This window comes from Urocampus carinirostris, chromosome 5 (assembly GCF_059441175.1).
Source record: "Urocampus carinirostris isolate Australia breed hairy pipefish chromosome 5, RoL_Ucar_1.0, whole genome shotgun sequence".
In the NCBI taxonomy this organism is placed as follows: domain Eukaryota; kingdom Metazoa; phylum Chordata; class Actinopteri; order Syngnathiformes; family Syngnathidae; genus Urocampus; species Urocampus carinirostris.
Window position 1 is genome coordinate 44,395,325 of NC_142353.1, and position 52,782 is coordinate 44,448,106.

A 52,782-nucleotide genomic window follows, 5' to 3' on the forward strand; every position below is an offset into this window, starting at 1 on the left:
TGTGCGGCACAGTTCATGTCTTGGGTTCAAATCCAGCTCCAGACTTCCTGTGCGGAGTTTGTATGTTCTCCCCGTGCTAGCGTGGGTTTCCTCCAGGCACTCCGGTTTCCTCCCACATTCCAAAAACATGCATTTCAGGTGAATTGGTCGGTCCAAATTGTCCCTAGGTGTAAATGAGCGAGTGAGTTGTCTGTCCCCGTGTCCCCTGCGATTGGCTGGCAACCAGTTCAGGGTGTCCCCTGCCCACTGCCCGATGATTACTGGGATGGGCTCCAGCACCCCCGCGACCCTAATGAGGATAAGCGGTGTAGCTAATGAGAGGAGATGAGACATTTCAAATGAACTAACCTACTTTCAAAATCGAATCCAGTATTTCTAACGTACTGGGCAAGCGTCAATACCCATCCAAGATGGCCGTCGGGTGCAGGCGTCCGTACCCTCCTAAGATGGCAACGCGAATTTCTGTCCACAACGTCCCACCGCCGAAGAAGAAAACGCGGAAGTAAACCTCCCGAGCAGACCGCTGAAGACTAAAGTTTCACCGAGAAAAAAAAGAAAAAAAAAAGATGGAAATGTGTAAAGATTTGATGAGTCAGCGCTTCATGGCGTACGCTGACGAAATTTGGGATCTTTTCGAGCGGACTGTCGCGTCGTACGAAGAGAAACTCCGAAACGTCTCCGTCTGCAAAGCTCTTCCTCCAGGTGCATGCTCACTTTTTCCCCCACATTTTGATTTCGTTTGTATGAACTCAAATCTCTCTTTTATCCTCACTGACAAGAATGGAAGATTCACAGCCAGGTTTAGGGAGTGTTAGGAAATAAATATATTAAAATGTAGCGTTTACCAAATTGTTCGAATGAGTTATCCGACTCCATTAACCAAACACAACCCGCATTCTCCTAACAATGCGCGCTCGTTTCTTGATGGGATAAGATGGACAAGAGACCGGCATTTCCACACGGGGGCAGATTTAATTTCTTAAACAATTTAGCTAAGTGAACTCCATTGAATTAGTGTCGCTCGAGTCTCCGTCAAGCCTTCTCTCTCGATCTTCTCCCTCTTGTTCTTCTCTCGACCCAAGTCTCTCCGCCAGCTCCTCCCATGGGTGTGCCAGGAAAGCCCCCTCGCCTCGATGTCTGGACCCCAAGCGTCTCTGCGTCACCAGGGCCCTTCTTGCGTCGGGAAGTGTTGATTGGGGCGGCAGTGGCTCAGGAGGTAGAGCGCTCGTGTTGGGATCAAGAGATCGCAGTTCGACTCCCGGCTCCTCCGTGTTACATGTCGAAGTGTCCTTGGGTAAGACACTGAACCCCTAATACTCCCAATAAGCAGGTTAGCGCCTTACATGGCTGCACGGCCGCTATTGGCAAATGTAAAGCACACTGTAAAGCGCTTTGGGAAGTCTTGACTTGAAAAACGCTATAGAAATGCAGATCATTTCATTATCATATCAGTCCTTGTCCCAGTTCCCGTTGTTTCTGTAAACATCATTCTTCACAAGGTTGCCTTGACCTCGCCCCACAGCTCAGCCAGTGAATATCTTTTGCATTTAAATGTAATTTGTATTTGATTGTACAAAATCCTTTATAGACAAATGTATAAAATCCTTCAGGAGTAACGGAATGCATGTAACGGCGTTACGTGATCAGGATAAATCCATCCATGATCTGCACCGCTTATCCTCAGTAGGGTCGCGGGGATGCTGGAGCCCATCCCAGCTATCCTTGGGCAGTGGGCAGGGGACACCCTCAACTGGTTACCAGCCAGCCAGACAACTTCCTCGCTCATTCACACCTAGGGACAATTTGGACTATGGGAGGAAACCGGAGTGTCCGAGGAGAACATGCAAACTCCGCACACGAAGACTGGTTTCTGGATTTGATCCCATGACCTCAGAACTGTGCCTCGAACAACTCAGCCGCCGTGCTGCCCAATCGGAATACCCAAAAATCTGTAATTTTATTTTGTTGCATTTAAACAGGATGGTTTTCATGTTGCGCACTACAGGGGGCAATATTGAGACATTTCTCTCCGGAAAAGGGACGATATGTTGCCTCAAATACTTTGTTGACTTACCGTATTTTCCGCACTATAAGGCGCACCTAAAAGTCTTAATTTTTTCAAAAGCTGACCATGCGCCTTATAATACAGTGCGCCTTATAGATGGATCAATATTAAGTCGCAAAGTCTTCCAACTAACTTGCAGCTGCCGACTCGATTTTCCCCCGAACGTGAAGTAGTCCACGGTGTATGATGGGATTTATATACTGGCGTTTCATTGGCTAACTAATGTGTCAATCATCATTTGAATCGATCACTATTGGCTAAAGTTATTCGGAGGTCAAGGGGCGGATCCTTTTTATCATTTACATGCTGGCATAGGCTGAAGCGGCAAAACAAAGCCTGCAATTGGCCGAAAAAGATTAATGTGTATAGCACGAGGCTGACGGCATAGAGAAAGCATTTTTTTCTATTCTGTATTTGTAAATATTTTATTCTGGATTTACTACACTCACGGATATAAGAGGACCATGGCTGCACATTATTATTGAACACAACGACTTCGGTGAGCTACTGTGGCTATATATTTTACCTGTATCTTGTTTCAGACTGAACTCGATGTTTCTGTGATAAGCGGTGCAGATAATGGATGGAATGGAGTGTCTATTTTTAAATTAAACTCAATTCCAAGTGTTTATCGTCATATGCACAGTAAAGTTGCGAGCGAAAAAGAAAATAGGAACTAAAGATTGGTTGGCATTTCTTAAATCCCAAGACTTGAACCTTCCGAATGATATTTGGAACGATGCATTTGAGTGACATCGTACGGACACCGCATCCGCACGTGTTCTCGACACGTCTTTGCAAGCTTTGGGAATGTTAAGGGGGTAAGAAGTTGGACTGAACCATCTGATTGTTTTGTCCACGTTTCCATTGTAGCGCCTTATAATCCGGTGTGCCTTATGTATGAAAAATATATGACCAAAATCTATTTTTTCGGGCTATAACCCGGTGCGCCCTATAGTGCGGAAAATACGGTACCTTAGAAAAGATGCCGAAATCCTTATGAACTCTATCCACGATGAGTTGGTGCAGCGGTCGATGCATAACTTTTTCCAAAGTGGCTAATTTGGGTAAAAAATACCCCTCATCGTCCGGTTTATCAAGATACCTCGTATCAGATTTGTATTTCATGTGAGAAAAAACAAACAAAAACCGACGAACCGCAATGTCTGCACTGTGATTGGCTCATCGCGTTAGTGGGCGGGGCTCCGCCGTAGCTCAAATTGTCTCATCTCATTGGCCGTACCGCTTATCCTCATTAGGGTCATTAGCCCATCCCAGCCATCTCCGGGCAGTGGGCAGGGGACACCCTGAACTGGTTGCCAGCCAATCGCAGGGCACACAGGGACAGACAACTCATTCGCTCATTCACACCTAGGGACATTTTGGACCGGCCATTTCACCTGAAATGCATGTCTTTGGAATGTGGGAGGAAACCGGAGAACATACAAACTCCGCACAGGAAGTCTGGAGCTGGATTTGAACCCACGACAGGTTCCCATGACATGAACTGTGCCGCACAAGCGCTAACCACTGCGCCACCGTGCTAATCAAATTGTGTTTTCACGTATTCACGCGCCGATGTTTCTTTAAACAGAGTCTCAGCGAATGCAGGAGGAAGAAGAAGCTCCTTCTCGTCTCCTCATTTTAAAAAAGAGAAGAAGAAGACCTGGCAGGACCTCGGAGACAATGGCTTTCTAGCGCTGACGTCGAGCTGCTGCGGAGTCAAACACCTTTTGAGGAATGGCATTCTTGCTGAAGGACGACGCGGAGGAAAAGTGGCTCAACAAGCCCGTTAAGGTAATGAATCGAATCGAATAGAATTGTCTTCGTTAGGGCTGCAACAATGAATCGATAGAATGTAAATGGTCTGCATTTCTATAGCGCTTTTCAAGTCAATGAAGACTTCCCAAAGCGTTTTACAATATGCTTCACACTTACCCATTCATTCACACACCAATAGGGAGTCAGCCTTCAAACGTTTTGAGGATAATCAAGATGCTAAATGGTAAATGGTCTGCAGTTCTGTAGCTCTTTTCAAGTCAATGAAGAACTCTCAAAGCGTTTTACAATGTGCTTCACACTTACCCATTCACACACCAATAGGGAGTCAGCCTCTAAACGTTTTGAGGATAATCAAGATGCTAAATGGTAAATGGTCTGCAGTTCTGTAGCGCTTTTCAAGTCAATGAAGAGCTTCCAAAGCGCTTTACAATGTGCTTCACACTTACCCATTCATACACACACTCGCAGACCAATAGGGAGTCAGCCTCCAAACGTTTTGAGGATAATCAAGATGCTAAACAGTAAATGGTCTGCATTTCTGTAGCGCTTTTCAAGTCAATGAAGACCTCCCAAAGCGCTTTACGATGTGCTTCACACTTACCCATTCATACACACACTCACACACCAATAGGGAGTCATCCTCCAAATGTTTTGAGGATAATCAAGATGCTAAATGGTAAACGGTCTACGTTTCAATAGTGCTTGTCAAGTCAATGAAGACTTCCCAAAGCGCTTTACGATGTGCTTCACACTGACCCATTCACACACACCAATAGCAGCCATACTAGGTGCCCACCTGCTTAGTGGGGGCATTAGGGATTCAGTGTCTTGCCCAAGGACACTTCGATATATAACACAGAGGAGCCGGGAATCGAACCTGCAACCTCTTGATCCCAAGACGTAGGGTCCAATGTGCCACAATCCATGTGTACACCCATTTTTTACCTCCTAAAAAACTCAGTTTGGAGGCAAAGCTCTGATTGTATATGACATGGGAAAAGGCATTTTATATATAATAAGTCATCATCACACTCTTTTGTTTTACAACGTTGTATTAGAGCGTTATGGGAAATAGTTCGGCCAAAACAATGTTGTACAACGTGCTGCTGTAAGTAAACAGTGTGATGATGAAATAAAATCTAATGTCTTTTGCAGTACCACTTTGGTCCGGCAGGGGGCGCTTTGAGATCGGTTTTATAAAAGTAGCTTCTGGGTCCTGTCCATCAAAGTCCAACGTGTCTTTGATGTTATCCTACTACTTGGACTTGTATCATTTTTAAAAAGCTCTGTTTGAAAAGACGTTGCAGAAAATGAGAAATTGCATTCAAAAATCAAGTTTGTCCTGTCCATCAAAGCGTAACGTGTCTTTGACGTCTACAATCTACCCATTCTTACGTTCTATTCTAAACTATTTGTTTGAGAGGACGATTAGAAAAATAAGAATACTGATTCAACTGTCCTCTGGGTCCTCTCCATCAAAGTGTAACGTGTCTTTGACGTTATCCTACGACTTGGACTTGTATCATTTTTAAAAAGCTGTGATTTAAAAGACGTTGCCGAGAATGAGAATTCTCAGTCAAAAATCAAGTTTGTCCTGTCCATTAAAGCGTAACGTGTCTTTGATGTCGACAATCTACCCATTCAGACGTTCGTATTCTTAACTATTTGTTTAGAAGATGTTTACAAAAATAAGAAAACTGATTCAAATGTCTTCTGGGTCCTGTCCATCAAAGTGTAACGTGTCTTTGATGTTATCCTACGACTTGGACTTGTATCATTTTTAAAAAGCTGTGATTTAAAAGACGTTGCAGAAAATGAGAATTCACATTCAAAAATCGAGTTTGTCCTGTCCATCAAAGTGCAACGTGTCTTTGATGTCGACAATCTACCCATTCAGACGTTCGTATTCTTAACTATTTGTTTAGAAGATGTTTACAAAAATAAGAAAACTGATTCAAATGTCTTCTGGGTCCTGTCCATCAAAGTGTAACGTGTCTTTGATGTTATCCTACGACTTGGACTTGTATCATTTTAAAAAGCTGTGTTTGAAAAGACGTTGCCAAAAATAAGAATTCACATTCAAAAATCGAGTTTGTCCTGTCCATCAAAGTGCAACGTGTCTTTGATGTCGACAATCTACCCATTCTTACGTTCGTATTCTAAACTATTTGTTTTAGAAGATGTTTAGAAAAAATAAGAATACTGATTCAAATGTCTTCTGGGTCCTGTCCATCAAAGTGTAACGTGTCTTTGATCTTTTTAACCATGTTTAACAGAATAAACAAATGGAAAATTGAAATGTTTCTGATGACGATGACCGATTCCTCCCAGTTGTGTTATTTTTTTGGGTGTGCTGATGCAAGATCCTTTTTCCGAGGTTGACCGACTTTGCGGAGACGTGGCCTCTTTGAGTATTTTTACCGAGTCGGCTAATTTTAGTGGCTTTAGTCACTAAAAATGAATCGTTTTTTTTTCCTGTGTCGCAACATCCGCCAATGAGAGAAAGCGACAGAAAGTGGAAGAACTCAACGAGCTTTCTCGAGTCACCTCTTCTCAAGGTCAACATCAAAGACACGGGTGGGGATGGCGCTATAGTGAGTCAAAGTTTTTTTGGTCTTATTTTCTGTAGAAACAGGCGGGAAGTGAAGTCACCGGCTTCACTTGTTTCCATTCACACTCACCGTAGGCCTGACCCGGCCGCAGTCCTCCCTTAAAGCGTCCCCCATGCTGTCCTCGTCCTTCGAGGATTCCGATTGGTTGTCCCGAAGGAGAAATGCGACCCGGCCACAGGCTGTGTTTTTGTCCTAGTCTGGTCTGATTGACAGATCCTCACCTTTTGGTAAGGTTCTCCAAAATGAGGGGCCCATCCAGCACAATTTGGATGGCATAGGGGCTGGTGCCAGTGGGGTGCGGGACAGGGTTGGGGTCCCACCAGGGGGACTGGTGTCAACTGTGTGAAGGTCGGTGTTGGTCAACCGGGTTCAGTCCTGCTGTGCTAGACCTGAGGCGGCTGATCATCTTAGCAGGGTTGTTGAATGCTGTGGATCCAGTTCTTAGGTGGACTTTGTCACTAGGGGTGCAGCCAGGACCTCAGAGGGTTGGTTAGGGGCACCCAGTTCTTCACCTTTCAAAATGAGTTTCCTGCATGCTAGGTTCTTCAACCATACCAACACCTAGCATAATTCCACACAGCATTCCAAAACCGCACAATGGTTTGGATGGGGCTGTTCCAATATCACCAAGACAGTGGAGGACAGTCCGGGAGAAATCCAGTTGGAGAACCTATATTTTGGAGAGGGACGCATGGTCCACTTTGGACGTGATTGGTGTGTTTAGAGGACAGTCCAGAGAAACCCAGTTGGAAAACATTGTTTTCCAGATGAGGAAGGACACCATGGTCCACTTTGAGGATTACTGGTCTGTTTGGGGGACAGTCCAGATGGAACCCAATGAGAGACTTTCTCAGATTATCTTCTGGATTTGAAGTATAGTTGGAGAACATTGTCCGTCCTTGATGCATGGTCCACTTTGAAGGTGACTGGCGTGTTTAGAGGATAGTCCAGAGAAACCCAGTTGGAAAACATTGTCCTCCAGATAAGGAAGGACGCCACAGTCCACTTTGAGGACTACTGGTCTGTTTGGGGGACCGTCCAGATGAAACCCAATGAGAGACTTTCTCAGATTATCTTCTGGATTTTAAGTCTAGTGGAGAACATTGTCCGTCCTTCATAGAGGGAGGTCTGAAAATCCCAGTTAGAAAACTTTGCTTGTCCTTTAGAGGAGGATGGACGCCATGGTCCTGTTTTAAGGTTGCTCCTTGGGATTGTCCCAACACCTCACTATGGACAATGCGATGGATGGGGTTGTCCATTTCCAAGCCCTCCTGGATTTGAAGGTGAGTCCAAGAGAAACCCAGTTGGAAAACATTGTCTGTTCTCCGGATGAGAAAGGACACCACGGCCAGCTTTGAGGATTGCTGGTCTGTTTGGGGGACAGTCCAGATGGAACCCAATGAGAGACTTTCTCAGATTATCTTCTGGATTTGAAGGGAAGTCCAGTTGGAGAACATTGTCAGTCCTTCATAGAGGGAAGTCTGAAAAACCCAGTTAGAAAACTTTGCTTGTCCTTTAGAGGAGGATGGACGCCATGGTCCTGTTTTAAGGTTGCTCCTTGGGATTGTCCCAACACCTGACTATGGACAATGCGATGGATGGGGTTGTCCAACATTTCCAAGCTCTTCTGGATTTGGAGGGAAGTCTAGTTGGAGAAGATTGTCTGTTAGAAAACTTTAGAGGAGGATGGACGACATGGTCCTGTTTCAAGGTTGCTCCTTGGGATTGTCCCAACACCTGACTATGGATAATGCGATGGATGGGGTTGTCCAACATTTCCAAGCTCTTCTGGATTTGGAGGGAAGTCTAGTTGGAGAAGATTGTCTGTATTTCATAGAGGGAAGTCTGTGAGGAACCCAGTTAGAAAACTTTGCTTGTCCTTTAGAGGAGGATGGACGCCATGGTCCTGTTTCAAGCTAGCTCCTTGGGATTGTCCCAACACCTGACTATGGACAATGCGATGGATGGGGCTGTCCAACATTTTCAAGCTCTCCTGGATTTGGAGGTCAGTCCAAGAGGAGCCCAGTTGGAAAAAAATGTCCTTCTTGAAGGTTAGAATAGAATAATCTTTATTGTCATTGATAACCCAGTGAACATTATTTACGACAAGACTAGACCTATTTGGTTTTTCCTCCTGTAGGGAGGAAACCTTTCAGGAACCTTGTTGGACCGTGAAACCAGATGGACAGTTTTGCTGGTTTTGCTTCCAAGTTCAAAGAAAAAGTGAGTAAATTCAGTCGGAAATGGAGAGGAACGCCGAAAACGTGTCACTGATATGGTGTCAGAAGATGACAAGGGTATGAGGAGGCCTATAGCTCCGCCTCCAACGTATAAAGACAAAGGAGGATGTCCCGAGCGAGTCCTAAGACCGAGGACACCATGATGCTGCTGTACTCTGGTAACCAGTGCATCTTCATCTCAATTTTTTGTTTGAAATCCACTTGTAAATATTACCGACTTCTTGTTATTGTTTTTTGTGAGTACATAGCCTTTTGTCGCCTGGCTTTCATGTTTTGTTCAGTTACTTGGTATTCCAACATAGTCCTTCTTTCACGTTTTTTTTCCAGCTTGATTCAGGTAATGTTCCAAAAATCATGTTCAATGGTATCATTGTATCGGCTTTCTAGTCAGTTTGTAAGTAAATATCATGTGTCTGACTTTCATATTTTGTTCAGTCACTGTTAGTGTTCGAACATATCGTGTTCTCTTTTCTCATGTTGTGTTCAGTTAGAGCTAGTTAGCATGCCTGCCTTACATTTCATGGTTTCTTGACTCTCGAACTATCCATGTGAGAATGTCTCTTGTGTCGTCCCCTTTCGTGTTTTGTTCAGTTACTCAGTATTCCAACATAGTCCTTCTTTCACGTTTTTTTCAGCTGGATTTAGGTAACGTTCCGAAAATTATGTTCAATGGTATCATTGTATCTGCTTTCTAGTGATTGTTTTATCAGTTTGTGAGTACATATCATGTGTCTGACTTTCAGATTTTGTTCAGTGTTCAAACATATCGTGTCGTCTTCTCATGTTTTGTTCAGTTAGAGCTAGTTAGCGTGCTCGCCTTCCATTTAATGGTTTCTTGATTCTCGATCCATCCACATGTGAGAGGGTGTCTTGTGTCGTCCCTTTTCATGTTTTGTTCAGTTACTTGGTATTCCAACATAGTCCTTCTTTCACGTTTTTTTTCAGCTTGATTCAGGTAATGTTCCAAAAATCATGTTCAATGGTATCATTGTATCGGCTTTCTAGTCAGTTTGTAAGTAAATATCATGTGTCTGACTTTCATATTTTGTTCAGTCACTGTTAGTGTTCGAACATATCGTGTTCTCTTTTCTCATGTTGTGTTCAGTTAGAGCTAGTTAGCATGCCTGCCTTACATTTCATGGTTTCTTGACTCTCGAACTATCCATGTGAGTGTCTCTTGTGTCGTCCCCTTTCATGTTTTGTTCAGTTACTCGGTATTCCAACATAGTCCTTCTTTCACGTTTTTTTTCAGCTGGATTTAGGTAACGTTCAGAAAATTATGTTCAATGGTATCATTGTATCTGCTTTCTAGTGATTGTTTTATCAGTTTGTGAGTACATATCATGTGTCTGACTTTCAGATTTTGTTCAGTGTTCAAACATATCGTGTCGTCTTCTCATGTTTTGTTCAGTTAGAGCTAGTTAGCGTGCTCGCCTCTTCCATTTAATGGTTTCTTGATTCTCGATCCATCCACATGAGAGTGTGTCTTGTGTCGTCCTCTTTCATGTTTTGTTCAGTTACTTGGTATTCCAACATAGTACTCCTTGCACGTTTTTTTTCAGCTTGATTCAGGTAATGTTCCGAAAATCATGTTCAATGGTATCATTGTATCGGCTTTCTAGTCAGTTTGTGAGTAAATATGTGTCTGACTTTAATATTTTGTTCAGTCACTGTTAGTGTTCGAACATATCGTGTCGTCTTCTCTCATGTTTTGTTCAGTTACTTGGTATTCAACATAGTCCTCCTTTCACGTTTTTTTCAGCTTGATTCAGGTAATGTTCCGAAAATCATGTTCAATGGTATCATTGTATCGGCTTTCTAGTCAGTTTGTAAGTAAATATCATGTGTCTGACTTTCATATTTTGTTCAGTCACTGTTAGTGTTCGAACATATCGTGTTCTCTTTTCTCATGTTGTGTTCAGTTAGAGCTAGTTAGCATGCCTGCCTTACATTTCATGGTTTCTTGACTCTCGAACTATCCATGTGAGTGTCTCTTGTGTCGTCCCCTTTCATGTTTTGTTCAGTTACTCAGTATTCCAACATAGTCCTTCTTTCATGTTTTTTTCAGCTGGATTTAGGTAACGTTTCGAAAATTATGTTCAATGGTATCATTGTATCGGCTTTCTAGGGATTGTTTTATCAGTTTGTGAGTACATATCATGTGTCTGACTTTCAGATTTTGTTCAGTGTTCAAACATACTGTGTCATCTTATCTCATGTTTTGTTCAGTTAGAGCTAGTTAGCGTGCTCGCCTTCCATTTCATGGTTTTTTGACTCTCGATCTATCCACACGTGAGAATGTCTCTTGCATGTTTTGTTCAGTTACTTAGTATTCCAACATAGTCCTACTTTCATGTTTTTTTTTCAGGTGCATTCAGGTAGTATTCTGAAAATTCTGTTCAATTGTATCAGCTTTCTAGTGATTGTTATATCACTTTGTGAGTACATATCATGTGTCTGACTTTCATATTTTGTTCATTGTTCATTAGTGTTTAAACATATATGTCGTCTTCTCTCATGTTTTGTTCAGTTAGAGCGAGTTAGCATGTTCGCCTTACATTTCATGGTTTCTTGACTCTCGGTCCATCCACATGTGAGACTGTCTCTTGCATTGTCTCCTTTCATGTTTTGTTCAGTTAAAGCGAGTTACTATCCCCACCATTATGTTTAATAGTCTCATCGTCTTGGCAGTCCTGCTATTATTTTATCCACGCGTGAGTAGATATGATATGTAAATTAGTTCACTTTCATGTTTTGTTCAGTTAGAGCTAGTTACCATCCCCACCATTATGTTTAATGGTATTATTGTATCAGCTTTCTAGTGATTGTTTTATGTTTGTGATTATGTATCATTTGTCTGACTTTCATATTTTGTTCATTGTTCATTAGTGTTTAAACATATATGTCGTCTTCTCTCCTGTTTTTTTCAGTTAGAGCTAGTTAGCATATGCTCGCTTTACATTTCATAGTTTCTTGACTCTTGATCCATCCACTTGTGAGAATGTCTCTTGCGTCGTCCCTTTCATGTTTTGTTCAGTTAGAGCTAGTTACTATCCCCAAAGTTATGTTTAATGGTCTCGTCTTAGCAGTCCTGCTATTGTTTTATCTACGCGTGGGTAGATATAATATGTAGGTTAGTCCGCTTTCATGTTTTGTTCAGTTAGAGCTAGTTACTATCCCCACCGTTATGTTTAATGGTCTCATTGTCTTTGCAGTCCTGCTATTGTTCTGTCCACGTGTGAGTAGATATGATATGTAGATTAGCCCGCTTTCATGTTTTGTTCAGTTAGAGCAAGTTAGCGTGCCCGCCTTACATTTCATGGTGTCTTGACTCTCGATCTATCCACATGTGAGACTGTCTCTTGCGCTGTCCACTTTCATGTTTTGTTCAGTTAGAGCGAGTTACTATCCCCACTGTTATGTTTAATGGTCTCATCGTCTTGGCAGTCCTGCTATTGTTCTATCCACACGTGAGTAGATATGTCGATTAGTCCTCTTTCATGTTTTGTTCAGTTAGAGCTAGTTTAGTGTGCTAAAACAGTGTTTAATGGTCTTGTTGTCGCCACTCTTCTTGTTCTGTTCATGGTTTGTAATGTTTTTGTGTCATTCCACTTCTGTGTTTTGTTCTGTTAGAGCTGCTATCCACCAGAGTTGTGTTTTCGTGTTCTGTTCAGTTACAACTCATCGGTATTCCACCATATCTTGCGTCCTCTCTGGTTCATGTTTTGTTTGTTTAGATCTATTGTTGTTGTTGCTCCCATGTCCCCGATTTCAGAAGCTCCTAACGAAAACTCCATGTTCTGTTTCTATACAATACACGATCGGCGAAGGTAAATTTTTGTCTCCATGTTGTGTGCAGCGCTCCTGCTGACGCTGGCGGCCATCCGGTGTGGGTCGGCGCCTACCCCCGTGTCGTGCGAACGGACCCTGGCCAAAATGGAGGCCGTCGGCGGCATGCTGGGAGAAATCGCCCGGCATCTTCTGCAACAATACGTGAGTTCATTTCTTCGAATGGCTGCTGAAGACAAGAAACTCGAAAGAAAATCTGGAATTTGAGAACCGCAAATGGAGGCTGGGAAAAGGTCTTCAATTTGGTTTGCGGGTCTTAAACGGAACTCTTAAGTCTTGATTTTGCTATTTGTCGATTTAAGCAGGGGCGTCAAAGTCTCTTTATCTTTGAAGCCACATTCTAGAAAACTAATAGGTTCAAGAGAGAGAAAGAAGAGAGCGAAGAAGAGAGATTAAATAAAGAGAGAACAAGTGAGGGAGAGGAGAGAGTGTATGAGATAGTAAAAAGGAGAACGATATAGAGAGAGAAAAAAACGAAATAGATGAAAAAAAAAAGACAGAGCGCGAGAGAGACAAAGAGAGAGAAAGAAAGAGGGAGAAAAAGAGAAAGAAGAGAGATTAAATAAAGACAGAACAAGTGAGGGAGAGCGGAGAGCGTGTATGAGATAATAGAAGAGAGAGAACAATATAGAAAGAGAGGGAGAGAAAAAAATGAAAGATGAAAAAATAAAGACAAAAAGTGAGAGAGAGAGAAAGAAAGATGGAGAGAAAGAGAGCAAAGAAAGAGATTAAATAAAGAGAGAACAAGTGAGGGAGAGAGAGGAGTGTATGAGATAATAGAAAAGAGAGAACGATATAGAAAGAGATGAAAAAATAAAGACAAAAAGAGAGCAAGAGAGAGGGAGAAAAAGAAGGAGAGTGAAGTAGACTTTCAATAAAGAGAGAACAAGTGAGGGAGAGAGGAGAGAGTGTATGAGATAATACAAAAAGGAGAACGATGTAGAGAGGGAGAGAAAAAAACGAAAGAGATGAAAAATAAAGACAAAAGAGAGCAAGAGAGACAAAGAAAGGGAAAGAAAGAGGGAGAAGAAGAGAGATTGAATAAAGAGAGAACAAGTGGGGGAGAGAAAGGAGAGTGTGAGAGATAATAAAAAGGAGAGAAAAGGGAGAAAGAAATAGAAAGAAGGAGAGAAGAGAAAGAAAGATGGAAAAAATAAATAAAGACAAAAAGTGAGAGACAGAGAGAAAGAAAGTGAAAGAATGAGAAAAGTAAAAAAGAGTCAAAGTGTGGGGAGCAATGGAGTGAGTGTGAAAAAAAGTGAGAAAGAGAGAAAAGGAGAAAAAAATGGGAAGAGAGATGAGAGAAAGGATGAGAAAGAAAGAAAAGGGGAGAGGAAAAGAGAGAAGGTATAAGCAAGAAAAGTAGAAAAAAAGGAGAGAGAACAATAGAGAAAGAGAGAGAGACAGAGAGAAAGAAAGTGAAAGAATGAGGAAAAGTAAAAAAGAGAAAGTCAAAAGAATGGCAGAGGGAGCAATGGAGTGTGAGAAAAAGAGAAAATGGGAGAAAAATGGGAAGAGAGATATGAGAGAGGGTGAGAAAGAAAGAAAAGGAGAGAGGAAAAGAGAGTGGGAATAAGTAAGAAAAGTAGAAAAAAGGAGAGAGAACTATAGAGAAAGAGAGAGAGACAGCAATAAATACTGCTCCCGTTTTCGCGTGGGACAACATCAAGTGGACCTATTTTAAACGGCAGCTCCTATTTCTCTTGTGCTTTTCTCAGCGTTGACTCGCAGGCCAGATAAAACCCCTTGGCGGGCCTAATCACGCCCGCGGGCCGCATGGTGGACACATGAAAACTTTTACTGACACCCAATGCTAAATCTATTGCATCCTGGTCATCCTGGGACGGGGATTATCAATCGTGAGGCCCCTTCGCTTATATTCCTCTTGCTGAGGTTTTGAATTTTTCCTTACCTGCATGTTGGTTTCAGATCAGGGTGTGGTCATTGTCCATTGAGACTCTTTGTGTTTAAAGGAGTTACAGATAAATGACTTGCCATGACTTATTTCCGGGTCTAATTCGAATACACAGTCTATATCTGCTTGTTGTTCTTTTTCGAATTTCATTGGCTAACCAATGTGTCAATCATCATTTGAATCGGTCACTATTGGCTTAAGTTATTCGGGGGTAAAGGAGGCGGGTACTTTTTAGCGAGAACAGGCTCATATAGGCTAATGCGTGCTGTGGACCGTAAAACAAAGCCTGCAATTGGGTGAAAAAGAAGCCAATCACAACTTCAGTTGCCAAAGGTATATAGAAAACAATTTTACTAGTCTGTTTATTTGTAAACTGGAATTTTGAGGGTGAAACAGATTGCAACAAGCAACGTCTATTGAGGCAGAGATGCATTTAGGCAGATTTTTTTTTTTAATCTGTAGTTTAGACCAGGGCTCGGCAGCCTATGACACGTGTGCCAGCAGTGGGTTAACCAATGGCACAAAAAATGCACATTTTTACCTGAAAATTAGACATTTTCAGTTGCGCGCCGTGTTGTTTAGAGGCTTTACGGTAGCGCGCCTCCTCTTCTGCTCCGTGTGCGAGTGTGTGTCTGCACAGTGAGTCAAAGAAGAGAAATCCGTGTTTTGAACCAGCCACAGAAACACCGTCGCGCAATAAATAAAAGAATAATGACAGCTCCGTCAGCGAAAAAAATCTGGTTCTTTGACTGACGACCGGGGGCTCGTGCAAAAAAAAAATGACTGTGCTGTTTGTGCATGATGCCTCGACAGCGTTGTACCTCGCACATCAAGTGTTAAACGTCATAACGAGATGAAACATGAATTCAAGGCGTGGACATTAAAACGCGCTGTGTCGTGTCCAGGTACGGCAAACAGACACAGATCCTGACAACCTTTGTCACTGCTAAAATACACCACCACTGAAGCAAGTTATCACATTGCTCACTGCATAGAAGAGAGCGGAAAACCATTTATATCTGAGACCAAATCAGCTGATATTTCTGTCGCACTTATTTTCAAGTAGGCTTCTGCTTTGCTGTTCTTATTTCAAGTTTTGATAGTTTCTGCAATAAGATTTCATTGATGAATGGTATGGTCGCTCTCCATGTCACTTCTTTTTGAGCTACCCTGGGATTATAGTTTTCGGGGATCTTGTTTCAGGCTGATGGAGATGTTTCTGTGATGAGTACATCTTAAAATGGTCATATCTTTAACGGTTAAAGGGGCCTTCAAATGTTTTTTTAAGCTAAATTTTGACTCCTCTCCTAGATGAACTTCCACGGCTTGGTCGGCCAACCTTCCAACGTCCCCGCCCACCCCGTGACGAGCACCAACTTCTCAGCGCAGCTCCAGGAGATCTACGCCCGTAACGTGGACTTCAACCTGAAGTTGGCCAAGGTGGAGGAGTACCAGCTGGTGGACTGGGGCAACCCGGCCCACGTGGCCGAGCCTCTCCAGGTGGTCAAGTGGAATCTTCTCAGCGCCGCCAACCTGCTGAAGAACTTGGCTCGGCAGGTCCGTCCCCAGGTTGCGCTGGCTACGCAGGCGCCGCCGGATCTCAACCATAGTCACGGTTGGGAGAAGAAGTCCTTTGGGTGGAAAGTCATCGTGAGTCTGCGGGACTGGTTGGCGGAGGTCCAACGGGTCCTGAAGGCGGCGCCGGATCCATGCCGCAGCCAACAGGACACGAATGCCGAGGGATCTGTCCTAGATGGAGAAATCCGGATAAGAACCTGGTGGATCTGAGATCTTCCCCCGACGATGACTGAGCAAAGCCCTGCTTGTGGAGAAAACAATTTGATACTAAAAGGAAAATAGACATTTCCACAAGGCCACCAGTTCCAAAATTGGTTAAGGTTCTGTCCATCTAGTAGATTTTTGACCCAAAGGACCCCAGGTTCAAAATTGCTGAAGGCTTTTAAACCTAGAGGTTGACAACTGACCCAGGTCCAGTTCCAGAAGGTACCAATGTCCAAAATTAGTTAAAATGTCTGTCCTTGAGATAGAACCTGTGTCCATGTCCAATATTTGTGGAGGATTTTACCATTGGGGTACAATCAAGGTCCAAGTCAAGTTCCAGAAGGCCACTAGGTCCGAATTTCTGAAGGTTCTGTCTTTCATGTAGACTTTTGGTCCCAGCTCTAGTTTCAGAAGACCACTGGGTCCAAAACTGGTGTCGGGTTTGCGTTTTAAGTAGACCTTTGACCAGTAGGCCATGCTGCCTAATATGGGGTGAATGCTTCTGTCCTTGAGGTTGATCTCTGACCCAAGTCCAGTTCCAGAAGGCCACCAGGTCCAAAACTGATGAAGGTTTCTGCTTTTTAGGTAAACCTTTACATGAGTCCAATTCCAATAGGCCACCAGGTTCAAAATTGCTCAAGATACTTCCCTGAGGTAGACTATGGACTGGAGTCCAGTTCCAGGAGACCACCAGATCTGCCTTTAAGCTAAACCTTAAACCCAAGTCCCGTTCCAGAAGTTTCCGGTGAAGTCCTTTCAATCCTTCTGCACTTTCTTTCCTCCCATGAAGTTTGTTTAGTTATTTTAACCATGTTTTTTTTTTTTTTTTTAAATATGTAAGGTTTTTACTTATTTTATTTCTCTATTTATTGTTGTAAATCAAAATGCAGTTTACTTTTCCTAGCTGATTTTTTCTAGTGGCCACGATTAATTAACTCTAGGACACTTTTTTTTTAGCTACCATTATTTAATCTGAGGTTTGTATTTATATTATTTTTCTATTTTTGCAGAAATAAAAGTGCAGCGTTTTATTGTCACCTTTTTTGTTGTTGATGTGGCCACGATTAATTAACTCAGGTCATTGTTTTTTTTTAGCTCCAATTATTTAATCTGAGGTTAGTATTTATATTATTTTTCTTTTTTTGCTGAAATAAAAGTGCAGCATTTTATTGTCATCTTTTTTGTTGATGTGGCCGCGATTAATTAACTCAAATTAACTCAGTGTCACTGTTTTTTTAGCTGCAATTATTTAATCTGAAGTTAGTATTTATATTTTTCTATTTTTGTTGAAATATAAGTGCAGCATTTTATTGTCATTTTTTTTGTTGATGTGGCTGCGATTAATTAACTCAAATTAACTCAGGGTCACTGTTTTTTTTTTCCATAAGTATTTAATCTGAGGTTTGTATTTATATTATTTTTCTATTTTTGCTGAAATAAAAGTGCAGCATTTTATTGTTATTTTTGTTGATGTTACCGCGATTAATTAACACAAATTAACTCCGGGTCACTGTTTTTTTTTTTGCCACAAGTATTTAATCTGAGGTTTGTATTTATATTATTTTTCTATTTTTGCTGAAATAAAAGTGCAGCATTTTATTGTTATTTTTTTTGATGTGGCCGCGATTAATTAACTCAAATTAACTCAGGGTCACTGATTTATTTATTTTTTTAGCTATAATTATTTAATCTGAGGTGTGTATTTATATTATTTTTCTATTTTTGCTGAAATAAAAGTGCAGCATTTTATTGTCATCTTTTTTGTTGATGTTACCGCGATTAATTAACACAAATTAACTCCGGGTCACTGTTTTTTTTTTTGCCACAAGTATTTAATCTGAAATTTGTATTTATATTATTTTTCTATTTTTGCTGAAATAAAAGTGCAGCATTTTATTGTTATTTTTGTTGATGTGGCCGCGATTAATTAACTCAAATTAACTCAGGGTCACGGTTTTTTTTTTTTTAAACTATAATTATTTAATCTGAGGTGTGTATTTATATTATTTTTCTATCGTTGTAAAAAAAGTCTGTTTACTTGCCGGATTTGTTGTTGCTGTACTGTTAAAGATGTCACGATTAATAAACTCAAATTAACTTACATTTTCCAATCAATTTCTATGATTGTTCTATTTGATGTTGTAAATGAAAATGCAGCATTTACTCCCAGTGAAAAAGTGGAAACCGTTAACCCAAATTAACTAAGATTTTCGGATTAATTTATATTATTTCTGTGTTGTTGTACTTAAATGTGTGTTTATCATTGCCGTAGTGTTTCAAGTGGCTACGATTAATTCACTCACATAACTAAGATTTTCAGGTTCATTTTATTATTTCTGTATAGTGAATATAAACGAGTCTTCATTTGTCAACTTTATTGTTCAAGTGTAAAAAGTGGCTGTGATTAATTAACTCAAATTAACTCTTATTATCAAATGACTTTTTTCTCTATTCTTAGAAACAAAAGTGCAGCGTATGATTGTTGACCTTTTTAGGTGAGAAACTGCCCACGATTAACTCAAACCAATTCAAATCGACCAATTCATTCATTTTACTCCTCTAGTGTTGTAAATCAAAAGGTGGCATCTACTTGTCAACTTTCTTTCTGTGAAAAAGTGGCCACGATGAATTAACTCAAATTAACTCTGATTTTCTGATGACCCTCTTTTCATAAACATAAGTGCAGTGTTTGATTGTTGACTTTCTCTAGGTGAGAAAGTGGCCACAATTAACTCTAATCAACTCGGATTTTCTAATATCATTTTTGTATTGTTGTTCATGAGTGTGTTTGTTACCTTTATCGACGAAGTGTGAAAAGTGGCAACGATGAACTAACTCAAATTAACTGGTTACTAGTTATTTCTCAGTTGTTACAAAAAAGTGCAGCGTTTGATTGTTGACTAGTTAAAAAAGTGGCCACAATTAACTAACTTGGATTTTGCGATTATATAATTTCTGTTTTGTTGTTCATGTCTTTGTTACCTTTATCGATGCTGAAGTGTAAAAAGTGGCCACGATTAATTAACTCAAATTAACTCGGATTTTTTTGATTACTAATTATTTCTCAGTTGTTACAAAAAAGTGAGGCGTCTGTTAACTTTCTCTAGGTGAAAAAGTTGCCACAATTAACTCTAATTAACTCGGATTTTCTAATATAATTTCTGTATTGTTGTTCATGAGTGTGTTTGTTACCTTTATCGATGCTGAAGTGTAAAAAGTGGCCACGATGAATGAACTCAAATTAACTCGGATTTTCTGTTATTATTTCTGTACTGTTGTTCATGAGTGTATTTGTTACTTTTATCGATGCTGAAGTGTAAAAAGTGGCCACGATGAATTAACTCAAATTAACTCGGATTTTCTGATGACTCGTTATTTCTCAGTTGTTACAAAAAAGTGCAGCGTTTGATTGTTGACTTTCTCTAGGTGAAAAAGTGGCCACAATTAACTCTAATCAACTCGGATTTTCTAATATCATTTTTGTATTGTTGTTCATGAGTGTGTTTGTTACCTTTATCGACGAAGTGTGAAAAGTGGCCACGATTAATTAACTCAAATTAACTGGTTACTAGTTATTTCTCAGTTGTTACAAAAAAGTGCAGCGTTTGATTGTTGACTAGTTAAAAAAGTGGCCACAATTAACTAACTTGGATTTTGCGATTATATAATTTCTGTTTTGTTGTTCATGTCTTTGTTACCTTTATCGATGCTGAAGTGTAAAAAGTGGCCACGATTAATTAACTCAAATTAACTCGGATTTTTTTGATTACTAATTATTTCTCAGTTGTTACAAAAAAGTGAGGCGTCTGTTAACTTTCTCTAGGTGAAAAAGTTGCCACAATTAACTCTAATTAACTCGGATTTTCTAATATAATTTCTGTATTGTTGTTCATGAGTGTGTTTGTTACCTTTATCGATGCTGAAGTGTAAAAAGTGGCCACGATGAATGAACTCAAATTAACTCGGATTTTCTGTTATTATTTCTGTACTGTTGTTCATGAGTGTATTTGTTACTTTTATCGATGCTGAAGTGTAAAAAGTGGCCACGATGAATTAACTCAAATTAACTCGGATTTTCTGATGACTCGTTATTTCTCAGTTGTTACAAAAAAGTGCAGCGTTTGATTGTTGACTTTCTCTAGGTGAAAAAGTGGCCACAATTAACTCTAATCAACTCGGATTTTCTAATATCATTTTTGTATTGTTGTTCATGAGTGTGTTTGTTACCTTTATCGACGAAGTGTGAAAAGTGGCCACGATTAATTAACTCAAATTAACTGGTTACTAGTTATTTCTCAGTTGTTACAAAAAAGTGCAGCGTTTGATTGTTGACTAGTTAAAAAAGTGGCCACAATTAACTAACTTGGATTTTGCGATTATATAATTTCTGTTTTGTTGTTTATGTCTTTGTTACCTTTATCGATGCTGAAGTGTAAAAAGTGGCCACGATTAATTAACTCAAATTAACTCGGATTTTTTTGATTACTAATTATTTCTCAGTTGTTACAAAAAAGTGAGGCGTTTGTTAACTTTCTCTAGGTGAAAAAGTTGCCACAATTAACTCTAATTAACTCTGATTTTCTAGTATAATTTCTGTATTGTTCTTCATGAGTGTGTTTGTTACCTTTATCGATGCTGAAGAGTAAAAAGTGGCCACGATGAATTAACTCAAATTAACTCTGATTTTCCGATGACCTTCTTTTTCTTTATTGTTATAAACAAAAGTGCAGCGTTTAATTGTTGACTTTCTCTAGGTGAAAAAGTGGCCACAATGAAGTAATTAACTCGGATTTTCCAATTACCTTTTTTCCTCTATTGTTATAAACAGAAGTGCGGCGTTTGATTGTTGAGTCAAGGTGAAAAAGTGGCCACGATTAACTCTAATTAACTCTGATTTTCCAATTACTCGTTATTTTTATATTGTTACAAAAAGTGCAGGGTTTGATTGTTGACTCTAGGTGAAAAAGTGGCAACAATTAACTCTAATTAACTCTGATTTTGCGATGATATCATTTCTGTATTGTTGTTCATGAGTGTTTACCTTTAGTGCTGATGAAGTGTAAAAAGTGGCCATGATTAATTAACTCAAATTAACTCGGATTTTCCAATTACTTGTTATTTTTATGTTGTTACAAAAAGTGCAGGGTTTGATTGTTGACTCTAGGTGAGAAAGTGGCCACAATTAACTCTAATTAACTCTGATTTTGCAATTATATATACTTGTTGTTCATGAGTGTGTCTGTTACCTTTATCGATGCTAAAGCGTAGAAAGTGGCCACGATTAATTAACTCAAATTAACTCCGATTTTCCAATTCCTAGTTACCGTAAATTCCGGACTATAACCCGCTACTTTTTTCCCAAATTTTCAACCCTGTGGCTTTTTCAGAGATGCAGCTAATTTATGTCATTTTTTTAACGGCCGCCAGCGGCGCTCGAGTATGTAAGGTAAGATTTAGACCGGCGGAATATATGCGCCGAGGAAGACTGCAACTTCTGAGCGTAAACATACCTTCTTCGTGCACATTGCACAGAATAAGGCTCGTGACGCAGCTTCCAGGTCAAAAGCAAACGGGCATACTGCTGGGATGTATTGAAGTAAGGGGGGGGGGGGGGGATTTTTTAAGGGTTATTGTTCTATCTTCTTTATTCATTATCCATTATCCCTTATCGGTTAGTTCATAATACGCTACAAAGCCTAGGAGCTGGGACTCTTACTCTCAGCCTTGTGGGACGACGTCATCGTAATAAGGAAGACATCAACATAATAGTGTGAGGCTACCTCCCAAAGGCACGGTTTAGGATGATAGTTATATTATTATTAAAGCTTTGAAAACTCTCTCGATGTACCGTCTTTCTTTGAAAATATGTGTAATATGTATTTGCAACTGTATAATATTGTAATGTATTTATTCGAGACACTTATTCTGCACGAGCAAATTAAAAAAGAGGGGCGGAGCAGACGCGGGCTGATGGGAAAGTGGGGACCGGTAAAGGTGAGTTTTTGTGGACACGGCGGACAATAATGGATATATATTTTTCCCACCCTTACCTTGGAAATATACACTTTTTTTCCTTGGATTACTAGAATCTGCAGGTCTGCAACACATTTTAAGTACCTATATCATTTTACGTTCATTTTGGCGGCTGTGACTTTTGGACTGTGTGCTTTAATGAAGGACATTAGTTTCAATCGCGGGACTTGAAGTTTGGCTTGGATTAATTTCGTGTTTTTTTTAATGTGGGTGCGTGCGGCTTATATACAGGTGCGGCTTGTGTATGGACAAAATCGGTTTTCCCCTTAAAATGTGATGGGCTTATAATTAGGTGCGCTCTATAGTCCGGAATTTACGGTATTTTTATGTTGTTACAAAAAAGGGCAGGGTTTACTTGGAGAATTGTCATTTCTGATGTGTAATGAAGTGAAATTAACTCGAATTTTCCAATGAATTTATCGTTTCCCTGTTGCTGAGTTTTTAATAGTCGACGACTTCATATGTGAAAAGCGGCTACGATGAATTAACTCCAAATAACTCCATGATAGTATAGGGAAAGGCAAGGTTTTATGGTCCAAGTTCTTATTTGTTCACTTCTACCAGGAAATGACTTCTCGCAAGAAAACGAGAAAAACACGAAAATTACACAAAGTCGTTGTCACGGCGACCCCGAACGGGGGCGATCGCAAAAGTCCGTTTGGAAAAAAAAACAAACCAACGTGACGCTTCAGGTGGCGAGCAGCTCCGGAGGACTTTCGCCGTAGCAGTATTTGGCCCCCGGGTTCCGGTAGGTGTTTTCGTGCTGGACGCTCTGAAAAAATAGGAATTTCGTCAAGGAGGGATAACGTTTCGTGCCGTAATGGAGGAAAATGACCCTCACTGTCATATAAGATGAAACATTTGAAAAGGTCGTTTTTAGAGGGGCTATTGTGTTCAATCAGAATTTGTTTTGTTTTTTTTCTCTAGAAAAAAAAGAACCAAGCAGTTTTCCCACTTTTTTTTTCATTTTATGACTCTTTTTCTCTCCTTTTATTTTTTTGTTAAGGGGAAAAAAAAGTTGTCTTTTGACAATTTTTTCCCATTTGTTTCATTTTTACTTCAATTTTTCATCTTTATGTGTTCATTTTTTGACTTTATCCAGGAAAAAACAAGATTTTTTTTTTCTTTGTTTGGTTTTGACTTTTTTGTGTGCTCAAGTTTTTTTGTTGTTGTCTTTTTTCTCCTTTTTTTTCTTTTTTCTCTAGAAAAAAAGAACCAAGACTTTTTCCCCTTCTTTTTTTTCATGTTATTACTCTTTCTTCCCTTTTTATTATTTTGTTTAGGGAAACCATAAAATCAATTCATTCATTTTTACTTCAATTTTTTCCTCTTTTTTAATGTGTTCATTTTTTTCTCTTTTTATCAAAACAAGGTTTTTTTCTATGTATGGTTTGGACTTTTTCCCTCCGTTTTTAGTCGGGTTACCGTTTGTTCTCAAGTTATTTTGTTGTCGTCGTATTTTAACCTGTCTTTTTCTACTTTAAATTTTTTTTTCTTTTTTTTTTCCTCAAAGAAAAAGAAAAGTTTTATTTTTTTAAATCTTTTGGTTTTAAACATTTTCTTCAATTTCTTTTTACTTTTTATTTAGATTACCATTTTTCCTTGAGGAAAAAAATAAACGTTTTTTCCTTCTTTTCAATCCTTTTTTCTTTCAATTTTTTGCTCATTTTTTTCTGATATTTTCCTTCTCCTTTTCTCTTATTTCTCCCCCCTCTTTTCATCTCTCCTTCTCTCTCTTTCTGTGTCTCTCTCTCTCTCTCCTTTTCCATATCTATTTTTCTCCTTGCATTTCTCTTTTTTCTTACTTTATCTTGTTCTTTCTCCCTTTCTCTCTCTGTATTTGTCTTTGTTTCATTCTTTTTCTCACTACTCCCCCCCCCTCTCTTATTCTATCTCTCTCTCTCAAAACGAATTGGACGAGTCGAAGGGGACTGACTTGGGAGGAGGTCCGACACTTGGCCAGGCACAATTCGAAAAGATCCTCCACGGCGCTGAACAAATTCCGTAGGCCTTGCGACGCTCGCTGCAGGAAACGCTCCAGTAGAACTTTCTGAAAACCACAAAAAAAAAAAAAAAACCTCTTCTGGATGTCGTACCAATCGCCGCTTTGGTGACTATAGTCCAGAAATGACGGTTTATAGCAGGGGTAGGGAACCTATGGCTCGGGAGCCATATACGGCTCTTTTCATGAGTACGTATGGCTCCGAAATAAAATGTAACTATTGCACATCTCTCTGCGGCGTTCCAAAGTCAAGCGATTTCGTCCCGATTTTGGTCCGTAGAAAGCCGAAACAACTTCATGCAGAAGTTTGATAAAAAAACCGCTATCAAAGGACTTTGATTGGGTGAGCAGTACAGGTGGGCGGATCCTTCCTTCTCTCACTCTCGCTCAGTGCAGTCTACACCCAAAGTGAATATGACGATATGCTTATCGTTTGCAGTCATTTGTGACATTTTTACCAAAGAACTTTGCATGCACATGGAAAAAAATGGACACAACACTCTTAACTGAAGGTGAAAGACAAATTGTAAATGGCATATTGACATTGATTTGGGACACAGGATTTGGCATTATTATCATTTCATACATTGGATGAAATCATCAAATGACACACAGTCAAATCAAATGTGCTGAAGAATTAGCTTTTGTCTAGAGAGCGTGTTTGGCAGTTTCTTCAATTTTGTCTAGGATAGGAATATAGGATGTGGCTCTCTCGATTTCTTTTTAAAACATTTTTTTGCTTTTATGGCTCTTTGGGTCAAAAAGGTTCCTGACCCCTGGTTTATAGTCTGATTTTTATAGAAATAACACTGAAGTCAATGGGCTTCTATTAGCTTATAAGAAGGGATGCAGTAGCGCGTAAAAGCCGCCAGGTGTCGCACAATTTACAGAAATGGATTAAAAGGAAGTCGGAGTAGTTTGGCCTGGTGTGCGACTTATACTCTGGTGAGGTTTTAGTGTCCAATTACTATAGAAATATTACGACAGGATTGTTACCTAACCATTATATATTACTAGAAAGATAGTGATGGAAACAGAAATTATATATATATATATATATATATATATATATATATATACTTAAAAAAAGGAAATATTACAGAACTACTTCAAAAATACTATGGGAATGCAACTGCAGAAATATGACCAAAATACAACAATATATATATATATATATATATATATATATATATAGATTAGACATACACTTCAAAAACAAACCATGTGGATATTACAAAAATACTACTATGGAAATACTACTGCAGAAATAGGACAAAAATAAAATTACAGTATTACTAGAAAGATAGTGATACAGATTTTTTATGTATATATACTTAAAGGAAATATTACAAAAATAGTACAGAAATGCTACAAAAAAATACTATGGAACTAGGACTGCAGTAATACTAGAAAAATACAGTCAATAATGATGATGATAACCAATAATGGTGACTACCGTATTTTCCGCACTATAGGGCGCACCGGGTTATAGGGCGCACCCCCAAAAAACAGTTTTTGGTCCTATATCTTCCATAGATAAGGCGCACCGGATTATAAGGCGCTACAATGGGAACGTCGACAAAACAGTCAGATGGTTCAGTCCAACTTATTACCCCCTTAACATTCCCAAAGCTTGCAAAGAAGCAAATACGTGTCTCAGACATATACGGAAACAGTGTCTATACCATGTCACTCAAATGCATCGTTCCATCATTCGGAAGGTTAAAGTCTTGGGATTCAAGAAATGCCAACCATTCCTTAGTTTCTATTTTCTTTTTCGCTCGCAACTTTACTGTGCATATGACAATAAACACTTGGGATTGAGTTGAATTCACCCAACTCATCACAGCAACATCAAGATGGTTCTAAAACAAGATACTGGGAAAATATAAAGCCGCATAGCTCACCTAAGTTCTCACGTTCAATAATGATACGCAATCATGGTCTTCTTACAACCGTGAGTGTAGTAAATTCGGGAGAGTCAAATGTTTACAAATAAAGACTAATGAAACATGTTTCTTTATGGCGTAGTTTAGCAAGCTTGCTATTCAGTCATCCTTTTCGGCCAATTGCAGGGTTTGTTTTCGGCCCTCTAGCCTATCCGAGGCTCTGAATAACTTTAGCCAATAGCGATCGATTCAAATGATGATTGACACATGGGTTAGCCAATGAAACGCCGGTATATAAATCCCAGCATACACCGCGGACTACTCCACGTTCGGGGGAAAATCGAGTCGGCGGCTGTTGCGTAAGTTGCGAGACATTGCGATTTAATATTGAGCCATATATAAGGCGCACTGTACTATAAGGCGCATGGTCAGCTTTTGAAAAAAATTAAGACTTTTAGGTGCGCCTTACAGTGCAGAAAATACGGTACATATTTCTCATTCGCATTCCAAGATGACACCTTATGTTTTGGCTGTCGTATCTCTTTAAATACATATCCCCCCCCAAAAATGGGACTTATACTCTGGAGCGACTCACCTTATCGGGCCGGAGGCAGCAGGAGACGCAATACTCGTAGACGGCGCAGCATCCGTCGGCCTGGCAACTCTTGCAGACGTGCCGTCGGCCAATCACGTCGCAGCAGCCGTTGGACAGCAGTTCCCGACGCTCGCACACGTAGCCTGATTGGTCGGAAGAGAAGGAAAAAGGACAGGATCGTAACATTGTTACTTCAATAATCACAGTATTGATTTCGATCTAGCTAGCTTACCCTGGTCATTATTAGTTTACAATTAACTCACTCGGATTTACTTAATAGTTTACAAGCTTTACAGACTTTCTTTCTGCTTTATGGACAAATATTCCACCATTTGCAGCTTGTAACCTGCAGAATTTGATTTTTTTTTCTGGCGCCATTTTGTTGAGTTTCATTTTTGTTCGCTGCACGACGCCGAGATGCTCGCTCCCGTCCCAAAATGTTCATTTCGGCGCTAGATTTGAGGGATCTGACCCCAAGTAAATTCCAAACTGCGTCGTTCGGCGCTGAAATACGCAAGGCCGGAGTAAACCTCCGTGTTTACTTCGGGGACAAATGAAAGCTTAGGGTTTATTTACGGCTCGTTTATCAAATTAAGTTAGTCCGTCGGGTTTGGGCAGGTTCAGCTTAATATACCAGCGACTCAGGTAGGGTCGGGCTAGAATTCTTAGGCTCAATCTTACCTTACATTTATATATAATGGACTGATCACTTGATGAGCGTTTAGCCCTTTGTCCCTTTACCTCTGTCCTGCCCTACCAAATATTCTTCCTATCTGCCCTTTTCATCCCACCCACCCACTGTTTTACTACCCCCCTATTCATGTCCTTCTCTGTTACTTCCAACATTGCTCCGTCTTGCCGCCCTGGACCAGCCAAGCTGAAGCAGGTGGTTGTAGTAGCTTCTGATAGCTTCCTCTTTACTCAATCTACCCAACCATAGATTTCCACACCTTCTCAAAATTTCGACTTAACGTCACGATTAAGAAAAATGAGCAAAGACATGCAGTTGAATAGGATTACTGGAGAGTAACGTGTGTCTTTTCTGTGTGAAATATATGAAAAAAATGAAATATATAGTCCGCGGTGTATGCTGGGATTTATTTACCGGCGTTTCATTGGCTAACCGATGTGTCAATCATCATTTGAATCGATCACTATTGGCTAAAGTTATTCGGAGGTTAAGAGGCGGATCCTTTTTATCATTTACAGGCTGGCATAGGCTAAAACGGCAAAACAAAGCCTGCAATTGGCCGAAAAAGATGAATGTGTATAGCACGTGGCTGACAGCATACAGAAAGCATTTTTTACTATACTGTATTTGTAAATATTTTATTCTCCTGGATTTAGTACACTCACGGATATAAGAGGACCACGGCTGCACATTATTATGAACACAACGACTTCGGTGAGCTACTCCGGCTATATATCTTGTTTCAGACTGAACTCGATGTTTCTGTGATAAGCGGTGCAGATAATGGATGGAATGGAGTGTCTATTTTTAAATTCAACTCAATTCCAAGTGTTTATTGTCATATATACAGTAAAGTTGCGAGCGAAAAAGAAAATAGAAACTAAGGAATGGTTGGCATTTCTTGAATCCCAAGACTTTAACCTTCCGAATGATATTTGGAACTTTGAGTGACATCGTACAGACACTGTTTCCGTACATGACTGAGACACGTATTTGCTTCTTTGCAAGCTTTGGGAATGTTAAGGGGGTAATCAGTTTGACTGAATCATCTGACTGTTTTGTCGACGTTCCCATTGTAGCGCCTTATAATCCGGTGCGTCTTATCTATGGAAGATATAGGACCAAAAACTGTTTTTTGGGGGTGCGCCCTGTAACCCGGTGCGCCCTATAGTGCGGAAAATACGGTAAGGTAATCAGTCGGGTTTGGGCAGGTTCAGGTTAATATACCAGCGACTCGGGTAGGGTCGGGCTAGAATTCTTAGGCTCATTCTTACCTCTAATGTATTTGTACATATTCTTTAAGCATTTTTTTTGGTATAGAGTGTATTTATTATTTAACTATTTGTGCAACTGAGAAATATATCCACCTCTTGTTGATTATGTGTCTTGGGCAATTTTGTTTTGGGGAGGATGGTGGTGTCCCCCAGGGAGTTCTTTGGTATGGAAGCGCCCCTGCACCCGACGTTTACAGTCAATAGGACATGCATTAGATGCAGGGAGACAAGGCTCACCCAGCTCGTCGGTGAGCAGCGTCTTTCCCTGCACGGAATTCCTGCAGCGACCCATCTGGCGGCTGCTGTTGCCCAGGTTGAAGCGCACCTTCCAGGGGACAAATCCCGCCCCCTCCCTCACCTCCAGGAGGACGCGTTCCCGGACGCTTCGCTCCTCCTGCACGGAAAAAAAAACACACGCATTGAATAAGACAGGATTTCTCCATTTTGCATGCACGCCGCACCTGTTTCAGCGTGCTGCTGAGGAAATAGATGAGCGACAGGCCGAAGACGATCGCCAGCACCCAACGCTTCCGAAGCAGCCGTCGCAGCAGCATCGTGCAGAAACTAGCAAGCCTTGATTAACGCACGCCACGGCGATCCATGCGGAATTAACGCAGCGTTCCCTCAATAAAACTTGCAAGTAGCCATTCAAAGGCGAATGCAACCGGTGACGTTTGCACGGAGATGCCTTGTTAGCTTCATGCTTAGCTTTGCACACTAGCCTGGGGGGGAAACGCAAGTTGTGAGGAGTGGCAATGACACTGAATCTAAAATAATCCACAGGAAATTTTAAAAAAAATGCACATAAATAAAAAGTAAGGTTGTTTTCCTTTCCACAGTCGTGTTTTTTCTCCGCCGGTGTTAGCAAAACAAGCTGACGACACAACTCGGAAGTGGTTCAAGACAACCTCGAGCTGCAATTGGCTGCTTTGTGACAATGGAATGACTTAAACCGGAAGTTCGGTGAAGACAGTTTATCATATTTCGAGCCTAGGCACACTTTTTCTTTCCGTTCTTTCGAAAATGTTTAAAAATGAATTCCCGGTGATGGTTTGGTGTTTTTAGCCCAAATTACACAATTTATTGAAGTGACAGTATAGTTTTTATTTTTTCACTGATGACACAACCCGGAAGTGGTTCAAGCTAACCTCGAGCCGCAATTGGCCACTTTTCGTGACAATGGAATGACGTTTACCGAAAGTTCGGTGAAAACAGTTTATCATATTTCGAGCCTAGGCACACTTTTTCTCTCCTTTCTTTCGAAAATGTTTAAAAATGAATTCCCAGAGATGGTTTTGTGTTTTTAGCCTGAATTATCACATTGCTTGAATTGACAGTATAGTTTAAAAAATAAATTAAAAAATTGTGTGTTACCGTGCAGGGGCGTTACCGAGACGCACTGCCCACCCAAGGAAAACTGGGTGCAGTGGTGAGAGCAGTCACAAAAAATAATATAAGGAAGAAAAAACGGAAAGGAGGAAAATGCAGAAACAAACAAAAAGCTAGCAAAAAATAAATAGCATTTTTGATGAGTGCCTCGGTCCAATCTTCTCGCTTCAATATATTTGACCACTCTCTTCTGTATCTTTGATCAAAGGATCCTATAAAATTTCAATTCATGATCACTGGTTTTTTTTCCATCTGTTTCTGGCACACAAACACACAACATGACATCAAACTGAACCATTCAGTGCGTCGACTAGCCTCCAGTTTCGACTGTGACAATGAAAGGGTATGCAGGGCGATACAAACCTATGCTCATGAATGGCTAAGGCCTTCCGAACCGCTGGCACCTTCAGATAGAAACAATAAAATCAACAAAATAGTATTTAATAAGTACAACCTTTGCGAAGCTGTATCAACATGAGTTGAGTTGGTACAGTGGAGTGGGTGGGTGGATGCAAAGAGAGGAGACACTGAGGATTGCCATTCCTTTAAAAGACTTTAATTACCTTCCTATTCTTAGTAATAGTCTCCGTCGTGTATTGTTTACAGCCATGCAACTTAGTGATGTCTTATTTCTTGAAAACCACAAGCTTCATTTATATCAGGGGTGTCAAACTCATTTTAAATCAGGGGCCACACGATAGAACAAACATCCTCTCGGGGGCCGGACTAGTCGATTGAGGAGAAAGAAAAAAAAGAGAGTGTTGGACAAGGAAGAGAGAGAGAGAGAGAGAGAGAGAGAGAGAGAGAGAGAGAGAGAGAGAGAGGGGGATAACATGAGAAACAAAAAAGATAAAAAGAGAAATAGTGAGAGAGGGGGAAATAAAGGGAAAGAAAGAAATCCAGCGAGAAATAGAGAGAAAGAGAGAAACGAGGAGAGAAAGACACAAGGGTAGAAAGAGAGAAGGGGAAAGCGAGAAAGAGAGAGAGAGAGAGAGAGAGAAAAGGAAAAAAGGAAGAGAGCAAAAGAAGGTAAAGACACACAGAGAGAAAGAGACAGAGGAAAAAAAACAACAGAGAGAGTGAGAGAGAGAGAGAGAGAGAGAGAGAGAGAGAGGGGGGGGGGGATAACATGAGAAACAAAAAAGATAAAAAGAGAAATAGTGAGAGAGGGGGAAATAAAGGGAAAGAAAGAAATCCAGCGAGAAATAGAGAGAAAGAGAGAAACGAGGAGAGAAAGACACAAGGGTAGAAAGAGAGAAGGGGAAAGTGAGAGAGAGAGAGAGAGAGAGAGAGAGAGAGAGAGAGAGAGAAAAGGAAAAAAGGAAGAGAGCAAAAGAAGGTAAAGACACACAGAGAGAAAGAGACAGAGGAAAAAAACAACAGAGAGAGTGAGAGTGAGAATGAAAGAGAGAGAGGGAGAGAGAGAGGGGGAAGAGAAAGAGTGACAAAAGGAAAAAAAGAAGAGAGAGCAAAAGAAGGTAAAAGACACACAGAGAGAAAGACAAAGAGGGGAAAAAAAAAGAAAAAGCAACAGAGAGAGTGAAAGAAAGAGTGAGAGAAGAAGGGAGAAAGAGAGAGAGGGTTGAGAGAAAGAGATAGAGAGAAAAAGAGTGAGAAAAGGAAAAAAAGGAGAGCAAAAGAAGGTAAAAAGACACACAGAGAGAAAGAGACAAAGAGGAACAAAGAAAGAGAAAAATAAACAGAGTGAAAGAGAGAGATAGAGTGAGAGAAGAAGGGAGGAAGAAAGAGCGAGAGAGATGGAGAGAGACAGACAGAGAGAAAGAGAGAGAGGAACAAAGAAAGAGAAAAATAAACAGAGTGAAAGAGAGAGATAGAGTGAGAGAAGAAGGGAGGAAGAAAGAGAGAGATGGAGAGAGACAGACAGAGAGAGAGAGAGAGAAAGAAATACAAGTACAGCGTCTTTGTTCGAGGCACCTGGCTTTGGCAACATCAAGATGTATTTCAACCTGCAGCTCGTTTTTCTCTTGCGCTTCCCTCAGCGTTGTCTCGCGGGCCGGATTCAAACCCTTAGCGGGCCTGATCCGGCCCGCGGGCCGCCTTTTTGACACCCCTGGTTTACACGGTTATGATTTTGCCTTGCCCTTTAGCGTCAGTCTTGCAGTGAATATAGTACCAAAAAAAAACAGTCTTGTACCACAATTACTTAGAAACTCTTTACAAAGCACACAAGATACTAGAATAATCGAAGTGAGAGCAAGGCATTGTGGGAGGGAGTTATCCCCGATTGCAAAAAAGCATTTTAAAGATGTAATTTTATGATTCGCTGTATCCCGGGGGTCTACTGGATGTATCCTGACACAAATGCAATTAAGCAAACTACTCCGATGTGTAATATAAATAGGAAGTGTCATAAATCAATAGAGTTGTGTGGAATTCATAGTAACGAGTGGTAGGTTTAGCATGCGCCGGTGGGCGGGGCTAGAAAACAGACTCCATTTGCGCAAACTACGAGGAAAATAGGGAATTAGTCAACCACCAATCGTGCAAGTTCTCCTACTTTAAAAGCTTGGAAAGGCCCGTGATGGTCAAAATGGATACATCTCAACCATGCGTGACAGAATGTGGAAAACAAAGTCACATTACCGTATTTTCCGCACTATAGGGCGCACCAGGTTATAGGGCGAACCCCCCCAAAAACAGTTTTTGGTCCTATATCTTCCATACATAAGGCGCACCGGATTTTAAGGCGCTACAATGGGAACATGGACAAAACAGTCAGATGGTTCAGTCCAACTGATTACCCCCTTAACATTCCCAAGGCTTGCAAAGAAGCAAAGACGTGTCGTAGACACGTGCGGATGCGGCGTCCGTACGATGTCACTCAAACGCATCCTTCCAAATATCATTCGGAAGGTTAAAGTCTTGGGATTCAAGAAATGCCAACCATTCCTTAGTTTCTATTTTCTTTTTCGCTCGCAACTTTACTGTGCATATGACAATAAACACTTGGAATTGAGTTAATTCACTCAACTCATCACAGCAACATCAAGATGGTTCTAAAACAAGATACCGGGAAAATAGAAAGCCGCATAGCTCACCTAAGTTCTCACGTTCAATAATGATACGCAATCATGGTCTTCTTACAACCGTGAGTGTCGTAAATCCAGGAGAGTCAAATGTTTACAAATACAGACTAATGAAACATGTTTCTTTATGGCGTAGTTTAGCAAGCTTGCTATTCAGTCATCTTTTTCGGCCAATCGCAGGGTTTGTTTTGACCCTCTAGCCAATCCGAGGCTCCGAATAACTTTAGCCAATAGCGATCGATTCAAATGATGATTGACACATGGGTTAGCCAATGAAACGCCGGTATATAAATCCCAGCATACACCGCGGACTACTCCACGTTCGGGGGGAAATTGAGTCGGCGGCTATTGCATTGGTTGCAAGACTTTGCGACACACCATTGAGCCACATATAAGGCGCACTGTATTATAAGGCGCATTGTCAGCTTTTGAAAAAAATTAAGACTTTTAGGTGCGCCTTATAGTGCGGAAAATACAGTACTTGATTTTAAATGAATTTCTTTCCAATTCGAAGTATTTGGTAACCTACAAACAAGCAAAATTTCTGGATTCCAAAAAAGTCTTAACTTATTTTAATGAGTTTTAACAAGCCTCCAGTTCTTACTTGTATTCATGACACCAGTTTTGACTCATGATTGACGCTAACGTGGAGTTACCTGAAACTACCTGGAGCTATCTGGCTTCAGATGTTAGAACAGACAGAGACACAGAAGCCTGCGGGAAGTGGAGAGGAGGCGGACTCACTATCTACATGAACACAAGGTGGTGTATCCCTGGGCACAAAGATTTCCATCTGCTGCAGGGACGTCAAACTTTTGGCCTACCATGTGACATCATCCAATCCGCTGTTGCTAATCTACAACACAGCACCCCGAGGCCATCCTGTTAATCTGTTAATAAACCACAAAACGATACTGCTGGAAGTGTGAATTTCCCTACGGGAATGAATAAAGTATCTAACTATCCATCTGATTGGTATCAGACACCTGTCCACAACCCCAGTCAGTCACCCTCCAAAGTCCACTACGGCCAAGACCAAAGGACGGTCCAAGGACACCGGAGACGCAATTGTAGACTTGCACCAGGCTGGGAAGACTGAATGAGCCATAGGTAAAGAAATATACAGTAGGAGCCGTTATTAGAAGACAACTGATGTTCCTCGATCTAGAGCTCTATGCAAGATCTCCCCCCTTGGAGTCAAAATGGTAAAAGAGAGCAAAGATCCCAGAAGGTGTCCCCTGCCGAAGGCCCAGGCCCGTTTGCGGTTCGCTAAAGAGCATTTGGATGATCCTGAAGAGGACTAGGGAGAATGTATTAAATTATCTCTCCCATGGTTGAGGTTTATCCAGGACGACAATTAAAGGCCCCTCTAATAAGTTCAAGTTGGAGAACCTGCACAATTCGTGGTTACACTGCTTACCGCCATCCGTCATGGTGCCGTCACGTTGTTAGGTGAAATGGGTGAAGTTAAATACTATTTTATCTTTTGTAAAATCAAATATACTTTTTCTAAAATCTGACTTCAGCCTTGAGGGCAAACTGCGAGAGGTTTGTCATGAACTGCACTTTGCCATGGAATGTCCCTTTTCTTCCATTCTGTGCGGATAACAATGATTTGTCACTTCCTGGGGGGGTTACAATGTGTGTGTCGTGCCCCCATTCACCCTTCTCCCAAACTTCAAAGGACGATAGGGAAATTTGCATCAACACGGCGCGGACCAATCAGCCAGAGGCTTGTTCATGGGGCGTGGACATTTGATCGCCATGTGTCATAAAAGTGGGCAACCCGGAAGCCCTCGTTGTCTCCTGCACACGTTTGTAATTGGCACAGACCTGATTTGTTCAACTATGTGATTCGGCTAAATAAATTAATATGTGGACTGTACTCGACTCAATAACTTATCTGGCTTTGTTGTGGATTATTGGAGTCGAGCTTGATGGTAAGGCGCCCGCTTTGAGACTGGGAGGTCGGTGGTTCGCGCCCCGGCCGAGTCATTCCTAAGACTTAAAAAGTGGTCGGCGGCGCCCTCTGTTGGCTGCGGCTGCATCGGCTCGCTACAACGGGTCAGGTGCAATCGACATTTCGTTCTGTGTACATTGTTACACAGAATGACAATACAAGGAAATTATTATTATTATTATTATTATTATAAGGAGAACGCATTCGTTTAAAACGGGAAATTCCAGGCCTGTTTCTCCCGAGTGTAAATGTCAGCGAATGTTATTATTAATCGCCTTGGGCTGCCCAGTAATAACATTCTTCTTGGCATGGAACATGCGGTCAAGCCAGGAATTTGGATGTCAAGCCGACCCCAATGAGTTCTTGAAATTGTGAAACCGTGGAAAAGAAAAGTATCCATCTATCTATCTATCTAAGAGGACGAAAACATTGTGTCTGGTAGCGTGCATTTTGAGATAAACACATGCGTCATCGTGAGGAGGACGCACTAAAATAATATGAGAAGTTGTCTGAGGATTATAAAAAGCCAATTGTCTTTTGGACGAAGGAGATCTGTTTTGTACGCTGATGAAGATAATTAAACGAGCTCTCCCTCTCTCGTTAAGACTTCTCCCTGCATCTTGTTTTACATATTTTGGGGCATATTTCTCGAGCTGCTTCGAAAGCTTCTGGACATGCTCCAACTGTAAGGGTTTGGACAAGACACGTGAAGTGTCTTGGAGACAGATTGCAGTTTAGGAAATGTTAAAACCTTACAAGGGTGAAGATTTTTCTTTACCGTTTTTACCTTTCTTGGTTTTCTTTTGATTTTTTTTTTAAATGCACTGGAAGGAAAAGCCTTCCAGTTTTGATATACAGTGGAACCTCGGTTTTCGAACGCCTCTCATTTCGAACAAATCGGAGTCCGACCAAAAATTTCGAGAAATTCTTGCTTCGCTGTTCGGTCAAAAAATCGGAGTTCGAACGCTGATAATGCGTGAGTGCGTACGCTAGGGTGCGATGCTGAGCAGCGTACAGGTGTTTTAGCCCCTTATTATGCCTCCGAAGAAAGTCAGTGCAAGCAGCAAAGTTGCTAGAGGTGAAAAAAGAAAAGTAGTGCGTACAACTATTGCATTTAAGAAAGAAATAATAGCAAAATAGGAAGGAGGTGGAGTGTCTGATCTTGCTAGGGAATACCCCACGGTCCACCTGTGCCTTCTCCTGACCACCACAAAGGTAGGAAATCCAATGCATAATTCTTTTCTTTATCTTTTTTTTATTTTTACACGTTCATGTTAGCGTAATCCTTTGTACGGAAGATTACGATATCGCGAACGTACGATTAGCCTGGGTTAGCATCATGTTTACATTAAACATTCAAGGTAAACATTCAGGGTGTTGGAACGGATTAAAACGATTTACATTATTTTTAATGGGAAAAATGATTTCGGTGATCGAACAAATGGGTTTTCGAACAGGGTTCTGGAACGGATTATGGTCGAGAACCGAGGTTCCACTGTACTTGTATGATGACAATAAAGGCCACTCATTCGTTCCCTCCATCCTGGACGTCTTAATAGATCTGGAAGTGGGCAGAGGTGGCGCCATCCTTCCACACTCGGGGGGCATCGGCGGCCACGTTGGCGCGACAGAGCGGGCACGCTCGCTCCCGTTCCAGCCATCGACTCAGGCACTCGTCGCAAAAGACGTGCTGGCGGGCGGGGAAGACAGGTGAGGCCTTTACCTGGAAAGGGGCGTGGCCGAAGGCACCTTACCTGACAGAGGAGTGCGACGGGCTCTCGGAAATGGGCCTGGCAGATGGCGCACGCGTCCCCCGCCTCGCTGCACTGCTGGCTGCCGGCGCGCACCCCCCACGTCTGGCCACAAGGGGGCATCGTGATGACATCATTACCTGGTGGGTGCCCGAGGAGGCGGAGCAAGACTTACCTGAGGGCGGCAGAGCAGGAGAAGAGCTTGGCGGAGGGACGAAGCCCGGCGGCAGATGTCAAGCGACTGAAGAATACAAATTTTTAAAAAAAGACTCACATCAAGGTGTGGGGGAAAAAGTAGCAAGGAAAAATGACGGATGATAAATGTGTGGAAAGAAATGTAGTTGAGGTTTTTGAGTTTTTCCTTGCCCTCATGTAGGTTTTAGATCAGGGGATGGTGTCATAATAGTATGTAGTTTGCAATTATCTGTGGTCTGTGAAGCCCTTTCAGACTCCTTGTGATTAAGGGTGTCACAAATGAACATGACTTGAGGTTTTTGAGTTTTTCCCTGCCCTCATGTAGGTTTTAGATCAGGGGATGGGGCAGGGTTGGGTAGGGTTACTTTAACTGGATTACTTTCAATTACTTTTGGATTACTCCAATACCAAATATACTAATAAAAGACAAAATAAACTAAATATGAATAAAATGATGACTCACAACACGTGGTAAGCTTTCTCTCCTGGCTTTGATCTCTTTGATCTCCGGCAAAACTAACATAAAATGCGACAGAAACAAAATAAAACTAAATCCAAACAGCTGCCAACATCATTTTTGCCACTCCATGTATTCCGTTACTCCCCAAGCCTTCACAAAATTTAGTAATTTTATTTATATTTTGTTTCTTTTGTCTTTTATTAGCATATTTGGTATTGGAGTAATCCAAAAGTAATTGAAAGTAATCCAGTTAAAGTAACTCTACCCAACCCTGGGATGGGGTCATAATAGTCTGTGGTTTGCAATAATCTGTGCAGTCCTTTGAGACTCTTTGTGATTAAGGGCGTCACAAATAAACATGACTTGACTAGTTTTGGCCAGCAAATGGCGGTGGTGTGTCGTGCAAACGAGCACGGTACTATGCATAGTGGATGGCACAGTTGTATCCAATTATATATAGTGTAAGTCTTTTCTTTTGGCTAGCCATGTATGAGGACAACTTGCAAATGATGGGCATTAGAGTGGACTATTGGAGCAGACAAGCACAATACTTTATATGGTGGATTCCGCAATTGTATCCAATCACTTATAGTGCCAGTAGATAGATAGATAGATACTTTATTCATCCCCTAAGGGAAATTCACATTTCCAGCAGCTTCCCTGAGCTGAGAACAGTACAATAATAAAGCCAAAAGAATACAATATACAAATACCCAGTGTGACGTGCAAATGCCCACTGTAGCGTGTTATATAGAGTAACTAAATAGTGCTACACAGAATACATATTGCAGTAAGATTCGGTAATATCCAATGTAGGTGGTGTGGTTTAATGTGGGCCTTTACTCTGCCGGGTGGAGTTAAAGAGCCTCATGGCATGAGGAAGAAAAGATCTCTTCAGTCTGTCCGTAGTACAAGACAGTGACAGCAGTCTGTCGCTGAAACTGCTCTTCTGTCTGGAGATAATGCTGTGTAGTGGATGCGATGGATTGTCCATGATTGACCTCAGCTTTTTCAGTGCTCGTCTCTCAGCTACTGTTGTTAGGCTGTCCGGCTCTTTGCCCACAACTGAGCTCGCTTTCCTAGCCAGTTTATTGAGACGAGAGGCATCCTTCTTCTTGACGCTGCCTCCCCAACACGCTGCCGCATAGAAGAGGGCGCTTGCCACTACTGTCTCATAGAATATTTTCAGGAGCTTTTTGCAGATGTTGAAGGAGGCCAGCCTTCTGAGGAAGTAAAGTCGGCTTTGCCCTTTCCTACATAGAGCTTCTGTGTTGGCAGTCCAGTCCAGTGGAAATTCAAAAACGACTCATTGTGATGCACGAGGATGCAAAAGTGGCGAGGGAATATTGTAATCTTTGTTGATTTGAATTAATGGTAGTGAGATCGAACTAGTCCATTCATTCAAGTTTTTAGGTACTTACTTGTCAGCTGACCTCACATGGACTGTCAATGCTATTGATATTCTAAAGTGAGCCAGACAAAGGCTCTATTTCCTTCGTCAACTCCAATCATTCGGAGTCCGTCAATTCATTCTAGTCAATTTTTATCGTGCTATCATTGAATCCGTTTTAACGAGGTCAATCACAGTTTGGTTTGGTCGCGTCAATCAGAAAGAATCATCAGTAGTGAGGACGGCTGAGGAAATAATAGGTACTGGCCTCCCTTCCCTGCATAGGACGAGAAAACGGACACTAAAAATTATGGACGATCCCAGTCACCCTGCTCGCAGGAACTTTGATTACCTGCCGTCAGGTCGCCGTCTTCGCTCCATTGTGAGCAAGAGAGTTTTTACCCTTCCGCTATTCGCGTGTTCAACGGGAATTGATTAGTTGATTATGTGTAGTATTATTATGCCAACGACGTTTCTCCGACCTATTCTACTCTAGTCTAGTTATTTACATATTCTTTTTTTTTAAACTATTCTATATAATTATTTTGTATTATACACTACAGTATTTTTATTACTCTATTCTTTTACATCTATTATATTATCATTATTGAGAATTTGCGTGTCAAATGATTTCTTGTATATATAATGTTTACGGTTTATACTGGCTGAATACGAATAAATACAAATACACCAAAACGAGTAATCTGGACGATCACAATCGAAAGCAATTCAAGTGGGAGAAGGATTGAATGGAAGGGCTGAATCATTGGATGCTCAAGCAGTGTTCTTGTTTGCCCGCGTCCTAGATGCATCATTTTTGCTGGGGACGCATAGTCTCAAATCAACGTGCGTCCCCGGGACGCAACCTTTTTGACTAATTCCTTATTACCCGAATACTTTTTTTTAACAAAGATTTACTGCACGCCAAACTTTTCTTCAGGCAGATCCGCCATTGTTGTTTTGGTCTCGCGGTTCGAGTTTTCGTCTGCACGCCAATCTCGGCCAACGAGATCTCGTTGTGTAGTGAAAGGAAGTCCGTCTTTTTTTAGAGAACCGGCTCTTTTGGCTCAACTCATTAAAAGAGCCGGCTCTCAAACGGCTCACTTGCTTTGATGATTGATGTTACGAATTATGTTGTATACAGAAGTTAAGAAAAAAAGGAAGTATAAAAGGAGAAAATGAAAAAGACAGGTTTGTGGTTATCCCTTTAATCGGTATATAACAAACAATAATTTGATGCAGAAAATGAATTCATAATTTGATGATTAAAACTGAATGAATATATAGATTTATATGATATATTTGTTGCCGATTTACGATTTCAACCTCGATAACAGAAAATTTTGGGGACCCATAGATCTCTGTTGGGACCCATACATTTTTGAGCATGCGAGTCCCCGGGACCCATCACTTTTCACAGGTCAAATGAACACTGCTCAAGTGGAAAAAGTCAGATCGAGTCAGTCTTATAAATATGAATCAGTTCCCTAATAAAGCCCATATTTACAGTGACTCAAATGACCCCGAAAACAACACATTTGGAATCCCAAGAATTTGAAAAGAAGCCACCCAGCTGCCTTAAAAATGACACGGTTGTGATTCATTCCCGAAAAGGGATTATGCTGTAGTGCTCGGCGCCCCGCCTACCTTGCAGAGGGCGTAGACCAGAACGAGTGCGGGCCCCAAGAATCCTCCGGCGGGGGCCTCTCCCCCCAGCATGTAGGCGTACCACAGACGAACGGGGAGCAGCGAACGCACCAGCTGACTCAGCTCCTCGATCAGGAGATACAGGCGACCCTAGGGCACACAAACAAAAATGAGTCGAGTGAATCGTTAGAATCCCATCGTTTGAACGATACATTCACAAACAAACAGATTTAATTCTCTCCGCAACACTAAACGAGCTCATAGTACAGTGGAACCTGGGTTTTCGAACGCCTCTCAGTTCGAACGAATCGGAGTCTGACCAAAAATTTCGAGAAATTCTTGCTTCGCTGTTCGGTCCAAAATTCGGAGTTTGAACGCCGGTAATGCGTGAGTGCGTACCCTAGGGTGCCATGCTGAGCGGCGTATGGGTGTAGATGGTGTTGATCGCCCCCACCCCTCATGACCAACCGTTATCACGTGCGCACCTGCCTCTTTTTGCTTTCGCTTTTAATATCAGTGAACGAAGTGTTTTAGCCCCTAACTATGCCTCCGAAGAAGGTCGGTGCAAGCAGGACAGGTGAAAAAAGAAAAGTTCTTCGTACAACTATTGCCTTTAAGAAAGACATAATAGCTAAATATGAAAGAGGTGTGCGAGTTTCCGATCTTGCTAAGGGAATACAGCATGCGCCTTCTGCTGACCACCACAAAGGTAAGAAATCCTATTCATAATTCTTTTCTTTATCTTTTTTTTTTTTACACGTTCGTGTTAGCGTAATCTTTCGCGCAGAAGATTACGATAACGCGAACGTACGATTAGCCTGGGTTAGCTTTATGATTTCGTTGAACATTCAGGTAAACAATCAGGGTGTTGGAACGGAGCCCAAAATTCAGGGTGTTGGAACGGATTAAAACAATTTACATTATTTTTAATGGGAAAAATGATTTCGGTGATTGAACAAATCGGTTCTCGAACAGGGTTCTGGAATGGATTATGGTCGAGAACCGAGGTTCCACTGTATATCAAAAAGGTCAACTGATACTTACCTATGTACACACATACCTTTTAATCTAGTTATTTACCAAATTATTTACCTACTTGCTTACCTACTTTACCTCCTTCTTACTAACCTTCCTACATACTCACCTACCTACCTACGTATCTACTAACGTACCTACTTACTTACCTACTTACTATCTTACCTACCTAGTTATACACTTACGCACCTACTTACTTACCTACTTACCTGCTTACTAACCTGGTTTACAAAATAGAAATGCCTACTATTTTTTTCCTCCCAAAATATCTTACTTACAAATTTAAATTTAAAGTATTACACTTCAAATAAAGGATGTTTTAGTTACCCTGATAACAATTGTTCCTGATTTTTTTATTTTTTTCTTATTTGTTTTTTTTTTTTATTATTAAGAAAATGTGCAGAATGATATAAGGCAGGGGTGTCAAACTCATTTTAACCCGGAGGCCACACGATAGAACAAACATTCTGTCGGGGGCCGGACTAGTAGATTACAGAGAATGAAAAAGAGAGAGGGTGACACAAACAAAGAGAGAAAGGGAGAAAGAGAGAGAGAGAGAGAGAGAAAGAGAGAATGTGACAAACAAAAGAGATAAAAAGAGAACTAGTGGGAGAGGGGGAGGTAAAGCGAAAGAAAGAAATCCACAGAGAAATAGAAACCGAGAAGGAGAGAAAAGAGAAGGAGAGAAAGAGAGAAGAGGAAAGCAAGAGAGTGAAAGAGAGAGAAGAGTGAGAGAAAAGGAAAAAGGAAGAGAGAGCAAAATAAGGTGAAAATACACAAGAAAGACAAAAAATAACAAAGAAAGAGAAAAAGAGAGACAGAGAGAGTGAAAGAGGGATATGGAAAGTGAGAGAAAACGGAGAAAGAGAGAGAAAGAGAAAGAGAGAGAGAGGTAAATACAAGTACAGTGTTTGTGATAGGCAGCTGGCTTTGGCAACATCAAGTGGACATATTTCAACATGCAGCTCGTTTTTCTCTTGTGCTTCCCTCAGCATTGTCTCGCGGGCCGGATTCAACCCCTTAGCGGGCCTGATTCGGCCCACGGGCTGCCTGTTTGACACCCCTGGTATAAGGAAACACATGTACAATATAACATGTTAAACTCCATCAATAAACACGTTTGAAAAAAAAAAATGGTGTAAGATTTTGTTGTATTTTGTAAGGGAAAATACGACAGTTTGCAAGAGCCAGGAAGCCATGGAACTTGACAGATATGCCAAAATGTCGTCGCTCACCCGAGACTTGAAGGCCAAGAGGATGGCGGGCAAAAAGAGGACCACGCATTTGAGTGCGATGGTGGCGAACTTGAGGACAAAATCGGTGATGCCCACCGCCCACATCAGCTCGAAAAAGTCAAAGGTGTCCACGTTGGGCTTGGAGAACATCAGGCTGCAAATAAATGAAACAGCAACATTTTAATTATTTGGAATGATGCAACAGGGAGAAACTCATGAAGGGACTCGCGATGATAAAAATAAAAAAAAAGAATGCTCACAGGACAAAAATCATACGGGGGCTCTTCTGAAAGAAACGACAAACACGAGATGTGGAAGTCAAATGAATGTCAGGAGATGAGCACAAAGTCATGTTCTAGCTTTTTCTTCCACCTGTTGTGCAGCTGCTGGTTGCTGAAGGTGTAGTAAATGTAAGCCACGTTAGCCGACAAGAAGAGCGCCACCCACAGGGCCATCAGCACAGACCGCTCCTCCTGCAATGAAAACTGACTTTAAAACTTCATTTTGTGATGATTCCCTTGCTTTGTTATTCCTGATAATTGCACTGACCAATGTTCCAATGGCCTGACCTTCTCACGACCACAAAATCTATCCAGCGCATAAAAATCAGGGTTTGAAATTGTGAAATGAATTCACGAGCAAATGCGACCAGAAATACAGTGCATGTGGTTAAAAACAACACAGGTTCCCTCTGCGTGTTTTAACGCGATATTTTGAAGTCAATATCAAGACGAGATTGGGTAAACGACATATGCGCCATATGTCAGCAGGAGAGGAAGATGGGGAATGGGGGACTGGAAAGGTGGGGCCAGGGGGAATGGAGGAGATGGTCCCCGCTCTTGAAGTTTTGTAAGCACCTTATACGTAACTTTTCGTAAGTTTCTGCCTTTGCGCATAACATCATAGGCGCTGCCGCAAGCGGCAGCCTTTCCAGCAGCTCCGTGTTATTTCGCACTTCTGGTGATTTATTGTTTTAAGTGTCTGCTTCTATTTTCGGTGTTTTTTGTCCCGTTTGACAACTCCACTTTGGATGACTTTCTATCCTATGGTTATGGGTTTTAACACACAAAAATGCGTTTATTCAAAGAATCAACTCCTTGCCCTGAAGAATTCTCGTGCCGACGAGATGAGGGGGCCCTATCGTGGATGGAGAGCCGGAGCTAAGGCTTTATAAGCCTTCGGTACCTTCTGTAATCATGGTAAATGTGAACTCTCTTCCAAATAAGACCGACGAACTGGCTGTGCTGGTGAAAAACATCAAAGCGTATAGGGAGTGCAGTTTGCTGTGTTTTACGGAAACGTGGCTCACGTCTAGCATCCCGGACGCTAACATGGAGCTACCCGGCTTCAGCGCTCTTAGGGCAGACAGAGATACAAATGCCTGCGGGAAGCGGGGAGGAGGCGGACTCGCTAGCTACGTGAACACGAGGCGGTGTAACCCTGGGCACAAAGATTTCCATCTGCTGCAGGGATGTCGAACTTTTGGCCGAGCGTGTGACGTCATCCACTCTGCTGTCGCTAAACTACAACACAGCACCCCGAGGCCATCCTGTTAATCTGTTAATAAACAACACAAGGATACTGCTGGAAGTGTGAATTTCCCGACGTAAAAGATGCCTGACCCGGGCAGACGTTATTTCAGACACTGGTCTTATTCATCATCAGAGACACCAAAGACTTGTTTCCCTCCTCGCTTTTTTGCCTTTATTTATATCTTTGTTTTTGCCAATCTCTAACATTAGTCTCTGGTACTGTGATGAGATCAAATGAAATGCCTTTTCGTAAGTTGTAACTTTTTATAAATGCTGTGTAAAGACGGTCTTACCCGCAATGCCACCTGATGCTTGAAAGCCGTGTTAGCATAAGCGAAGGTGCTGGCCATCCCCACACAGAGCGCGATACCTGTAGCAAGTCAAGTCATGTTTATTTGCATAGCGCTTAATCACAAAGTGTCTCAAAGGGCTGCACAAGTTATTGCAAACCACAGACTATTATGACCCCATCCCCTGATCTAAAACCTACATGAGGGCAAGGAAAAACTCAAAAACCTCAAGTCAAGTCATGTTTATCTGTGACGCCCTTAATCACAAGAAGTCTCAAAGTGCTGCACAGACCACAGATTATTGCAAACTACTATTATGACACCATCCCCTGATCTAAAACCTACATGAGGGCAAGGAAAAACTCAAAAACCTCAAGTCATGGTTATTCGTAAAGCCCTTGATCACAAGAAGTCTCAAAGGGCTGCACAGATCAAAGACTATTGCTAACCACAGACTATTAAACCACCATCCCCTGATCTAAAACCTACATGAGGGAAAGGAAAAACTCAAAAACCTCAAGTCAAGTCGTGGTTATTTGTGACACCCTTAATCACAAGAAGTCTCAAAGGGCTGCACAGACCACAGTTCATTGCAAACCACAGACTATCAGGACGCCATGCCCTGATCTAAAACCTACATGAGGGCAAGGAAAAACTCAAAAACCTCAACATGAGGAAAATGAAGAAACCATGAGAAGGGACCGCACATATAGCACAGCTTTCATGAGTGGCAGTAGCAGGAAAACGCTTCTTGCGAGCAGGGAGGCAATTCTGTCGGCTAGCTAGCTCGCTAAACAATACATTAGCTCCAAGCTAGCCAAGAGAATAGAATAGAAGAATAGAATATACCTTTATTGTCATTGTTACAAAATGGGTTAACATATTGTGACAACGAAATTGGGCATGACACTCCAGTTTTCCACATTCACAGTGAGGTATGAGCCAAGAAGATAAAGGAACAGAGAAGAAAAGGACTAACCGAGGTTGTGCTGGAAGCAGACTTTGGCCAAAAGGATGAGGATGAAAGGGAAGCCCCTCTGGAGCCAGGAAGCGGCCGCCTTCAGTTCGGAGAGGGCCGGGGCCGGGGGCTCGTCCGGCGACCCTTCTTCGCGGGGCCCGTGCGGATGCCTCTCGGGCCCCGCCGCCGCCACCTGCTGGAGAAGAGAGGAAGTCCTGTGCTGCGGCGCAGGCAGCTGGGGGAAATGGTGGAGATGGCGGCCGGGCAGGCGGGGCAGGAAGGCCCCGATTTCGGCTCGACGGGGGTCCTCCCGGGCCGACACCTGGACCAAGACGTCGGGGTTCGAACCCAGCGCCAAAGTGGCGGCCTGCAAGCGGACCGACGCCACGGCGGCGGACGGGACGCCCGCCAGGCCCGAAAACATCTGCTGGGGCGACGCCGGAGAGTCGAAGGCGGCGCTTTCGTCCAGGCTGCTCTCCGATCCCCGAGTTTGGCTACGGCTCCTGGAGCGCAAAATCCAAAGTCGGAAACGAAAACCGTACCCTTTTTTCATATTGTGTGGTAAACCCCTAGGATACTGTGTTCCCGCCTTAAGGCATTTTCCTCACTATACCACCGGGGTGTCCAACTCGTTTAAGCTCTGGGCCACCGGATAAAAAAAATCTCACAGGGTCTGAACTAGAAGATTGAAGAGAAAGGGAGGGGAGGGGAGGGGGAGGGAGAGAGGGAGAGAGAAGGAGAGAGAGGGGGAGACAGAGAGAGAAGAAGAGAGAGAAATGAGGAAAAAGAGAAAAGAAACAGGGAGAAAGGAAAAGAGAAAGAGAGATAAACAAGGAGAAAGACAGAGAAAGACAGAAAAAAGAAAGATAAAGAAGAAGGAAAAGAAGGAGAGAAAAGGAGAAAGAGAGAGAAAGACGGAAAAAAGAGAAAGGAGGAGGAAGAGAGGGAGAGAAAGAGAGAGAAAGAGTGGGAGACAGAGAAGAAAAAGAGAGAGAAAGAAGGAAAGAGAAAAAGTAAAGAGAGCGAAAAAGCAGGAAAAAAAAGAGAGAGAAAGACAGAAAAAAGAAAAAGAAAGAAGGAGGAAGAGAGAAAAAAAGGAGAAAGAGAAAAACAGAAAAAAAGAAAGAGAAAGGGAGAGATGTAGAGAAAGAGAGAGGGGGAGAGAGGGGAGACAGAGAGAGAGAAATGAGGAAAAAGAGAAAGTAAACAGAGAGAGAAAAGAAAAAAGAGAGAGATAAACAAGGAGAAAGACAGAAAAAAGTAAGAGAATGAAGGAGGAAGAGAAGGAGAAAAAAGGAGAAAGAGAGAGAATAGAAAGGAGGAAGAGAAAGAGAGAGTGGGAGACAGAAGAAAGAGAGAGAAAGCAGGAAAGAGTGAAAGTAAAGAGAGCGAGAAAGCAGGGAAAAAAAGAGAAAGACAGAAAAAAGAAAGAGAAAGAAGGAGGAAGAGAGAGAGAAAGGGAGAAAGAGAAAGACGGAAAAAAGAAAGCGAGAGGAAGAGAGAGAGAGAGAGAAAGGAGAAACTGAGAGAAAAACAATACCATTTAAGTTGCTTGGTGTGTGTGGCGCATGCCTTTTTTTACATTCAGTGGACATATTTTTAAAAAAAGAGTGAGTGAGAAAGAAAGAGGAAAGAAAAGGAAAGAAACAGAAAGAGAGTGAGACAGAGAGTGAAAGAAAAGTAGTAGAGAGAAAGAGAGAGAGTGAGAAAGACAAAAACATGCATGTCAGGTTCATTGGCCGGTCCAAATTGTCCCTAGGTGTAATTGAGCGAGCAAATTGTCTGTCTCTGTGTCCCCTGGGACTGGCAGGCAGTTGTCCCCTGCCTGATGGGCTCCAACACCTACGCGACCCTACTGATGATAAGTGGTGCAGATAATGGACGGAAGTATATATATGAGCATTTTTTGCAGACCTTTCTGAGGGCAAAGACATGCCATCCGTAATGCCGCTGTGTCTCCTCTGCATGGCAAGGAGCTCGTTAGCAACACACGTCGCTGCCCTAAAACGTCAATAAACCACAACACGGCACATTAAACTCCTTTTAAAGGTTCTTTTGCGAGACCTTCTACTGCTGAATTTACCTCAACGTCACCCGCGAGTCGTCCTGCGGAAAAGTTCATTTTAATTTCAATATTAGCAAAGTAGGCTATGACGCTAGCAGGGATGTTCTGTCAACAACTTCCGGGTTGACGTCATCGCTTTCGGCGCTTATCGACCAATCAAATGTCTTTGCTTGGCGTGTTGTTGGCATCCTGCAAGATAGATAGATAGATAGATAGATGTCTAGATAGATAGATAGATAGATAGATAGATAGATAGATAGATAGATAGATAGATAGATAGATAGATAGATAGATAGATAGATAGATAGATAGATAATAACAATAATAATTTCATTAAAAAAAAATAAAAGCTTGGAAAATAAGAAGGAAAATAAGAAAACGAAAAGAAAAAGCAAGATAAAAATAAGAGAAAGAGGAAAAAGCAAGACCAAAGAAAATGCCAGGGCGAAAAAGGAAATAAAAGAATAAAAACAGGAAAAAGAAGAGAAAAAAGAAGAAAAAAAACATCTTTAAATAAATGTAAAAAAAGACCCAAGAAGAAAACAAGCGGGAAAAAAACAAGAAAATCAAGATAAAAAGATAGGGGAAAAAAACAAGTCAAGTCAAGTCAAGTCATTTTTATTTGTATAGCCCTAAATCACGAAGAGTCTCAAAGGGCTTCACAGATTGTTACACTATATTACACAAACTATTTTCAACCGACAAGAGGAGTAGGTTATTCGTATGCAATGGAGTAGAAGTGAGTTTTAAGTTTAGATTTAAACATTTCCACTGAGGTTGCAGATCGAATCTCAGGGGGAAGAGCATTCCACAGCACCGGTGCCCGGATGGAGAACGCTCTCGAACCAGCAGAAGACTTCTTTGCTCTCGGGATCATCAGAAGACCAGCACTCTCAGATCGTAGGCTTCGGACCGGGACATAGTGGCAGATCAGATCTGAAAGATAAGAGGGAGCAAGTCCATGTATGATTTTGTACAATACTAAGAGTACTTTGAAGTCACATCTTTGGCTAACTGTGAGCCAATGCAGGTTAGCCAAAACAAGAAAATCAAGATGAAAAAGCTAGGAAAAAAGAAACAAAAGAAAAACAAGGAGAATCTTATCTCATCTCATTAGCTACACCGCTTATCCTCAGTAGGGTCGCGGGGGTGCCGGAGCCCATCCCAGCAATCATCGAGCAGTGGGCAGGGGACACCCTCAACTGGTTGCCAGCCAATCGCAGGGCACACAGGGACAGACAACTCGCTCGCTCAGTCACACCTAGGGACAATTTGGACCGGCCAATTCACCTGAAATGCATGTCTTTGGAATGTGGGAGGAAACCGGAGTGCCCGGAGGAAACCCACGTAAGCACGGGGAGAACATACAAACTCCGCACAGGAAGTCCCGTAGCTGGATTTGAACCCACACAGGAGGTTCCCAAGACCTTTGAACTGTGCCACACACGCGCTAACCACTGCGCCGCCGTGCTGCAACAAGGAGAATGTATAATACTATAAACATTAAAAAGGAAAGAAGTAAAAAACAAAAGAAGTAAAAAACAAGGGGGAAAGAAGAGATCTAGCAGGAAAAAATACAGTTTTAGAGGCTCCATCTGATCAGTATATTTCGACTAATAATGTAATATTCTGCACAAAATAAACTAATGAGATATCTCATTATTCTAATAAATTATAATAACAAACAATGGGGGCAGCACAGCGGGGCAGTGGTTAGCGCGTGTGCGGCACAGTTCTAAGGTCTCGGGAACCTCCTGTGTGGGTTCAAATTCAGCTACCGGACTTCCTGTGCGGAGTTTGTATGTTCTCCCCGTGCTTGCGTGGGTTTCCTCCGGGCACTCCGGTTTCCTCCCACATTCCAAAGACATTTCAGGTGGATTGGCCGGTCCAAATTGTCCCTAGGTGTGAATGAGCGAGAGTTGCCCTGCGATTGGCCGGCAACCAGTTCAGGGTGTCCCCTGCCCACTGCCCGATGATTGCTGGGATGGGCTCCAGCACCCCCGCGACCCTACTGAGGATAAGCGGTGCAGCTAATGAGATGAGATGAGAACAAACAATGGCCCTGGATGAAATGACTTCTTGGGGTGATATCTTAATCCAGTGTTTTTCAACTAGTGTGCCGTGAGAAATTTCCCAATTTTATCTTTGCAAAACCAACTGTAACAATCATCCATATCAGTAGGTGGCAGCAGATGTTTCATTTCTTTTATATACTAATGCTCATGATGTCATGTCCAGCGTGGTCGCCATGGCGACAGGCTGGCCCCGCCCCCTGGGCACCAGCTGAAGCAGATCAGCTAACTTACGTGTGTGCTACTTAAGGGTGGGTTGTGGGTTTTGCGGGTGCTGGCTCATTGCATTTTCTGATTTGCATTTTCTATCTGCATTTCCCGTTCTGTTTGCTCTGTCCTGTTTTGTTTGAGTCGGAAGAAACCTGTGTTTGCACGTTTTTAGTTAAAGCCTGTTTGTTCTGTCTTGTCCCTGAGTTTTGGACGACTTTTTATTTTGGTAAATAAAAGTTTTGATCGTCAACGCAATTGAGTTCTCCCTTCCTGCCTCCTGCCTCCGTTCTGGTCCGGTCTCCCTCGTGACACATGAGGTCATACAGGAAAACGTATTTGATAACGTATTTTATTTGAAATAAAAGTCATGAATAGAAACGTGTCGGTAAAAGTTAGCAAGATGTAAAAAGGGTTTAGCTCCAGAAAGGAAAAGGTGCCTCCTGGGATGTTAGGCGGCATTTCATCGGGGAGCCCGACACAAAATAAACTCATTTGCATGCTTGCTACCCGCAGGGGCCACGTTTTAGTAACTCACGCTTTTTTTTGCCAGCTAGCCCGTAAAAAAAAAAAAAAAAGACGAAGACAAAAAAAGGGGCCGCGAGACGCTTCTTGTGCTATTTTATCTTCAGTGTGCGATTCTTCATGCCCCAGACCAAGACCGCATCGAGAAACGCAGACAAATAAGAGCCCTGTTTCCGTGGGAGAGGATGGAAGGGCTTCGATGGAGGAAGGAAGAGGGATGACAAGAATGAAGGAACAATAAGAAGGGGAGGATTCGTGTGGTGCGAGTAAAAGACAGGAAAATGTAATGAAAGGAAGGAAGGAGGGAAGGAAGAAAAGACTGATTTAAGTTAGGAAGGACCCAAAGAAGGAAGGAATAAGTCAGGAACAACTAAATGAAGTTAGGGTGGAAACAAAGAAGGAAGGAAAGACTAAATGAAATTAGGAAAGAATGGAGGAAGGAAGGAAGGAAGGAAGGAAGGAAGGAAGGAAGGAAGGAAGGAAGGAAGGAAGGAAGGAAGGAAGGAAGGAAGGAAGGAAGGAAGGAAGGAAGGAACGTCAGAATAACTTAGGAACAACGAAATGAAGTTAGGAGGAAACGAAGAAGGAAGGAAAGACTAATTACTTCCTTGTTCAATTATTCAATTATTGACGTTATTAATAAAGAAAGTAAAGTAGGAAGTAAAGACTAAATAAAACTAGGGAGGAATGGAGGGAGGAAGGAAGGAAGGAAGGAAGGAAGGAAGGAAGGAAGGAAGGAAGGAAGGAAGGAAGGAAGGAAGGAAGGAAGGAAGGAAGGAACGTCAGAATAACTTAGGAACAACGAAATGAAGTTAGGAGGAAACAAAGAAGGAAGGAAAGACTAATTACTTCCTTGTTCAATTATTCAATTATTGACGTTATTAATAAAGAAAGTAAAGTAGGAAGTAAAGACTAAATAAAACTAGGGGGGAATGGAGGGAGGAAGGAAGGAAGGAAGGAAGGAAGGAAGGAAGATAGGCAGGGAGGAAGGAAGGAATGAAGGAAGGATCGAAGGAAGAAAGGAAGGAAAGAAGGAAGGAAGGAAGGAAGGAAGGAAGGAAGGAAGGAAGGAAGGAAGGAAAGACTAATTCTTTTCTTGTTCAATTATTCAATTATTGACGTTATTAATAAAGAAAGTAAAGTGGGAAGTAAAGACTAAATAAAACTAGGGAGGAATGGAGGGAGGAAGGAAGGAAGGAAGGAAGGAAGGAAGGAAGGAAGGAAGGAAGGAAAGACTAATTCTTTTCTTGTTCAATTATTCAATTATTGACGTTATTAATAAAGAAAGTAAAGTGGGAAGTAAAGACTAAATAAAACTAGGGAGGAATAGCGGGAGGAAGGATGGAAGGAAGGAAGGAATGAAGGAAGAAAGGCAGGGAGGAAGGAAGGAAGGAAGGAAGGACGGAAGGAAGGAAGGAAGGAAGGAAGGAAGGAAGGAAGGAAGGAAGGAAGGAAGGAAGGAAGGAAGGAAGGAATTGAGAAAGGAAAGAAGGAAAGACTAATTCCTTCCTTGTTCAATTATTCAATTATTGAGGCTTTGAATAAAGAAAGGAAAGTAAGAAGTAAAGACAAAATGAAACTAGGAAGGAATGGAGGGATGGAGGAAGGAAGGTAGGAATTAAGGTAGGTATACGTCAGGAACAACTAAATGAATTTAGGGTGGAAACAAAGAAGGAAGGAAAGAATAATTCCTCACTTGTTCAATTATTCAATTATTGAGGTTATGAATAAAGAAAGAAAAGTAGGAAATAAAGACAAAAATAAACTTGGAAGGAATCGAGGAATGGAGAAAGGAAGGAAGGAAGGAAGGAAGGAAAGAAGGAACGAAGAAAAGAGGGAAGGAAGGAAGGAAGGAAGGAAGGAAGGAAGGAAGGAAGGAAGGGAGGAAAGACTAATTGCTTCCTTCTGAATGTTATGAATAAATAAAAGAATAAAGAAAGGAAATTAGGAAATAAAGACTAAATGAAACCAGGAGGGAAGGAAAGAAGGAAGGAAGGAATGAAGGAAGTAAGAAAGGAAGGAAGGAAGGAATGAAGTAAGGAAGGAAGGAAGGAAGGAAGGAATGAAGTAAGGAAGGAAGGAAGGAAGGAAGGAAGGAAGGAAGGAAGGAAGGAAGGAAGGAAGGAAGGAAGGAAGGAAGGAAGGAAGGAAGGAAGGAAGGAAGGAGGGAAGGAACTACTTGAGAGATGAAGGAAGGAATTGAGGAATGAAGGAACTAATAAGGGATGAAGGAAGGAATTGAGGAATGACGGAAGGAAAGACTGGAGAGATCAAGGAAGAAAAATAAGAAAAAAA

General features: G+C 41.6%; 3 protein-coding genes across 7 annotated transcripts; 1 reads left to right on the forward strand and 2 right to left on the reverse strand.

Annotated features, from left to right (window-relative positions):
* The first annotated feature begins 531 nt into the window (after positions 1-531).
* On the forward strand, positions 532-17,315 carry LOC148366493 (uncharacterized). 4 transcript variants are annotated; one of them, XM_088336950.1, is made up of 5 exons: positions 532-702; positions 3,660-3,862; positions 8,600-8,857; positions 12,559-12,692; positions 15,775-17,315. In XM_088336950.1, the coding sequence occupies exons 3-5, from the start codon at positions 8,806-8,808 to the stop codon at positions 16,249-16,251; spliced, it is 663 nt and encodes a 220-aa protein (XP_088193076.1). In that variant the 5' UTR covers positions 532-702; positions 3,660-3,862; positions 8,600-8,805; the 3' UTR covers positions 16,252-17,315. The 4 variants fall into 4 exon arrangements, with proteins under 4 accessions (XP_088193076.1, XP_088193078.1, XP_088193077.1 ...); XM_088336952.1 differs by lacking the exons at positions 532-702; positions 3,660-3,862 and adding an exon at positions 6,364-6,441; XM_088336951.1 differs by lacking the exons at positions 532-702; positions 3,660-3,862 and having other exon boundaries at positions 8,494-8,857.
* On the reverse strand, positions 15,147-29,648 carry spring1 (SREBF pathway regulator in golgi 1). Of its 2 annotated transcripts, XM_088336955.1 has the most exons (6): positions 29,191-29,648; positions 28,967-29,123; positions 26,765-26,907; positions 24,215-24,328; positions 22,955-23,050; positions 15,147-16,212 (listed from the first exon to the last, which is right to left on the reverse strand). In XM_088336955.1, exons 1-5 carry the CDS (start codon positions 29,281-29,283, stop codon positions 22,967-22,969), a joined length of 591 nt encoding a protein of 196 aa, XP_088193081.1. In that variant the 5' UTR covers positions 29,284-29,648; the 3' UTR covers positions 15,147-16,212; positions 22,955-22,966. The 2 variants fall into 2 exon arrangements, with proteins under 2 accessions (XP_088193081.1, XP_088193080.1); XM_088336954.1 differs by lacking the exon at positions 15,147-16,212 and having other exon boundaries at positions 22,785-23,050.
* Positions 29,649-35,941: 6,293 nt separating this feature from the next.
* Positions 35,942-47,809, reverse strand: rnft2 (ring finger protein, transmembrane 2). Its single transcript, XM_088335239.1, has 10 exons — positions 47,702-47,809; positions 47,533-47,619; positions 45,640-46,121; positions 44,664-44,740; positions 43,211-43,311; positions 42,839-42,992; positions 40,569-40,718; positions 37,052-37,117; positions 36,880-36,981; positions 35,942-36,815 (listed from the first exon to the last, which is right to left on the reverse strand). The coding sequence occupies exons 2-10, from the start codon at positions 47,583-47,585 to the stop codon at positions 36,678-36,680; spliced, it is 1,323 nt and encodes a 440-aa protein (XP_088191365.1). The 5' UTR covers positions 47,586-47,619; positions 47,702-47,809; the 3' UTR covers positions 35,942-36,677.
* Between the last annotated feature and the right edge of the window lie 4,973 nt (positions 47,810-52,782).

Coding starts and splice junctions, on each gene's coding strand:
- spring1 (XM_088336955.1), bottom strand. CDS start 29,283: ATGCTGCTGCGACGGCTGCTTCGGAAGCGTTGGGTGCTGGCGATCGTC. Junction 26,908..28,966: donor GCTGCTCACCGACGAGCTGG/GTGAGCCTTGTC, acceptor CCGACCAATCAG/GCTACGTGTGCGAGCGTCGG. Junction 24,329..26,764: donor GCTGCCTCCGGCCCGATAAG/GTGAGTCGCTCC, acceptor TGTGGTTTTCAG/AAAGTTCTACTGGAGCGTTT.
- rnft2 (XM_088335239.1), bottom strand. CDS start 47,585: ATGCAGAGGAGACACAGCGGCATTACGGATGGCATGTCTTTGCCCTCA. Junction 44,741..45,639: donor CTGCTTCCAGCACAACCTCG/GTTAGTCCTTTT, acceptor GACTTGCTACAG/GTATCGCGCTCTGTGTGGGG. Junction 42,993..43,210: donor AACCAGCAGCTGCACAACAG/GTGGAAGAAAAA, acceptor ATTTATTTGCAG/CCTGATGTTCTCCAAGCCCA.
- LOC148366493 (XM_088336950.1), top strand. CDS start 8,806: ATGTCCCGAGCGAGTCCTAAGACCGAGGACACCATGATGCTGCTGTAC. Junction 8,858..12,558: donor CATGATGCTGCTGTACTCTG/GTAACCAGTGCA, acceptor TGTTGTGTGCAG/CGCTCCTGCTGACGCTGGCG. Junction 12,693..15,774: donor GGCATCTTCTGCAACAATAC/GTGAGTTCATTT, acceptor CTCCTCTCCTAG/ATGAACTTCCACGGCTTGGT.